This window comes from Camelus dromedarius, chromosome 8 (genome assembly GCF_036321535.1).
Source record: "Camelus dromedarius isolate mCamDro1 chromosome 8, mCamDro1.pat, whole genome shotgun sequence".
Lineage (NCBI taxonomy): Eukaryota > Metazoa > Chordata > Mammalia > Artiodactyla > Camelidae > Camelus > Camelus dromedarius.
The window spans coordinates 42,848,086-42,920,174 of record NC_087443.1 but is presented as its reverse complement, the minus strand read 5'-3'; the positions used below and the strand labels follow the sequence as shown (position 1 = coordinate 42,920,174).

General features: G+C 40.8%; 2 pseudogenes; both read right to left on the bottom strand.

Moving 5' to 3' along the window:
* Window positions 1-31,436: 31,436 nt before the first annotated feature.
* On the bottom strand, window positions 31,437-44,254 carry LOC105093893 (large ribosomal subunit protein mL45-like; annotated as a pseudogene).
* A 207-nt stretch (window positions 44,255-44,461) lies between these two features.
* LOC116155638 (dual specificity protein phosphatase 18-like) lies at window positions 44,462-69,177 on the bottom strand (annotated as a pseudogene).
* Window positions 69,178-72,089: the final 2,912 nt, after the last annotated feature.

The window sequence follows — 72,089 nt, the reverse complement described above, 5'->3', positions numbered from 1 at the left end:
TTGTCCCTTTTACATTGTACCTCAACCATTAAGTTCTCCTACTTTGAATTGAACATGTGAAATTGCAACTATCAAATAATTGCCTCCAAGATCAAGGTAAGAAAAAAAATAGGAAATTCAACAAGACATATTAAACAAAAAATTTAAAACTCCAAGATCTATTGATCTTGGATCTAGAGAATCTTATATCTAATCCATTTACTTTATTCATAGAAAGAATGAAAGGCAGAGATATTAAGTGGCTTGTCGAATACCAAACAGGTAGCTATTAGCAGAGCCATCAGGGGCCTTCTATCTGCAAACAACTGTGAGAGATGAAGAGGTCGGCTCATCTGATAATTGAAGACTGAGTGTTGAAGTCACAGGTCACTTGCCCATCTCCACCCCAACCCTAACATAGCAAACTTACATTGAACTGAGTTTTCAATAAAAAATGTCTTTTTAATTTAAAAAGAAGAAGAAGAAGAAAGGAAGAAGAAGAAAGAAGAAGAAAGAAAGAAGAAGAAGAAAGAAGGAGAAGGAGAAGAAAGAAGGAGAAGAAGGAGAGGAGGAGGAGAAGAAAGAAGGAGAAGAAGAAGGAGAAGGAGAAGAAGGAGAAGAAGAAGAAGGAGGAGGAGGAGGAGGTTTCAAGGCTACTTGTGAAATCCCTTGGATCATAAAGGTTTCAGGACCCCTCAAATAACATTCAAAGCCAACCTTGAACAACCAAAAGGACCCTGAAAAATAAATCGAACAGAGCTACACCAGATGATTAAAAAAGAGCTTTCAGAAATAAAAGACACTAATAGCCCTGAAGTTTGAAGTCTCCAGGATGTTTGTTGTACTTTGTGACCTGTATGTGCCTACAAACTCACAAAATTTCTTTAGGCTTTCTAAATGCAGTTACTGCATACAGCTACCTCAAGAAATCTGAAATTGGCTTCACTTTCATGGTAATGTTTGATTCTCTTGTCACCATTCCCACCGTGACACAATTCTAACAGCAGAGAAACTGTGAGCACATAAAATATGTTAAAATTACAGGAAGCAAATGTATGTTATGCTACAGCTGCAAGATACTTAATGCTATCTCTTGTCCACATGAGCAAACTGGCAGAAAGGAAAGAAGGAAGGAAGGAAGAAGGAAAAGGGAAAAAATATTCCTTTGGCATAGCTTTTTCAAGTGGTAAGAGATTCCACACGCTAATTAAGGCTCTGTAAGGGGCCTGACCTTCAGTGATGAGGTGTTTATTAAACTGCTTTGGTCTCAGCCTCTTACTGTGATAGAACTAGATAAAAATCTTACTTAAATGCTAATAAGAACCCATTTTAGTTGAGAACTTTGATGTTACATGTGCACTGTGGATTGGAGACTCTCACTTGATACATAATTAACAGGCTGAGTTTGTTTTTCACATGCCCCATTCTCCCGACCAACTACATTGACACATTTTTGTTTTCTTTGACATCACTTCTTATCTAACTTTAAAACAGACATGACTCATTCTACTATATCTAGCAAGTTTGTTTTGTTTTGCTGTTTCTTTTTTTAATTACTCAGAGGCAAGAGAATTGTAGGGTCCAAGTGATCAAAAAATACTGATTTTTAAAAAAAATATTGTGACTGAAAAAAGATCAGGATCAGATGGCCAGATTTAATAAACAATATTAAAATTTGTCAAAGGCAACAAATTAAAAATTTTGCATGTCGACAAAGATCCACCATGAAGTCAGAAAGCAGTAGACATGGTGTGCCTTTTACTAAGTTCTGGGGACCATCTACAATCAGAATCACCACAGATTCTTCCTATTTTTTTCAAATACAGATTTTGGGGCTCCACCCTAGATTTATTGAATCTCTTTCCTAGAATCCATATTTTAATAAGTTCTACATAACTGACTTACTAGAACATTTTTGAAAATCACCTTTGTAGAGGGACGTAGAACACTACTTTCCTACTTTCTCAAGTAAATTTAATCTAACTTTGTGGTGAGAATTTGTCCTTGGGATAGAAATTTTATTTTACTGTAATAATAGGAACTGGTATATCAGATTACCATGCACAAAATAATTCAATAAGTATAATTAATAACTGCAGTTCTACTAAGATCTTCAGCCATCTAATGCACTGACTCATCCATTTCTTTCTTCAGCTAAGGTGGAAATAGAATATTTATTCATATATTATCAAAACCAAACTTACAGAATTCTACAAGAGTTTCCAGAGACAACCGTGGAAGAATTAGGCTCTACAACACAGATGTTAATTAAGTGGGTTTGGGTTAATTGTGCAAATGACTTGTCCTGAATGACTATGGAAGATAAAGGCTTATTAGTAGAGAACAAGGACTTTGAGGGTAGAATGGAGTGGAGAAACGTAGTGGTTTGGCTAGCTACCTCCCTTCTGGAATGCTGCAGGACTCAATTAAAATTCTACTGCAGTTGTGAATGACATGCTTTATTAATGCGCTTCCAGTAAATGTTTGCTCTTGACGATCCTAATACAATTTACTGAAAGCAAAGCCCTTATGTGAAAAAAAATGCTATGTTTCACAGAGAGCTGATTTTGATTCTCTGCAAATTATTGTTGCTACCTCCCCTGTCCTGGAGAAACATATTTGCTATTACCTGCAAAATGGGCAAGTGTTTCAAAGGAAATATCTATAAAATAATTACAGTAAGTGAATCAGGAAATTTTACATGTATTAGCATAGTATTTTTTTAGAAGATAGTTAACAAAATTAACTGTACATTTATGTCAAGAAGACATGAAATAAACAAGTTACATTAATGTTATAATGTGATTTTAATAGTCAGTAAGAACTTAGAAAATATCTGCCTCATCAAATTCAGCCCCCAAATAACAAGTCATTGCTTATGGTCCTTAAAAGCATCATGCAAAATTAGATTAACTTATTAATCTTTATGATTGGATTACTGCATTCTGTCGTTTCTTATTTTGTAGTTGGCTTTACTCCTTTGATAACTATGTAAGTTTAAAAAGCTAAAGATCTTATCTGTTCTTAGGAACAATTAGTACATATATGTAAAATAAAAAAAGTGCAGTAAAATGTATATTTGTATTTACATGCCATATAATGTGTATATGAAATCAGAAAAATAGATTAATTTACTAACTTAAATTATGACCATTTGTTTTGTTGATTTTGAGCAATAAATCAAGTACTGGAAGCCTTAGCTCTACTCAGGATACTGTTTTCATTGGAGAGGGACACACAGTTAAGGAGTAGCTGATCTAAATTGGTAATTCTTGATTTAACAGAACTGGGGACTATTGTGATTTGTCATCCTCAGAATGCTTTTAATAATAGGAAAGCCCTTATGAAGGAAAATTTACCTTTAACATTGACTCATTTTTTTTCCTGGAGTGAGTTGAGAGTCGGAAAAGAAAAAAGAAAAAAAAAAAGCAGATTTTTTTCTATCGTTATCTCATCACCTGCCAACTTCTTCCATTACTGAGAAAATTAGTCCTGTGAGTGTTCCAAAAGTCAGGTCAAATAACAAGAGCTGTGGACTCAAAATCAGCCAGCTCATTCTGTGCCTCTGCGTTGACTGGGCTGCCAGTCAGACTGCTCTTCCCCTGTGACAAAGCACAGTCACGCTGCCCACTGGTGTCCCAGCACGGCTCTACCACAACGGCAAGGCCTCATCTTCTACTTTAAAACCTCACACATGGCGTGGTCCAGTGGGAGTCGGAGGCCTGGCAGCCTTGTTAATAATTCCAGAGTCAATCTCTCTCAGTCATGGAGGAATCGGACATTAACATGACGAGGATAACACGGAACAGGTAGAGCACTCATGCATCTTGACAATTCTTCTTGTTTCCGTGGGACTTTGATTACCTCACCAGAAACAAATTCTTACCATCAGGAGGAAAAAGAGAATCAAGAATTCTTAGGACTTACTCTCAACAACTTTCAGTATCAACTGATCCACTCTTAAGGAGCTAGGGTTTTGGTTCCCAATTAAGGATGGTTTTTCAAACTACTGGCCCATTCTTGGTGGAGAGATGAAACTGCTTTCTGAATAAACCACAGGGCCAAAAAGGAGTTGGCCCTCCCCCGATCAGTAACTAAAACAATCTGCCCCCTGGCTCAAGGTCTTGACTTGGAAGTGGAGCTTCCTGAGCTTTGGCTAAAAAATCAATCTTGAGAATTCAAAACACCATATTTGCCCTGTGTGTAGGAGTGGAGCCCAAATTCTCACCACCTTTTCACTACCCACAAAGCATGAAAACCCAAGTGGAGAAACTAATGTAAAAAGTATCTCTGTTGTCCAAAGTGCCTACCGGACTTTCGCAAAAGAAAATTCCCACTGAAGATGAGCTCGTAAACAAAATGAAAAAGAGCAAGAGGAAACCCACCAGCACGAAAGACAGGCAACCACAGAGCGAATGGGAGAATTCACACCTCATGTGGTGAATGTAGGATAATCCAAAGCAGCCAAGGGACACATCCAAAAGTTAAAAGCATGTCACTATGAAAATACAAGTTGATGTGGGATGGGGAGGGATAGGAGAGATTCTAGAAATGAGAAAGAGTCATGGAATGTTTTTTTAAATAGAATAGTTCAACAGTGGGCTAGACACCTTTTAGGAAAGAACTGGTGATTCTGGAAGATAGAGCCAAAGTAATTATCCTGAATGCAACACAGAGGAATGGAGCAGAAATACAGGGACAGAGCGGGGATATTTCAAGTCTAACTACTGTTGGTAGAACACAGGGCAATCTAACCTTAATGAATCCTCTGACACCAAGGGACAGGCTAGGTGCTTCATAATAACCTGTTAATCCAAATAGCCTGGGGAGAAAGCATTGCTAAGTGCAGGTTGGTCCCCGAGGGCTTCATTTCTAGAGTTGAACCTCATCCCTAAGGAGACCGGAATGGGGAGCTCTCACACCCTGCAGTGATAGCAGGGCCCAACAGGAAGAAGGCTCCTTTCCCGAAGAGGACTCCACCAATGAAAAGCCACAGACTCTTTCTTTGCTCTCGACCTCCCAACTTCCTTCTCCTCTCTAGAAAAGTGTCCTTTTTCCCATTGCACGTGGGAACTTACCCATGGTTCACCATGGTTGCAGACCCTGCATTGCAATTTTCTGTTGATCCTGAATAAACCCATCTTCGCTGAAGAAATATCTGGCTGCCTATTTATTTCAGGTCAACATCACCAACCTGCCTCATTGTCCAGGTTCCAGAAACCTCTCCCCACTACTTCCCCTTGTCTCTTCGTGGCTGTTAGTTCCTATGTTGCTACTTCTTTTTAATATTTTCAATTTCAAATCCATGGGCTTGAGTCTCAGCTACAGAACCATAACTTAGCCTCCCATTAAATTTGCTTAGAAGGATGGACTTCCCCTACGTGTAACCATGACTGCTGGGTTCTGCGGAATGTGGGTTTGGGTCCACTGTAGCAGTTTTTGTTTGATAGAACATAAAGAGACTTTTAATGTCTTACTTAGAATGGGAAACAGCTGCTACAGTTTCTGTCTCACATATTTACTCTCTTAAGTGGACTCAAAATTTTTTACCTATGCTGATTTCTTTCAGAAAGGAATTCTGTGCCCAAGACATCAATTTAAGAAATCTCTGGTTTTTCAAAGACTGACACAGTATAAGATGTCCCAAAACTTGGAACCACACAGTCACATAAGGAAGGACAGGGCCATATAATTTGAAGAGCAAACTGAAGGAAGCCAAGAAGTATCATCTGGCATCCATAAGTCTCCTTGCCAGGAGGAGGCAGGGAGCCCACAAAGATGCTGTTTTGCAGGATGATCTACATTAGGACCAACAGGACTAAATTTCTTTCTTTTTTTTTTTTTTTTGGAGTGACTCACAAGTGCTTTTGTGATCCTGAAATCTGTTACAAACAAATTCTTGAGCTGAGCAACGCTCCGTACAACAATAAAAAGGTGCTGCAAGGGCTAAATGATATCTTTCCCGTGAAAGCATTTTGAAAACTGAAAAAGATTACTTACACCAATAAAATCTCTGCACTTATTCATCTGGAATCAGAGGAGAGTAAGTACATTGTATCAGTTACTTGGATTTATGATAGAAAGTGGAGTAGATTTAATTCAAGGGAGGGGAAACAATAAATTAGAAGAATTTAGACTTAAACATTTTTCAGTCTGACATCTTTGTCTTCCTTTAAAAAGAGCCAAACCCCATCACGTTGTTATCAAAAAGAAGGTCACTTTCAGGAAGATTCAGAGCCGCTCTCTCCTGACACCTGAGTTCAGCTGTGACCTCGCAGAGTCCTTCCACCCAGGAGTCTCCTACCTCAAAACGCTGTTACAGAACAACCCAGAAAATGTCCATTCTTCCCTTCTGAAACACTCAGCTCCAAGTGAGCCCCCTTAAAAGATATCAAGGCAGATATTAAATTATCATGGTCTCCTTTTAATGGTGGAAAAAAGGCATAGGGGCATGGTTCCTAGACAGTTAGCATCTCTTGTCAGACACTGCTGGGAAAGAACCCCTCTCTTGTGAGGGCAAGATGAAACAATAATAAATGTCCTGTACCTTTTAAGAAAGTAAGGCCTATGTATATACAACCAAGGCTGCAACCTTGGAATCAGTAGCAAGTCAGGCAGAGCAATGAGTCAAGAGACCGACTTCATTTATTTCATGTGCTTTGACCTTCTGGACAGAAGACAAGCTAAAAAAAAACACGTAGGTCATCAGATGTTGCTCTCTGATGTAACAGGTTGTGCATGTCAATGTTGGCCTTCATTGTTTTAGAATTTAAGTGTGGTTTCTTTGGTTTTTTTTTTTTTTGGTTCCAGAATAACCTCTAGCTTTTCTTTAAATAAACATATAGACACATAAAATATATCTTACTTATATATGGTAGCTTTTAGAAAACAAGAATTGTTTTGCACTTTCTTATACAAATTATATATGGAAGAGGTCTCCAGAGTGGAACTTAAATAGGCAATTCTGTCCATCAAAATCCTAGTAGTCATCGGCATAACGGCTGCCGTTTGCCCTCCCAGGCAGGGCCACTGTGCATTGGAAGCCGCATCCCATTAATCCCCACAAAATGCCTGGAGGTTGGTGCTATTATTATACCCACTGTGCTGCCCAAGACGGCCTTAACATCCCCTCAGCTTGAATAAACCTGAGACAAGCTTCTAGCCTCTGACCTCTCTTTTCTTAGCACATTTGTTTTAGAAAATTTGTCATTATAAATTCTTTCTCTACCCTCTGAGATATAAATTGCCTCTCAAGGACCTGGGAGTCGTCCCTTCAAAACGTAATCATCAGGAAAGACAGCACCCTCATCTTTGGTCTCCGTGGTTCAGGAGCTTAAATTCTATAGAGGAAATTAACAAGCACAGAGGCCTAATAACCTTGACCAGCCTCCCCTTAACATCCTCCAGTACTTTTCCATTAGCACATACCACATTTTGTCACAGCAGAGTTGAGTTCTCCCCTATTGCCAGAGCCTTGAAGAAAGTCTTTCTTGCCTGTTTAACTCTGTTCAGTGCATTTTTTTCTTTGACAGTTCAGATTAAGAGAATGAGCTCCTTAACTTGCCCAATATCACCCCTTAGCTGTGAGGCTAGAACTCAATCCTTATTTCAATAAGGGTAGAAGGATGCCCAGAGGGAACTTGCTGAGCCCTTTATCCTCCACCAGAGAAACTGAAAAAAACTGAGGAAATGTTTCCATCCTGATCCCTCTAGAATCTCTTTGATGCCTGGTGAAAAACTGTGATTTCACCTGCCCCTCTAGGCTCCGACTGCCAGCTGTACCTCGTGCAGGCCCAGGGAAAACATGGGGCAGGACACACTCTCACAGCCTCCTTGCCAAGTCTCCCCAGAGCCTCCTCCGACTCTGCTCCCCAGAGCATCAGCCCCAGGAGAGGCCCAGAGACACCCTTCAGAAACCAGCTACCAGCTCAAAGCTAATAACAGGTAAGGGGGCAGCCCTTCCTGCAGAACTGGGCCTGCTCTCACTCTTATTCCTGCTTCCCTGAGAACCACGAGGAAACCTCCCTCCATCCCTCCCTCCCTGCCTCTCTTTCTCTCTCTCTCTCTCTCTCTCACACACACACATACACACACAATTTAATTCCCACAACCTCAAGGGGAAAAGCTGGCTTCTTCCACCCTCAATATTTACCCACACGCCTGCAACCTTCTGACCACCTACCTCCAGTATCTGACTTCTTAGTTAATGAGCGCTTGTCCGCAGCCTCAAAAGAATGAATAAAACATTTTGTAAATATGATGAATTTAGATAAAACTTTCCAGACTCTTTTCCCAAATGTCAAAGCCTCTACCCAGACGCCCCTCAGCTGTTCACACAAGCCCCTGAATGGAGTCTGAGCCTCCAGACGCTTCCCTAGGAAGTTGGGCTGGGAACCCAACCGGACCTCCCCCCTACTCAATTTCCTGGGTGATTCTACATGCTCAAACAGCAGAAATTTTGGAGTCTTTCTTTTAAAGAATCCAGAACATTTCCATTTATTTTTTTCAAGCTGTAGTCTGTCCTATGGAAAAAAAAATTTTAAATTTTACCAAAATTTAGTCTTCTCAGTCTGTTTTAGTCCAGGCTCCATACAGAAAATTTTCAGCCTGAAAGGACTGCAAAATCTGTGCCCTACAGGAGTAACAAGCCAAGCCAAACCTTGCATGGTCCCTGAGTGCCATCTAGTGTCTAAAGGTTGAAATGACAGCCTCCAGATCCTTTCTACAGAACCGCTCCCCTCCCCCCCGCCCCCACCTCCCCGCAAAAAGGCAGGCAGGATGCCAGGGCACACCCGTTCATTCTCTTCCCACAGTGGTCGAATCAGCTGGCCACAACATCCACATACATGGTGAACTAAGGGGGCTGGGAAGCCCTCAGGAGGTTTAGGTTAGAAGAATAAAAGGATTTAACTGCATGTTAAAAGGATCTCTCCAGAGACCGTGGAAAACAACCCTAAAATTACAAAATGAGTAAAACAGATAAATAACCAGTTTCTTCTGTATAGCACGGGGAACTATATTCAATATCTTATAGTAACCTATTATGAAAAGGAATATATGTGCATATATGTATCACTGAAATATGCTGTTTACCAGAAATTGATACAACATTGTAAATTGACTATAATTCAATTTTTAAAAAAAGAAAAAAGAAACTACAAAATGAAAGTTGGAGAACAATTGAGAAAATACTGGAACAATTCCAGTGACAGCCACTTATGGGTTGCAGAAGGGAAGAGGTGGTGAGATTCTGGGTATACTCTGAAGAAGAGCAAACAGGATTTGCCGAAAGGCTTGATGTAAGGTAAGAGAAGAGGAGAGGCAAGGACCACTCCAGAGGTTTTAACTTGATCAATTAATGGAATTGTATTGTCAGTTACTAACTTGGGACAACCCGGGTGAATCTCAGTCTAATGTAATCCTGTAAGTGTATAAATAATATTCTATTCCCATGGGCTTGGACTGTATCATTAACTCAAGGCATCTCCCACTAAAATAAGGGCTGACGGTTGTGAGGAAGACAGGTGAGACTCTGCAGACGAACCCATGACAACCCATCAGTACCATCAAATATGCTCAAGAGCTTAGAAGGTTTTTCTACAGCAACAATAGCACACTGCACAGAAAAATATATACAAGTCCTTTAAAAGTTGGCCTAGATCATAGCCCAGTGGGTTAGCCCCAGGTCTCTAGACTGCAAAGGATTAGAAGAAAACTCAATAAACATGCAAATCCCAGTAATCTAACTTCCCACCGCCTCTGGATGAACTACAGACAGCGTCCCTGAAGGTGGCTAGTGGGCCTTTGGACATGGATCAGTTTTTGTCAGTCTCATCCAGGACACTCTTACCAACACCAGATACTTTCAGGGCAATTCGGAGCCCTCTCCTCGCCATCTGACCTGTGATTATGACCTCCACCCAGCAAAGGTAGCTCTAGTGATGACAGGCCAGATCAAAAGATGCCCTCCTTCTAAGGTTTATCGTTCTGTCTGAAGTTTAACAGCTCCTACCTACACAGGTGCCCCCAGAAGTGGTTTGTCACATTGGGGCTGCTGCCTGAATAACTCACTCACTCACCCCACTGTGTTCCACGGGGACTACAGCACACACTGTATTTGCAGAAGGAATCACTTCGTATGTTCACTGTTGTGATACTTATTAAGGACATATTAGGTGCCTGACACTGTGCTAGAGTCTCAGGTTGGATGGGGAGACAGTCCCTCTTTCAGGGAATCTGATGGAAGAGAAAGCCAAAATGAGAGAAAAACAGATCTTTAACCTGTGTGATAAGGTTTCATTTGTGAGAGTAAATGAAACAATATGTGCTTCATTCTCTGCTCAGCATATAAACACGCATTAAGTATTAGCTTATCCAAAATCTCAATTCAATATATTTTACCAAAATTTAAAAGAGAAGGAAAGGAGGGTGGGTGTCCCTCCTCCTTCCATCTCCACTTCCCTCGGTGTAACTCATTCTCCCAGGGACCCAGGGTTTTGAATCCTCCTTTCCTGTCCCTCCTACATCCCACTAGCCGCCTGGTCCTCTCACCCATCTGTAAAACGTCTCTTGCATCACTTCCCACCTGCCTTTGCTTACTCCCCATCACCCACTAAATCAGGTAAAATCCTCACCCTGACATTCTAGGCCATAGCACAGCTGCAACGTTTTCAGTCTCGCTGCCCACGACTTCTCTGACCATCCTCTGCCTCCTCAGTCAAACTGGGCTCTCACTAGTCCCAGAGCCACCTCCTGCTTTTCTCTCGCTGTGCCATCGCCGGAAATCCTTTTCCTGCCATCATGACCAGTAGAGGTTCTATTTACTTTTAAAGGTCTGCTTCCTCTATGAAATTTTCCTTATTTCCCAAATCGGATATGGTATTTTTCTCCTTAGAATTTGCGTGGACCTTTCTCCATAAGCTATTTTGCTATGTCATGTCCTGCAATTATTTAATCCTTCTTCATCTCCTCCCCACTAGCTTGTGCATTTCCCAAGGGTCTGTTCTAGGCCTCACTTACACAAGGAGGTAGAGCAGTGATTAACAGCATCAGCCTCCGATTCAGACTGTCCGGGTTTAAATTTTGGCTCTGCTACTTGCTAGCTGAGTGAATTGGCAAATTACTTAATTAACTTCCTTGTGCTTCATTTCTTCATCTGTAGGTTTTCCATATTTGAAAGAGTTAATGCATGTACATCTGAGGTCAGCACCTGGCATGTAGAATAAAAGACTATTAAAGTGAGATTTCCCTTTCTCAGTTTTGGTCAATACACAGACAAGAGATGCCATATTCCAAGGTAAAAACACCACACAGGACGTATAAAAAAGAGATGGAAGAAAATCAGTATTGCAACACAGCTGACCATCCACCTCCAGCTCTTGAGACGTTTGGAGAAATTAAAAGGAAGAAAATGAGTACAGAGAGATTTTGGAGTGGATAATTGGTATGTCAAGGGAAAGAAATGGGGGGCCTGCCTTTTTCCCTCAAGGCTACTGTGGAGGCTCCAGGGAGACCACACAGAGAGCCCGTGTCCCCCACAGTTGGAGAACACAGCAGACAGTGTCCGTTGTTCATCTGAGAGCTCTGAGGCCCAGCATTTGGACTTGCCAGGAGCTGATGACAGATGGATCAAAGGAGGGGAGGCTGCATCACCAGTCATGGTCTCAGGGCTTGTGAGGGCATAGGAGAAAGAGTCCCTGCACGAGAAGCAGGTCTGGAGAGAGATCAAGAACAGAGAGCCAACCAGCACTGAATTGTCTTAGATGCCGCCTGAGAGGGCCACCTGGAGCGGTAACCAGACCTCAGCAGAGAGAAGCTGCAAGTGCCACCGAATGGCCAGAGGCTGAGGAAGGATTAGCAACAAGCTGAGAACACCTCACTCACAGCAAGGGAACTGGAGGCATGAGGTCCCAGTTACTGGAGGTGAGACAGGGAGTGAGGGGGTGGTGGGAAATAAGTCTACAAAGAACCTGCAAAAGAGCCAGTTTAAACACCTGCCTTACCCAGAGAGCACAACTCCTGCTATGCTGGTTCTGGCCAGGTAAGACGTTTCTTGTTCCCTTTGTCTTCTGGATATGCCAACACTAGGGGTTCAGAAACCACGATGATCCAGATGGCTGAAAGAGAAACAAGCATTCGGTGAGGAACAGGAGGGAGCCACCTGCATGCCCTTGTCTAACTGCATACTTCCCCTGTCAGGACTGAGCTGGGGGAGAAGGAGAAGCCTCAAGGTTAAATCAAATTCAACATTTTCACTGTAACATAGGAACAAACATTTTAATTACTTGCCTTACCTAAACATAACCAATGACTTAGAGGGACAAAGAGAAGCAGAAGTCAAGGTGTTTTATAAGTGCCTCCCGTGAGTCATGCTTGTTCAAGGTTACAGCTAAAGAAGTGGTCAGGGAGTGTTCGCTATTAGTATCCATTTTGTTCCCCCTTGTTTCAGAGGGTCCTGCACGAGCAGGTGCTCATTTACGTACTCAGCCATTCAGACAGTTACGTCCCTATATGCCGACACTTCATGCCGGGAATCAGAGATGGAGAAGTGATGATGACGCAGCCCCTATCACATAGGTTAATGCCATCACTGATGGATGGCTGTGAAATGGGTAACGATGAAAACAGAGAGCAAGAGGTGCTCTGCAGCAATGTACCTACAGCCCCTGGAAGGGAAAAAGGAGTTGGGGAGACGACACAGTAAAAGACATGGTTGAGCTGCTCAAGATGTATTCCTAACTTTGAACTATGCGCCTTTTCCTACCTTGAAATTTAGAGGAGGCAGGAAATGTGGATGGTCCCCTTCATTTGAACAGTGGTGGCCAAGAAACACTGGTGGAAAAAAGCTGAGTTGCTCTCTTCCAATGTGCCCAGGGTAGGGCTGCTGCTCTGAGATTCAGGGAGCCAGATGCGTGGCCACAGCAAACCCTTGGCCTTTGCGGAGAAAGCAGCCTCACCATCAGGAGACCGCCTGTGAGGCAGGGGGTGTATTTCAGAGGCACCTGGCTGGTCCCTCCTTTCAGGCACCCAGAAATATTCTCCCATTCATTTGCCTGAAATTCCATACAGAGCCATTTATTGCTTTGTGTGGTACCCATGAAAATGAAGAAGTGAATTATTACATTTACATTTATTTTAGCATGAAGGAATTATTGGACTGTTTCCTGAGGACAAGTTTTGATGCAGAAAAGGGATGGAAATGCATCACATCTCAAGGGACTAAAGGGACAGTAAAGAGCACTTGGCCCAAGTTCTCCAGAAGACAGTGTCTTTGCCTTGAGATTTGCATTCAGGAAGTTTGTAAGGGATTGCTCTGGGGAGCAAGAGCTGTGAAGGATGAGAGAGGCAGGACTGAACAGACATAGCGCTGAGCTGCAATGCAGTTGCAAAAGCAGCAGCAGCAGACCCTCCTGGAAGCTCCAGAGCTGGGATGGCCCTGTAGAGCTGTCCCAGTTGAGGCAGGGGGGCCAGATTTTGGTATCCAACACTGACCAGTCACTGGATAAGGCTGCCTCTGTCGGTGGGGTTGTGAGCTTGGCAAGGCAGCTTTCCTCAGCCAAGGGCAACTCCTGGAGAAGGACTCAGCCTTCAGCCATCAGCAAGTGGAGAACGTAAGTGCCTCTGCTGTAAAAGGGATTCCAGGGGTTCCCCACAGACTCCACCACAGCACCACTGAGGCCAGAAACACACACAGGAAACAGCGATCACAGCTACACAGAAATTTCCCTATTCTACCAGGTAGCCCCACTCTAATAATTTACTTCTCTACTCATTTGAAGTCCTTTCAGTATTAACTGCTAGTATTTTCTCCTAGCTCCTGAATATTCCAGCCTCTCCTCAAGAAAACCAGTGAGAAGTGTTATTAACATTCCGTACTGCCTCAGTTTCCCCAACCAAGTCAGGAAAACAAAAAGAAAATAAGTGAGAGATTAAAGTAAGCATGAGGTTTATTAGGCCCTCTGGTTAGAAGTATCCAAGAGGGAGGGGCATACATAGCTCAGTGGTGGAGTGCGTGCCTAGCATGCGTGAGGTCCTGGGATCAATCCCCAGCACCTACATTAAAAAGTAAATAAATTAAAAATAAAAAAGATAAGGCAATCTTTAATCTTCAAAAAAAAAAAAGTTTTACTGCTCTGAGGAGGGACCCCTGACAGGCTAGGGAGTAGCTGGTACCAAACATACCTTCACATACATCACCAGCACGTCCTGAGTTATTATTTCTAATCCTATAGGTCTCCGGATGTCTTTAAGGCACTTCATGGGCCGTAAACCCCCACTGTACATTTTACAGCTCTCTATTGGCAGGAAATCTGCAGCAGCCCATGGGCCCAGTCCATTGGGCTTGGCAGAAGCTGATATCCAAAGCCGCTCTATGAGGAAATAATGCCTGCATCCATTTATTCGCCAAACAAACATTTCCTTAGTGCCTACTCTGTGCCAGGAGAAGTGGATGGCACAGGGGACAGAGAGACAAGCAAGACATACAGCAGCTTTCTAGGGCCTCAAAACACTCTCACAGAAAAGGCGCAGGCGGGACTTAATGCTGTCAAGCAGGACGCTACCAACTTGTTGGACAGGAAGCCGGTCACCAGGCCAAGGCAATCTGTTCTTCCAACAATGCACTGAACTCTGCTAAATTATGCTAACAGCCCTCGTCAAAATCTCACCAGGAAACACTATAGCCAAGCGGTGATGTGATCCCTCTGGAGGAGAGGCGATATTTAAACTCCTCTGTAGTAGCAGAGAGTCCTTTGTGAAGCGTACAATTGGCATGATGATGCTGGGTCTCCACTGTCCAGACTACCAAGTAATTGTACCTTCATGCCAGGCCCTTTCTTCCAAGGCAAGGTCAAGTGGTTGGAGTCTGCTCCCGTTTAAACAAAAGCGCTGAGATTTGGCATCGTCTGCCAGGGAATGCTGCGTCTCAAGCTCTGGCTCCCCAGAAGAAGAAATTGAAATTTATAACTGCCCGTTCACCTTCCCAAATTTTCAGTCAATAATTAACCTGTAGTTCCAGACCACATAATTAACGTAGGTCACAGAAAATGTAATTTTGCACTGTTCAAATCACCAAAATTGGAAATAGAAATTGTTCAAAAAAACCCAAAAATCCCTCATTCTTCTATGAAGGAGAATTTTTTAAGGTTCTTTTTTACTTCCAGATGTGTCATCAAAGAAATTACTAAGTAGCTTGTATAAGTTAGGCATATCTGCTCCTCAATTCTACAAGTGTTTATTGAGGGCAACCCTGTATGATGCCACGTGCGAGGCTCATAAAACCTGTTGGCACAAATGAAACCAGATACGGGAAGGCCTAGGAAGCCAGGGTACATGATTTGTCCTCAATTCCCCAGGAGGTGAAGAGCTAATGAGGCTTTCTGAGCAAGCAAGAGGCTTGATGAAAATGAATTTTGGAAAGAGCAAACCACAGAAGGAGGTGCAGGGTGAACTAATGGAATTGGGACAGAGTCCAGACTTGCCCTGTTTTCAGCAAAGACGGTGACATAAAAAGAGGGACAGAAAGGAAAGGTAAAATAAAAGAAGGAACTCAAAGGAAAAAAATTCAACTTGTTTGGATTCTGATTTTTTTCCTTAAAACTTTCTTACCTGCTCTGTCCCTTAGTAGCTGAGCCTCCTTGAAGAAGCTAATTAGCTTCTCCAGCCCTCAGCTTCCTCATCTATAAAATGGGGATGTTAATAGTACCTTCTGCCTAGGTACTATTTTTACTTTTACGATCTGAAATGAGGTAATATATTGATAGGGAGTGAGGAAACAGCAGAATGCCTGCCAGCTGTCAAGTGCTCAACAAAGGACAGCGAATATAATTTGTAGTCAAAATACAAATGACATAAACCTAATTTTTCCCCTTCGGATAATATGCAGCCTTTAGGATTCACCACATTTTTCAGAATTTCAGATGCATTTGAACAAATACATTTCTACGTACAGAACATCTCTGGAAGGCACAGAGGGAACAGTAACAGTTATTGTCTGGTGGGGTGCAGATGGGGAGCGGGGAGAGGGGATGGAAACAGGGACGGGAGGGAGAGAGAGCTCTTACTCCTAATCTTTAGTACTGGTGGAATATTTTTTACTATGTGCATGTAGTATTCAAGAAAATACATTAAACAAAGTAATCTGTGACCACCCAAGAAAAGAAATAATATATCAATTTTGTTTAGACATTTACATCAGATAAGAATAGTAAAACCATAAAAATAACAATTACTGTGTACCGACCACTTATCATGGGCTTGGCACTGTTTTAAGCTCTTTGCGTGAACTCTCTTGATCAGTCCCCACAATACTACATGAGGTTAATAGGATCAGTGTCCTTAAGCACACATGGTGTATTATTAATATCCCCAAGCTACAGATAGGGCACAACAAGTTTTAATAACTTGCAAAAAGTTACCCAGCTAATTAGTAGCAGAACCCTGACTGGAGCCCAGGCAGTCTGGCTCCGCAGAGGTACAGATGTACATATACATCACTTCAAAAGCCTTTTACTAAGTATCTGTACGGGCTAAGGAGACATGAGGACCAAATGCAATGTGGAATCTTGGATTGGATCTTGGAACAGAAAAGGAACAATCATGGAAAACTGAGGAAATCCAAATAAAGTCTATATTTAGTTGTAAGTATTGTACCTGTGTTAATTTCTTAGCTTGGACAAAGGTAGCATGGGTGAAGGGGAACTGTCAACACCATCTTCACAACTTTGCTCAAAATAAATTATTAAAAAAAACAAAAAACAAAAAAACAGCCTCTGCTTGAGCACAGCTGCCAAGCCTGAGTGCAATTTCAGAAAGATGCTTCTCTGAGGGGAGGCGCTTGCTTGTTTTCAGATTCTGGTCTGTGCCCTGCTTGATCAGCCCAACTCCACGGCCCAGTGGCCAGCCGCGTCGGAACAACTTATTGATAGCTCTGATATTTTAGAGGAAATCTACAGATTGAAACCATTTTTCAGGAGAAAGAATCAAAATCTAATTCACCTTTAAAAAAAATTAAATATTTCTGATGCCAGAACACACTGGAACTATTGATCCCCTTCGTATCCAAATTAAATGTCAGAATCCAAGAGAGAGTAAACGGTACATATTTCCCTCGTTCTTCCAAGATGTTGCAGTTCCTTTTTAGATGTGTCTGCTCTGCACCTGCCAACTGAATTATTGAATATATGAAGGCGAAGCTCAGCCAGAACTACTGATGAGTGAAATTGGGTGCAACTGGCTGGAAGAGCTGCACTGCCGAGAACTCCAGCAAATGGCAACATCACTCAAAGTGTGCAGGATTCTCCACAGTGTGGAAACTGCATCACTTGGATGCCTGGATGCTTAAGGCTCAGGGGAAAGGTTACTTTAGGAGCCTCGTGAAACTTCATTATGCTGGGTCCATTGCTCTTCAAAGAAATATGATGAGAGTTTGGGAGAAGGGTGGCCTAACTGTGGAACTGGACTTCATCTGTCAAGATGCTGTTCTATCAAAACCCACTCTCTAGAAAACAAAACCTGGAAAAATATTTTTTAATTTGCCTTTAAAGAACTACCTAATTTCACAATCTTACATTTAACTACCATCATAGGCAGACATTCAAGGCAAAGCGAATGTCATAAATGTGTGCGCTACCCTAAAGGGGCAAATTACTCTGTAACATTCAGCTGAGGTTCCTGAGGCATTGGATGCCTAGGATTTATTCTCAGCTTCGTGGACCCTGAGGTACACTCTAGAGATCATACACCCCAAGGAAAAACTACTGATCCACTTGCTACTCATTTTGCTTTTTAAAGGCATGTGTTATGGTGAGATATCTGTGAGAACTTCTACAGCAAAGTACAAGTGTTTATTTTTATGGGAAACCACAGGCCACTTGCTTCTAACCTGTTAGGTCAGTTACCTAAAAGTTCTTCAATCAGGTTCCCTCGAAGCAGAACCTTCGCTGAGAAGAACTCATGCGCAAAAAAAATGATTTAGGAAGTGCTTCCAACAGTAACCAGTATGGGAATAGGAGAAGCAGGAAAGGAAAGCAGAGGAAGCCAAGCAAGGAAGGGATTTCAGTAACTTCAGACTAATCCTGTGGGGAACTCAGAAGCTATGCCCCAGAATTTGTCCTGATTTAGGGCAAAGTTGCTGGGCTTTGGTATTCTCTGGGCACCAGTCAGTCGTTGGCAGAAGCTCACTGTGTGTGCAGGTAAATCCCCAGGCATTTCTGCAAACAAAGGCAAAGCAGCTTCAGTACCCAAGGGCAGGCGTCCAGACAGAACCACAGATGTGGGCCACAGAAGCAAAGGCACATAGAAGCCAGGAAAGGGATGCACAAAGGGTGAGAGGATACGAGAGGTTCTGGGCACAGCTGGCAGAGCACACTAGGTCTTTGGCCGTTGCAGTTTGGTATTCCTATGCCTCACGTCACAACAATTGACTGCAAAACCGTAGGTTCACATAGCAAGGCTCTCAACAGGCACCTGAGCGTAGCTTGAACTCCCAAGTTTCTTACCGAAACGTGATGACCATTGTGTTGTGTTTCATTGTTTTCGGTTGTTGCCATTTTCATTTTTAATTCTAACTTACTGCTAACAAGACTGCATTGTATACTTGAAATTTGCTAAGAGAGTAGATCTTAAATGATCTCACCACCAAAAAAAAAAAAAAGATAATGTGAGGTGTTAATTCACCTTATTGCGGTAATCATTTCACAATCTATATGCATATCAAATCACTGTATTGTATACCTTATGTTTATACAATGTTATTTCTCAATTACATTCAATAAAGCTGGAAAAATTTTATTAAATAAATTATAAATTACTATTAGTTTCATTATCATCATTATGAATTTAGTTGTAGTGGGTTGTTTGGTTAACCCTATGGTACACAGTAAAGTGTATTTGCATCAGCAGTACTTTGGACCTATAGTTTTTCAATATTGAAATGTCTATGAATCACGTATGTATCAGAAAGAAGTGTAGGAATCATCATATGCCTGTTGCTGAAGCACATGTATGTATAACCTCCCAAAATATATTTGTTCAGTGGCATATCATATCATCTTCTTCAAAAAGTGGGGCTGAGTCGGGCAGGAGTGAGGAGAAGGGAGCCCAGGGTCTGTTGCTCCTTAAACATTTGACATCCTTTCCCGAAAAAGATGATCTTGAATCCCTGAGCATAAAGCTACCAATTATACCATCACTCTCTGCATGAGGGGAAAGACCATCCATTCTGTAAAGAAGTCCATGCTTTTGAAAGGAAAGGACAGAATTTGGACAGAATGCCACAGGACTCCCATTCTCTGAAGAAGAATCATAGATATTTCTGGTTTCCTCTATGAACTTTTGCCTGCTCAAACTAAAGAAGAATATACTTCTGAAGAATTCCTAAACTAACAGAAAACATGACCCCTGATCGACTGAAAACATTTGAAACTACCATTTCCCATACCAACAATTTATAAAATATTTAAATGGAAGGAATTTTAGGCATTATCTCTTATGACATCTCCTCATTTAGCAATAGGAAAACTGAGGCTCTGGACAGTTGTGACTTGTCCTGAATGTGGTTCTATGTATTTCCAAGTCAGTGATTCCTACATAACTACAACCCAAATTCAGTAAGTAATTGTACCTTGCCAGAGTCACAATTAATAACCAAAAAGAAACATATAACATTTAGCAAGTCAACTCAAATATCTTTGTTGTACCACCACAAAGTAAGTTTATTACATGAGAATTAGGGTTAAAGAACCCTATTGACAAGCCCTTAGCATTGTAATTCAACTAAATGCTTACCAAATAGGAAGTTTCCAGCATAATTTTCCACTTGCATTCCCTCCATTAGGCTAAATTTACCAACTGCACCTGCTGTCCCATTCACTGCTGGCACTTCTTTCAAATTGGAATTGCTCTCCATCACTTAGTACTCAGGAGTTTTTTAATGGACCAGGAAATGAAAAGTACAACACGGTAAGTTCAGAAATTCAATTTTTTAAAGCAAATGTTTTGGGGTTTTTTTTTTTCAATATCTCTCCCTAAGGAAATGCACCTTAAGATTTATAAATTTCTGGTATGTTCCAGGTCATGGCAATTTATTCAAACAACTTTTGTCCATTTGCTACCTACATAGGGTCTCTGGACCACCAAGTCAACTCTGGAGCCCCACCTTGACTAATCACAGTCTCGAAGTTCATCCCATTCTGGCCCGCGTGTCTTTAAGGAGTTGGTTTACAATTTCAAGCCTTTACTCCTGAAGAGCCTAGGTATACCCACCTCCTTGAGTTATGGAGTCTTGGAAATGCCCAATTAAATGATCAAAACCAACATGAGATGCTGATGTCTTGTGATCAGGCATTTCTTTGTTCAAATCCCAAGCCTGCCAGTGAATTCCCATGTAACTCCTCTCATCATCAGTTTCTTCATCTATAAAATGGGAGTAAAATTACCTACTTCACAAGACTATGGTGAAGATTAGAAATAATGATTGTAAGTTGCCATATAAATGTCCAGTATGTAGTAGACACTCAATAGGTGGAGGTTAATAGCAATGATTTAAATATTGTTGAGCTAGAAAAAGGGAGAGTGGTCAAGGGCTATCTATTGGGAAGTATTTTGGGTACCTCTGACTGGGTGGAGATGTTGGTAGTTCCAAGCACACCCATCCACTACTTTGCTTCAACTTATTTGTTGTATCTTGCTAGGCATTAAATGCCCACCAGTGACTCTGCTCTGTGCTCAGGAATATCACCCACTTCAATCCCACAGATGGGTTCTGTTCAGCCCAAGTGAAACAAAGCCAGACTGTGGATCCTGCTATAAATAAATCGATGACCACAACTTGGACCGTGTCAGTACCCACATTTCTATCTTCAGCACTTAGCAAATTCCCCCTGTAATACGTGCTCTGAAATCTTCCTTGGTGAATGAGAGAAGAGCTCCATACCACACTGAAAGCGAAGTGGAGAGCTACAGAAGGATGCTGGGCTTTGGAATCCAACCCTGACTCTACAGCTTAGTAACTCTCAGCTTGGTGCAGCCTTGCTGGCATGTTTCATGTCAGTGCACCACACTGGCCTGTTACTTTACCGAGGCATTTAGAGAGCCGCTCTTCTTTAGTACCTAGTTACTTATCCTCTCTTACCCAATGTCCTCATCTATAAAATGGAGATATTTGCCTCCCGCCAGACTTAAACAAGGGTTAGATGAGATTATGTATGTAGACCATCAATATGGTACTGCCCTTGTGTTGATAAATGACTAGTATTTTGTTGCCTTTATTCACTGTTACAACTCTATCTTCGCTCATATTTTGGACTCTCATTTTCCTCTTGTTTCTAAGTTATTTTCATTAAAGCGTGAGTACACCACCTCTCCAACCTCTGAGGCAGAACCTCTGCTATTGCTGCTCTTCTGGGCAGAGTCTTGGCATCACAGACTCCCCACAGGGCTAGAAATCGGGGACCCTGACATTCCAAGCATTCACATATGATATGCCACAGCCCCCCCCCCAAAAAAAAGCCAACCCATTTCCTGGATCACTTACAGGTTAGTATTCCACTAGTTCCATCCAACAGTCAACAACTAAGTCCATTTAACTGACAGCTTCAGCACAGAATTAAATGTAATTTGTACTGATATACCTCAATGATTTACCAAAGCTGTCCATTTTCCTTGACACATATATATATATATAACTAGAAAAGGTCACACACCTGGGATTTGAAACTTGTCCTCTGCTAGATCATTCTGCCTCTGACAGATCACAGGGAAAAAAAATATGAAAATGATTCATCTGAGCTGTGCCTACATAATACTGAAAAATCAGTTAAAGGGTATTATGATGCCAATGACTCCTCCTGGTAATAGTCACGGACTATTTACTGAGCACATCCACTCTGCCAGGTGCTGGTTGTTTACCATTATCTCTGGTTAATTTTGCATTAAAGCCTTGCCCTGAATATTGGGTGGACTGAGTGCTGTGCAGAACTACACAGTGGAACACCTGTGCCAGTGCATTCTTCCATGAGTTCCCTCTGCAGTTAGTTTCATGGAGTTTTGCTTTTGCTAAAATACACTGACACCATCACATCCCCACCCCTGGCCCCTACCAACCTGCCTGGAATTCCTGAGAGTGTATAAGCTTGGAGTCTGACGTGCCTGTCCAAACTTCTGATTTGTTACGAGATTATTGGAACGGTGAGACAAAATTTAATTAACAGAAAATTATAATACAAAGTAATTTATAATAGCCAGTCTATAATGGGAACATTACAATGAGGCCTGGAGAATCATTCCTTCCCAACTAAAGATCACTCCTTTCCTAGGAATAGAAAATTAGATCCACACAATTCATTCCCTCTCTCTCTCCTAAACAATGAATTAAACACAACCACCTTCTGTATCTTTGGAAAAAAGTCTCCATTCTTTGAAGTCCTTGACTGGGCTTACAATGACTTAAGGTGGGGGAGTCTTCTCAGTTGTGCTGCATCCTCTCTGAAGTAGCCATATGGAAATTTCCATTCATTCAGTCAGTCAGTAAATACTGGAAACCTGCCAGGACCTGTGCAGGTGCTGGTGGTGGTCTCTGTCCTTGAGGAACTTATAATCTGTAGGATGGTAAAGACTTTAAACAATATGAAGAAGTATAAAATGTGGTCACTGCTTTCAGTAATTCCAGGAGCCACAGAAAATCCTATCATCATTGTTACTGTCACATTCCTTAACTTTCAAGATTATTTTAATCTCTTCTATCCTCCCCCCATGGATTATATTTTCTTTTCCTAGAACTGCTGCAAATCTTCCATTTGCTCTCAGACCTACTCTCCACCCCTCTCTACAATGCTATGTGTCTTAGGAAGTATAGAATATGCCAGAAGGCTCCCATGCCCTTGACTTCCTATTGGTTTCAGCCAAAGGGGAGTACTAACCAGATATTTTTTTAAAAAGACAGAAAGTGAGATTTGCATATTTTTCACCAAGTCTCTCCCTCAGCATCCTTGTGGGGTAGCCAAAACCCTCAACTGAAGCCCACAACCCTCTCCACACAGGTCTCTGCCCCTAACTGTCCCCATCTTTGCTCCCCCTTCACCCCACTCAGGTTCTGGTAACAATACAGGACTCCAGGTTCTGTACTGTCTTTTGGATTTTTAGTAAAATCTCTCCATACCTTTGTAACTAGTCCTTCTTTAAACTCTCCTCAAATTACCCCCTTTGAATGTACCATCTGTTTTCTGGAAGGACTCTGACTATTACGGCTACTTTGAATTTCTCCTTCATTATGGCTTTTTCCTGTGCAGAGAATTATTTTTGACATTTCCCAAAGTATTTTGGCCGAACCAGTTCAATAGACCTTTACTGAATGCCCACAATATTCTTCACCCTTCAAAATACTGAAGATAAAAAGATAACAGAGAACCTAAGTTTTGCCCTGAAGGAACCTGGTCTAATGATACAAATTGATGCATAAATAAGGTGTGCCAAACTTTATTCTCTAAACTATAACAATTTTAACAATAAAGGAATTGCTATTAATAATTACACAAGGACAGTAGGTGTAAACCGTATCAGTCCCAAGTTCAGTCTAAGCATAAAGACATCGTTGCATGTTACTACAATGTGCATGCAGAAGGAGTGTGCCCAGGCCCCCACAGGTGAACAAAGCTGAGCCACCTAACTCAGCCATGAAGAGGGATCAAGAGGAGGCTTCCTGAAGGAGTCTCAGCTCTGATCTGCCTCCTGAATACCCCACCTCTCGGGAGCACCCTTGTGTCACACCTCCTTGGCTAAAGACTCACTATGGCCACAGCTGACACATTGTAAACCCGGGGCTAAGTACAGCCTTATTTCAACAAGAAGTGAAAGATTCACTCTCTGACTTCAGAAATAAAACCTTTTCTTAAAGTATATGTGTAAATAGTCACACCATGACAGACACTTGTAGCTTGTAAATACACCTTAGTCCACAAATTATAGAGTGAAAGCATTATTACATTTTAAAATTTCTTAATTCCACTGGATGGTTGGGTGCACTGTAATAGAGTCAATCCAGGTACCCCCCCCGACCCCTTTCTCAGGATTTTGGGGTATGTGTCTGCGTGTACTGGGGTGAGGCTCCATAGTACGGAGGGTGTATTGACATTGGGCCTTGATGCTGTCACCCATCCACCAGTGAGTTGTGTTGGGCCCCAAAAGTCACCCCTAATTTCTTCTCCTGCCTCCCCACAAAACATCTTCATGTCCTCTCTCTCAGTCTGTGAACTATGTTTCTTCCCCGCTCTGGTGCATGAAGACTATCTGGGGCTGGACCAAGGAGGACAGGCCTCCTTCTCTGGGTCTCAATGGCTTTGATGTCCTGGCAGCTCACAACCAGGAGAATCTTCTTCACACCTAGGGTGCTCTTACTTCCTTTGTATGCTTCCAAATCTGTGTCTTCTGTATCTGGGCCTATGATACTGAATCTTAAGGCTCAAGGTTTTTTCCTTTGTTTTCATGACCTGCTTCATCATTTCTTCAATGAGCAAATCAAGACAGACTGCTCAGCTGTCCAAAGGAAGGAGGGCAGCAGCCACAGGCAATGACCGGTGGGGGAGAGCGGCAAGGCACCGATTCATATTTATAACACTTTTGCACCCCAGATTCATCAAGTATGATTCGTATGTCCGAGAACTAGAGATACAGAGATGAACATGAGAAAGTGCCTGCCCTTTGGAAGGTCACAGCCTATTAGGAATTGTAGAATCAAATTGCCAATGTAATACATACTTTTGAAGAAATAGACTTTCCAGAAGGCTGAAAAGCTGGGTGAAAAGAAATATTATGGATACCTGGACATTAACTCTACTGTTCTTTTCAGGGATCAGAAACGTTATAGGCATTCTTTGAAACTGAAGCATATGATCGCCAGAGTAAGTTTTGTCCTAAACAGTTCAAAATTACTGAGTGCCCACCACATGCTTGGTCAATTATTGGTGCAGCAAAAATTGAGGTCTCCAGACTTGACAAGACTCCATCATGAATGGTGTCACCAGCAGTTCTCAAACTTGGTGATTTACAGTCTTGCTGGCCTGAAATAAGTATGTTCTCGATGAGATGCAGTGTCCTGGCTTCTCTGTTGAGGAGCGAGGATTCTGCTTCAACAATCACTTCAGGTCATAACTCACCTCCCCCCAATCTTCAAATAATAATTCATTCGCAGAAGAACAGAGCTGGGAAGGCACCCTGAAGATCTCTGCTGAGTTTATTAATACTGAAACTACTGCCAATACATACAGGCCATGTTCCTCGGGCCACTGGTAGGGAGATAACTTAACTCTTACCCAGTTCCATGCCAGGTCCACCTCTCTTAGGAGTTCATTTCTAAACTTGCCACAAAAGGAAAAGTGTTTACTATATGATCATTTCCCCTTTCTCACAGGAAAATTATTGACTAATATTTTTATGACGTGTTTGGAAGCTTTCGACACATTCTGGGCTGTAGCAATTTTACACAAAACCTCAGAAGTGCACAAGTGGAGATCTGGCTACATTTTCAGACAGAAAACTTCTATTACCCAGACAATCTTTAGGATTAAATGCCGTATAGTCACCGATTTATATACAGAGATAGAGTCTGCTCTCAGTCATAAAATGAAAGCAGCTGCTTGTCACCCACATAATCCCTCCAGATCAGTGAACTGGAAATCTGAGAAACTTCTGCCCTTCAGACCAAAATATCTGGACATAAACTTTGAGGGGACAGTGCCTTAGATTTAGAGCTCTGCTTTGATTTAACCTTAATTCTTTTTATAAAAGAAAATCTATCTTTTTTTCCCCTCAAAAGAACTTCAGTAGCTATCCTGCTAACTAAGAAGTCTTACTGACAGTTATAGAACAGCCAATGTGAGAGTAGCTGTGAAGGAACTGACACAATTGAATTGCTATAATCTTTCCTGACAAACAGAATTCTAGAAAGGGTGCCCTTGCCTCTGAGTAGTTACAATTATTCTGCAAGCCTCAGGGGTGGACGAGCTGAGAGGTATTTGCAACTATTGCAAAAGAAACAGACAATAATTGGCTGTCCCCTTATCCTCCCTCTGGCTCACTCTGTAAATTGTTACCACTGGAGCAGAAATGGTATTCTGAAGGCTGAGAGGCTTTATCTCATGGGAATGAGTAAAAATTTTGATAATGTTATGAAAATATCAATCACTGAATTGTCATAAATTCAGTTGAAATAAATAGGATCAGCCTCAACTTACTGTTCTGTTTTCCGAATTGGTGCCTAGCATTTTCATCAGCCAAAAACTCAACAGAGGAGGGGTACTTGGATTTCATCCACACATATAAATAGATTTTAAAATACAGAACACAGAAAGAATCAGAGTCCTAAAGAAAAAGTCATCAAACCACTGAGGCGTCTGTTTATTAACTAAAAGTGCCACACGCAGCTGGAAACATTATCTGGAAGTCAACACCAGGCTAACAAAAAGATCAGGTTAAAAAGCAAATGATAGGGAGCTAAAGCTTTGGAAGAAAAGTAAAAGTAAGAGTTTTTTTTTTTCCCAAAATGAAATCTGTGTGGAATATATTCAGCACTGATTGCTGATACTAAAAACCCTTGTGAAGACAAGGAGAACGCCTTTACGTGGCAAAGGTACTGCTAAACACCGACAGGAAGCTGAGTAGTGATACAGTAGAGGACTCCTGTCTGAGTCAGTGAGCAGTTACGAGGCCTGCTATCATGCTTGAACAAATTCGAATGGAAAGCCCTAGGCAGTGCAGAAAGGGGGAAAGGAAGGGAAGGAGGGAGAGAAGAGTGGGAGACAGGAGACACGAAGAAAGCAAAGGGGAGGAAGAGAGGTCGAGTGAAGGAGGACGGAAAGAAGGAGAAACAGTATAAGGATGGGAGGAAAAGAACAGCATTATTTCTTTTGGCAAATAGTGTGTAATTTTCTACACAGAAAATTCAGGAGAGTCTTCAGACCAAAAATTCAAGACAAAGAGCAAGTTCAGAATGTTGGCTGAACATAACATCACTAAAAAAAAAAAAAAAAGTCAATCACATTCCTGTACACAAATCACAATCCATTAGAAAATGTAATTTTTTAAAGATACTATTAAAAGGACTTTTAAAATAATTTATAAGATACTTGGAAATAAATCTAGCAAAAGATATGCCAGAGTTTTATTGAGAAAAGTACAAAACTCTATGGAAGGACTTAAAATGTAACTATTCATGATGGCAAGACTCAACATCTTAAGGATGTCACGTATTACCAAATTAATCTATAAATTAACTGTAATTCCAGGCAAAGTCTAACAGGCTTTTTAATGCAACTGACAAGGTGCTTCTAAAATTTATATGGAGAAAAGCAGATAATTGTAAGCAAAAAGACAATTTTGACAGAAAAGGACAACGTAGGTGATTCACTGTATCTTATATAAAGACGTTATGCAGGGATAGTAATTAAGAAATTATAGTATTTGCCAAAAATAGACAGTTAGAGCAATGGAACAAAATAGAGAGCCCAGAAACAAATTTTTGCTTAAATGGACCTAAGATTACATAATATAACAGAGACAAAGTCACACATCAAGGCAGGGTGATGGACTATTCAATAAACAATGCTAGAAGAGTTAGTTAATCTGGTAGACACTAACACTGCTCAACAATGTCTGATTTTCCTCTCCTACTAGACAGACTGAGGTCAACACTGCCACACCACCTTGCAACAGGTCAGGCCATGCGATAAGGCTATGGCGACAACCTGTGGCAGAAAGATTATGAACAGGAGTGAGGGCTCCCCACATCCCCCTCCTACAGCACTGACAGGGGACGCTCTGTATTCTGGAAGAAAATGGCACAGCTACCTCTGCTTGGGTCCCTGAGAGACTCAAGGAGCAGAAAACCAACTGGGCTCACCCCACCCTAGAATGGCCACCAGTGTCGGGTACTCATAAGAAAGAAACAATGGCTTTGTTGTGTCAAGCCATTAAGATTTAGAGCTTAGTTTGTTACTACGGCATAACTAGCTTATCCTGAGAATACAATTATCCTGTGTGCCAACTAAAGAATGTGGCTCCCATCTGACTCTGCAAGGATTAGGTCATGAGCCACTGAAGGCGCTGAACTTCAACACACCCTGAAAGGAGTTGAGGTGGAGATGAGGAGCAAGGCATTCTGTGCTCTGTTGAAAACTGGCAGAACAAGCCTTCAGATAGTTAGATATTTTCAGGAGAAAATTTTATAAACCCAATTTCTTGCATCTTCTCATACCAAGAAAAGCACAAAATCATTAACAGAGACATCTGCTCTTCGTGACTAGCAGCAACCTTCTACCAAGATGTGTGCTTGATTCCATGTACCCCATTCACCAAAATCATGTATACGCTGACCTCACCACTGCCTCTCCAGCGCAGTTCCTCAGAGCTATCTGAGAGGCTGTTTCCAGCCTAAAGTCCTCGGTTAAGTCCCCAAATAAAACTGAACTCACAGCTCTCACATCGTATGTTTTTTTTCAGTCAACATGTGGAAAAAAGTCAATAAAGCTAGATCCTTACCTCAGGCCACAAGTGGATTTTAATTTAATTTAGACCTAAATATGAAAAGGAAAAACTTGAAAAAATTATAGAAGAAAATATAGAAGGATACCCTCATGACCTTAGGACATAAAGGATTTCTTAAATAAAATAAAACAAAACTCAAACCATAAAAAAAAGAGATAAATTTGAGTATTTAAAAATTTTTTAAACTTCTCTACAACAAAAGACACTATAAACAGAGCAAAAAATCAAACAATTTGGAGAAGATATTTGTAACCATATAACTGAAAACAATTAGTATCTAGGATAAATAGAAATCCATAAAATGATACTATATTACACCCTGAATAAAGAATATAAATAAATATTCATATTCTAGCAAATATAATTTAAAAGTACATGCATTATATATAAATTATATAGTATATATTATAATAAAAATTAATGTAATACAATAATATTTAACAAAATAAAGTAGATGCAAATGCTGGTGATCAGGAAAACCACCTAAAAGGTCTGACCTGTGGCCTGATAATCTGCTCTGCTCCTTAGCGCTTCTCTGTGCTAGAGATCCACGGACCAACCTTTTTTTTTTTTTTTTAAGTCTAGTCCTTTTATGTTTCCCTTAGGAATGTTTTCCCCTAATGAGATTATAAACTGTCAAGGATGGGACTGAATCTGCAGCCCCCATGCCTATTCTACCTGCAGGTGTTTTTGGCTTACCTGACATGATGCTTTTTCAAAGATTTAATTTGACTACCTCTGAGTAAAGCTGCGAAGCTCCTCCATTCATAACAAACCCCACTATTCTCCACAGTCTTATTTTCAACCCATGTCACATATTTCTTACCTTCCTGATCTCTGTATGCATTAGAATTATGACTTCTGCCCATGGGCAGTGATTAGCCTTCATTCTTTTAACTGATAAATCTATAAAGTCACTAATGTGACTATTCGCTGAAGCAATGCAAATAAAACACAGTCTCTGCCTTTGTTGGAGCTCAGAGTCTATTAGAGTGAGACACAAGTAAATAAATTATAACACCAGTGAGTGCAGTTACAGCTCTACACAAGGTAGCTGCCATAGCTAGGAGAGACTGAATAGAGCAAAGGGAGGGCGGGTGGAGGGGTGGGTAGAGGCTGCTTATAAAGGAGCCTTAGAGGGGATGGTATCTGAATTACATTTTGAAAAATAAATACCCAGGCAGTCAAAAGAGAAGTGAGCATTCCTGGCTGAGGGAACCTCATATCTAAAATCACAGGTGACTCAGGATGGGGAGCAGATCAAGTGTGGGGGGTGATGGGACATGGGATAGCAGCTCAATTATATAAGCACCTCGTACAACTTCAGTTAAAACTGTGGCTCTAATGCTTGTTAAATAGGTAACTTTAGACAATTTACTTAACCTTTATGAGTCTCAGTTTCCTCAAGAGTCAAGCAGAGATAACATTTTCTTCCCGTGTTCTAATGAGGATTTAATGTGATAATGTTTGGTTAAATTCTTAGTGTAGCACCTAGTACAATGAGATGCTATCAGGAAATGTTAGCTTAATGGAACACTTAGGGCAGTTTTCCAGGCCTTTTGGTCACTTTGATGGCCTTTCTATGGAGGTCCACTACAGCATTTCTCCTTAATGTTTACCTGTATTTTCTAATTTTTCAATGATAAACATATATGTCTTTCATAATAGAATTAAATAAGACTTCTTTTTTTTATAATGCATGACTCTTTTGGCAGGCATGGACAAGACTATTTTAAATTTATATAGAAAGGCAAAGAACTTAAGGTTGGTAAAACAATTTTGGAAAATAAGAATAAAGTTGGAAGAATCAGTCTATTTAGACCAGGATGTCAAGACTTCCTCTACAGCTACAGCTATCAAGAGAGTGTGGCGCTGGCAGAGGGCTAGACACACAGAGCAACGGAACAGAACAGAAAAGCCAGAAGAGACCTACAGAAAGAGGGGGAGAGAGAGATTGACTGATTAATTTTTTAAACTGGCTCACTTAGTTGTGAGGGGCTAGAAAATTCAAAATCTTGCAGGGCAGGCCAAGCCAGGCTGAAGAACCAGGGAAGAGCTGATTTTGCGATCTTGACTCTGAAGGCAGTCAGTCTAGAGGCAGAATTCCTTCCTCCCTTCGGAATCTCAGTCCTTTCTCTTAAGACTTTCAACTGATTGAATGAAGCCCATTCACATTATGATGGTAATCTGCTTTACTCAAAGTCTGGTGTTTAAATGTTAATCACATCTGAAAAACATACCTTCACAGGAACATCAGACTGGTATTTGGTGGGGGAGTGGAGTTCAGTTTTTTTTTGTTTTGTTTCGTTTTGTTTTTGAGAGATAAATGATTTCTTTGGGTTTATATTCTCCTATGAAATACAAATGCTGATTCAGTCTGTCAATGTATGAGAGAAGACCCTTTCAATGATACCATCTTTATAAACACTAATTATCTTCCCCAAGTCTGGATTTCCTGGAAGTCACATCACTCACAATGAAGCTTGTCTTTCATTTCTGTCATTTAAAGGCTGGTCTACTTCTAGCCTAAATCAGGAAAAATGTACAGAACCCACCACAATTTGTCCAGCAGGCTGACAGTGTTTTATGTCAAACTCTGATCCCCCCCCCTGCAATTAGTAAGAAAATTTTGCTGCTTCACTCCTGACAGTCCCTGCTGCGGGCAGAACTGGTATCAGATGTTCTCTGAAACATACTGTCTTTCATCTAGAGTCAGAAGTTAGATATACGAGAAGGAGGAGGAGGAGGAGGAGGAGGACAGCCATCAGCCATGGTTGTGGAGGGTGAGACTGACAGACCTAAGCCGAACAGGAGAGAACAGAGGTAGTTCTTGCTACAGCACAGTGGAGATGGATAACCTCACAGCTCCCAGACTCACAGACTTCTCAGCTTCCAGCCACCTCACCCGTGCTCCACTCCAGGAGTCATTTTTGGCACCAGGCTAGCTGAGGCTTATGGGCTTCTCCTTGTGCTTCTTCCCATGGTTTCAGCTGGGGGCCAGGGATCTTTACTATTTTAAGGATGGGGTGCTTAGGGAGCTGCCATGGGAGGACTGTTGCATAATTCAGCTCCCAAGGGGTTTATTCAGGTGCTTTTCAAACATAACATACTTCAGGACATCAATGGCCACACCTTCCTGTCCATATATTAACCGTCCAAATTGATCATAGATGGTCAGAGTCTGCTAAGTGCGCATGAGGACAATGATGTGGCCATTCATGATGTCCTGGTTCCGCATGTCTGAGAAGCAAATCTGAACCACTAGGGTGGCTCTGAAGAGTCTACAAAGCTCCAGCAAACGGTCTTATGTTTGATGTCCCAGACCACATCCAGGAAACAGTTATCAATTACCAAGCTATGAAGCTGATCATGATCTAAATTGTTTAGAAAAAGGTGAGCATCAATAAAGATAGCCTCAGCTTTCTCAGGGAAGTCCTTTGTTTTCAAATTAGCATCATATTCTTTTACCTTCTGAATGGACAATTGTGAAGCTACATTCTTCTTTAACTGCTCAGTTCTCTGTGTCAGTCCTTTCTTTGAAAGAGATGACATGAGAGCATTACCCTCAGGAGGAACACAGGTGTCAAAGATCCAGCTCTACAGGCCAGATGCACGGGATGCGCCAAATGTTCCAGAGGCATGGCCAGTCCTGCTTTCCCAGCACATTCTATAAACGCCTTTTTCTGATTTGTATTTGGGTTCAAAAATAGGGGGTGTGAAATGTTTTTTAGTTCTCACAGCTGTGTACTGAGTCACCAGGACTGACTGCAGAGACCACTATTCAGAAGCTCTGGATAAGTAAGACAACCTCCCCCGGCATGGGGGCTGCCGGTTCTTTCACACAAAGGCCTCTTGAATGAGGACTAGGAGTGAAGAGCCAGGGGCAGGAGAGAAGGCACATAGAATGGGGCTAGCTGCGTATGGAATCCAACTGAGTACCATGACCTAGCCAAAATGACACACAAAATCAAACATAGCAGCAACTTTTTTCCTAGAAAAAAAATGGAAACAACTTAAATGTCCTTTACCAAATCAGTGACTAAGCAAACTTGTACATCTATACCACGGAATACTACTCAGCAATAAAAAAGAGCAAACAACCACTGATGCAGGTAACAACTTAGAGAGAACTCAAAGGCATGCTGAGTGAAATAAGCCAATCTCAAAAGGTGCCGTATGATTCCATTTATAAAACATTATTAAAATTACAAAATTATGCAGATGGAGAATAGATTGGTGGTTACCCGGAGTTAGGAATGAGGACAGGGGATTGGTATGGCTATAAAGGGATTGTAGGAAGGACTGATGGAATAGTTCTATATAGTGACTGTGGTGGTAACTACACAGATCTACAAATGTGATGAAATTGCATAAAACTACACACACACACATGCACATGCACGTGCAAAATTGGTAAAATCCAAAATAACCTCTGTAGATGGTATCAATGCCATTTGCCTGTTCTAATATTGTGCTATGGTTGCTACTGAGGGACTGAGTGAAGGATACATGAGACCTTTTATATTGTTTTTGCAAATTCCTGTGAATCTAAACTCATTTCGAATTTAAAAGTTTTTAAAAGTACATGGGTTTAAAATTGCTTTGTCTTCCAATTTTTAATTTGCACCTAACCAAATTAATTATTCACCAGTATCTATGACTCACTCATTGTACATCAGCTATATTACACAGACTTTCTATTGGCAATTTTGTGCTCCATTAAAAAAAATCCAAGGGCCTCTGAATGCTTCTCCAAAACCTTTAAAAGATTATGCATGGTCAGCCCTATATGCAGACACCAAAAGAAGCTACTAACCATCAACCTCTATGCCATTGCCTAAGCTCACCTAATGTTAATCCTCTAGTAACTGTTAAAATACAGAAGGACCTTGTCAAAATGGAAAGATGTCGCCCTTGCTGGACTAAGAATGGCCTTTATCAGGGTCATTTGGGAGTCACCAGGTGTTACTGAGTCCCTCTCTCAGTATACAAGTATGTCTACAAAATCCTCGTGTTGCCTCTGGAGGGCGCTGATCCCGTTTTTCGTGCCTCCAAAGTGAAATTCTTTCAGAGCCAGACAGAGCCTAGAAAATCACAAGGGTCCCTCATTACCACCACAGGGCGACCTTTGCCAAGTGCAAAACAAAATCATCTGCAGAGTCTCGGCTGCTGTGTTAGTGCCTCATTCAGCACCACAGACTTCGGTGCACGGTGGAGCAGGGCCACATTCACAGCCTAGCTGTCCCTGCAGCCCGGTGTTCCCAGGCCCTGATGCCACCTGTGCCTGCTCATCTGCAGTGACCTCGCTTAGGTGGCTCCCCTTCGGGTTTCTGAGGCCCTCGTGGGGGTGAACTGACCCAGGGTTCCCTGGATGCTTCTCTTCTTTCACCCCTGATTTCCTATGCACGCAGGGAGCAGGGCAGGGAGTTTTCTTTGGCTGACTCGGTGTTTGGCAGCCACTTAGGAGTGAAATTGCTCTGTGCTGGGCAACTGAGATGAAAACCAGAAGGTGCAGCCAGAGAACAGGCCTGGAAGACATAGATTCCAGATCTATTCCTTGCACACAATGCAACTGCAGTAATGACTACTAATATGGTGGGAGGTGGGGAGGGGCATAGTTTTTCCATTAGTAAAATTTTGATGACAAGGGGGCCGGGTGCCCGATGCAGAAAGCAGAGGGATGGTGATAAAAGGAACCACCTAAAATTAAACTGTGAGTAAGCACTAGGATCAAATTACGAGATAAGTTTCAAACAGTGATCAAAGTTTGCAAAAGTCCTAGGTGCATTTTCTGAAAATGTAAATTGATATGTATTTACGTATCTTATATGTGTCTATATGATTCCCCAATTAGATCATAAGTTCCTCAAAAGTCAGACCCCGAGAATGGCTGGTCTCTTTTGCTGCATGTACTAGAATTCAATAAATTACAGAAGGCTACTCACATTTGCCCAGTACCTAGTCTGTGTTCTTTTAAAGATGCAAATTCATTCCATTTAATCCTCACAGCAATGCCATTAGCACATATTATTGCCTGCATTTTGCAGATGTGGAAAAGCACTCAAAGTTTTAGTCACACGCTCAACGATTTATAGGTAGTTAAGTGGGAGGACTGACATTCAAATACAGGTCTGTGTGTCTAACCCTAAGACCATGTTCTCTCAACAGCACCAGTCTCCCAAATATTTATTCATTTACTTCAGCTCAAATGTATGCAAAATATGTATGTGTATATGTACATTTTAAATGCTTAAGGTAACCCAAAATAAATCTTTACTAACTAGCTCACATTGAAAGAAGGCTAGGTTCGTGATTATAGTTCTAATGACACAAAAACTTCCTTAAGTGCTTCCTGAATCGAGCAATAATAAGTCATGCTCTATATCATTTGTGTTAATTGAAAATGGGAAGTATGGGTACAGTAGCTCTTTATGAAGAAGGTAACTTGTCTAAAATGCTTCCCAATATTAAAAAAAAAAAAAATGATATTAGCTGGAGGGAGAGAAGGGAGATGGAGAAACCAAAAGGAGGAAAAAAAAGGTTGCTTTTGTGCTGGCTTCAGAAAGGAACTCCAGTGAAATTTCAGAGCACTGTGGGGTTATTTCAAATTCTGAATTACAGCAGCTTGCTAGGCAGTTAGATAGAGATGAGCACTGGGCAGGGAGAGAGGAAGGGGAAAGGAGCAACCCAGAAAATAATGGTATGCCTGCACTCAGGACAAGGGGCTCCAAAAACTTTCTCTAAATGAGGGCCAACAAAGAAGACAGCTAGGATCCAATGCTGCATCCATGCAATAGAAAGAAGGAGCCGGCTTAACCTGGTCCAATGCTCATTATAATGTAATTAATATTACATTTTGAGCCCCCTCCCGTGGGTTTCTCTGTGTGCTTCATGGGTAAGAACCGCCCAAAAGGGGATGGGCGCACCTGAGCACAAGGGACCTGAGCTGTCAGTCAGCCTGAGCACTCAACCTGAGCCGTGAATCAATCAATCAATCACGAAAAACACCCCTAAGCCAGGATATAGAAACAGGAGAAATAAAGGAATGGCGCCATTTTTCCTCTCTTGGACTGGCCCGCTCCCAACAATTGGGAGCGTACTCTATTTTACTACCTTTTTGCTTTACTAATAAAATCTTCTTTATATCACACTTTCTGTCCCTCATTAAAAATTATTTTTTTTTTTCTAGTGACTAAGAACCGAGGTAATTCTTATTTCCCTCCTCCTGGTAACACTTTCAGTTACAAAAATTTTTGGTGACGTCTTCACTAGTGCAGGTAGTATTGTTGCCGATAGATGGAACCGGTGTTCCAGGTTCTTGTCCTGTCCCAGAAAGAATTCAGAGACAAGACATAGTGGTTAAAAAAGGTAAAATGAGGATTTATTAAAGGATAGACAGTACACTCTCAGGGGAGAGCGGGCGGGCTGAGGTGAGCGGCTGCCCTGAGTTTCTTTGGCAAGTTAGCCACATAGGGTGTAAAAATGAATGGGCAGAATATTCATTGGCGAGGGAAGCGTTTGGGGTTGTATTCCCTGATTATCATCCCAACTCCACCTTCCCAAAGTGAGGAGGGATTTTTGTCCTTATTTAGTCTGGATCGGAAGTGTCATGGCATCGGTGCATGATGGGTACTTCTGATCAGCAAGGCTAATTTTATTGAAATGAGGGCATAATGAGCAAAAGGTTACATTCGGACACTAGAAATTCCTGCCTTTTCTCACCTTTCTTTGTTCTTCTCAAGGCCACTTGTCACCCCAAAAGGCATGATCTCTTATCAGCCCAAAGGTTCCTGCTTTTCCTTCTCTGCCCAGGGACCCCTGGTGCTTACATGATGTGTGGTTTCCTGCATTTGGCCTGTGCCCCTCCTTTCTGCCCAATTCCTGCCATTTGGTCGGTGTCCCCCTTTCTCTGCTCATATCTAGCTACCTGTCTGCTCTACCAGTATTAGGAACTTGTGTGTTGGAGGACAACACAAATTGCTTGACAGAAGTGACAAGCTCTGCCTCATGCAAAATCTTACTTCCACCTGCCAAGTAATTCCAGAGGCTTTTTTTTTAATAAAGGGTATTATAAAACAAAAAAAAATATCTGATACAGTCTCTCAAATACAGCACAGGATTAGAGCTGAAGTCTGATGTAAAATATAGCGTGAACTGCATTCGCTGCTGAAAACGTAGAACTTTACCTGAGCCTCACATTCCCGGAAAACAGGGATAGTCAATACATCCTTTCGTATTTCAGAAAACAGTTTATTGCAAAGAAGCATCCTTTCACATATGACTTGTATAAAACCCATGGATGACTCCACTGTGTGTCTCTGCCAAGGCCAGGCACAGGCTCTCGAAATTCCCTTTCTTTACCTAATAAATGATTGCTTGAACTGTTTATCCCCACTGAACAGTCCGGACAAAATGCTCACTAACTTGACCTGACCAACTTTCATCCGGCTTCTCTCTTTCCCCCAGAATCCTGAACTTTGGCCCACAGTTGCACGTAAGCAAGCATTAGGAGCTTAAGGAAGCACTGGAATACAGAACAAAACCCCTTAACAGCCTTTCCTGAGAATCAGCTGACCACAAAAACAGACATTTTCTGCTCAACTGACCAACCAATCCCCGGCTCACCCCACTCTCCACACCCAGACCTTCCTAGCTTTGTTTATTTCTCCCTTTAAAATGAAATCCCTTTCTGCCTGGCCTTTGAGACCCTTATAGATATAATGGTCAGAGCCTTCTGTTGCAATAGTTCCTTCCCTCCTACTGTAATAGCCCCCCTCTCCCAACTCCCATAGTCTTTTCAACTAAAGTCCCTCCTTACTTGAGTCTGGGTTTGTTTTTTTATTTGACACTGCCTGAAGATATAGTTTCTAATATTTTTGGAATTATCTTCTCCTCTGTCATGTTTGCTTTTATTTATGATTTCACTTTTATGGATTTTAAGTATTCACAGCTGATACAGAAGCCCCACAGGCAGAGGGATCAAACTCTCCAAGGGTATTAACAAGCTCCCCACATACCTCTTAGGTTAAAATGGAAATGAATAGATAGGTAGGAGGGCTGCTTCCATATGCAAACTCCTCCAGATAATCAATTCTATTCTAATATCTTGCTGGCTGCAGAATTACAGCTTCTGGGGCCATTTAATTCACTTCCAGCTAATGCCTAAGGTGCCAATGGATAACAAAGGAAAAACAAAAAGTAGAGATCAAACTAAAATATTTCATTAGATCACAGCAAGTTAAAAGCCTGGCCAACTCTAAGTTTCACAGAGCATCTCTGTCATCTCATCCCTGAACTGGCCCAAATAAAAGGTTTGCTAGTGTTTACAAACTATCAACTTTGCACCTTGAAAATACTTATGTTATCATAGGAAGTTCAATGATATTATTTTAAACAAAAGTTAGGTTATACAGACTGGTAAAGGATGTTTTTGACTAGTGTATTTAGTAATAGATAAAACCATAAGTTAAAAATTATAAATCACATTTAATTATACATATTTAATGAATTTTTCACTGAAATCATAGCTAAATTTAAATAATCGGATTACGTAGTATCCGTAGTCATAGGGTGCTTTTGCTGGTTTTGAGACAGGAAGAAAGGGGACAGGGCACGGCCATTCAAGGAATGACACAGCAATTAACACCAAGATTGAGGAAGATTCAACCTCCAGTGGGCCTTGAGGCTCAAGATGGTGGGAGATTTCACTTCTGGTAGACTTTGAGCTTCATTATACGCTCATTGTAATATATTAGCGTGGTAAATGGCACTCCCATAGGCACAATGACAGTTTGGAGGCTGACCATAAAAGGTCAAAAAGTGGATGGTGGTACAGTTCCTGGGAAACCCAGCCCCTTCCTCAAAGTAGCTGGAATAATCCTCCCGCTTGTTAGCATATAAAGTTACCCAGCCTATAAAAACTAACACCCACCACACCTCATGGCTGCTCTCCCTTCTGAGTGAGACAGACTGCACTCTGTCTGCAGAGTGTGTAACTACTCTGAGCACCCAACCCCCACACCTAGTGGCCTTTCTCCTGCCTTCTGAAACAGCCTGCACTCTGTCTATGGAATAAGTATCTCTTTGAATAAATCTACTTTTACTCAACTGTGGCTCACTCTTAAACTCCTTCCTGTGAGAAGCCAAGGACCCACACTTGGCGGAGTACATCCCAGGGACTCAACAGAAGTTGCCTTGAAGTCTCTGTTCTTTGTTGGAGATTTGCAGATTCGTGGGGGTTTTGGGGGGGGGGGTTGGTTTGTTTTTGTTTTCTCGTCATTCTATTGTGATATCAAGAAACTAAGAAGCCTAATGAAAAAGTAAAATGCTTATGTTGGGACACAGACATCCTCTCGCCCCACATTCTTTTTCCTGTATCAGTTTCCTGCTCAGAAGTTTCTGGTACACATTGTCATGGTTACAAGGATCAGCAGTATAATGAGAAATGTTTAAAAACTGGCTCTGGAAGAGAGGGGATGTGTAGCACCTGACGATTTCCATGGTGTAAATACTCCCACCATGGTCAATTTCAAGCTTGCAATGTGACTGCACTTGGAGTTGAGAAAGAGATGCTCAGCAATCAACCACACTGATACAATAGATGTAGATAACCTCAAGAGCACAGAATAATAAAATGAGGTAAAATAATTAGGAAGTGATGAGTTTTGAGTACATATAATTTTTGGTTTTAATATAACTTAATTGTCAGTTTACATAATTTACATTTTATTAATGGCTGTGTGAAACAACAGGCTTGCAAAATTCCTGGAAATTTAACAGTCAGCTTCCGTATGCTGGCACAAGCTGATACCAGTGCCTGCAACCCCTAGAGGCCTAGGTAACATTATTTAAGACAGGAATGATTCAGCTCACAGAAGCTTAAGCTTTTACTGACCAAAAGGCATATATCACCTGTGGTAGTTTGAATGGTGGCTCCCAAAAGATATGTCCAACTGGAACCTGTGAACATGGGCTTATTTGGAAAAAGAGTCTTTGCTGATGGAATTAAGAACCTCAAGATCAGATCATCCTGGATTATCTGGGTGGGCCCTAAATCCAACAGCCCTATGTCCTGATGAAAAAAGACGCAGACAGAAGAGAACACATTGACACAGGGAGAAAGGCCACATAAAGAAGGAAGCAGGGTGGGTAGGGTATAGCTCAAGTGGCAGAGCACATGCTTAGCATGCACAAGGTCCTGGTTCAACACCCAGTACCTCCTCTAAAAATAAATAAATGAATGAACCTCCCCCTTCAAAACAAAACAAAACAAAAAATTTAAAAGAAAGAAAAGAAGGAAGCAGAATTTATGGTCAGTTAATACACAACAAAGGAGGCAAGAATATACAATGGAGAAAAGACAGTCTCTTCAACTAGTGGTGCTAGGAAAACTGGACAGCTACCTGTAAAAGACTGAAATTAAAACATTCTCTAATACCATATACAAAAATAAACTCCAAATGGATTAAAGACCTGAATGTAAGACCAGATACTATAAAACTCCTAGAGGAAAACATAGGCAGAACACTCTTGGACATAACACAGCAATATTTTTTTTTGTAACCAGCTCCTAGAGTAATGGAAATAAAAGCAAAAAAAAAAAAAAAAAAAAAAAAAAAAAAAGGGATGTAATTAAATTTAAAAGCTTTTGCACAGCTAAGGATACCATCAACAAAACAAAAAGACAACCTACAAAATGGGAAAAAATATTCGCAAATGATGTGACCAATAAAGGACTAATTTCCAAAATATACAAACAACTTATACAGCTTAATATCAAAAAAAAAAAAAGCAACTCAATCAAAAAACGGGCAGAAGAACTAAATAGACATTTCTCCAAAGAAGACATACAGATGGTCAATAAGCACATGAAAAGATGCTCAACATTTCTCATTGTCAGAGAAATGCAAATGAAAACTACAATGAGATATCACCTCACACCAAACAGAATGGACATTATTAAAAAGTCCACAAACAATAAATGGTGGAGAGGCTGTGGAGAAAAGGGAACCCTCCTACACTGTCGGTGGGAATGTAGGTTGGTGCAGCCACTATGGAAAAACAGTATGGAGATTCCTCAAAAGACTAAAATAGACTTATCATATGATTCAGCAATCCCACTCCTGGGCATATATCCAGAGGAAAATATAATTCAAAAAATTACATGCACCCCAATGTTCACAGCAGCACTATTTAAAATAGCCAAGATACGGAAACAACACAAATGTCCATCGACAGATGATTGGATAAAGAAAATGTGGTATAGGTATACAATGGAATACTACTCAAGCATTAAAAAGAATAAAATAATCCATTTGCAGCAACATGGATGGATCTGGAGACCATCATTCTAAGTGAAGTAAGCCAGAAATAGAAAGAAAAATACCATATGATACCACTTATATGTGGAATCGTAAAAAAAAAAAAAAGGAGGGCAGACACAAATGAACTTATCTGCAACACAGAAACAGACTCACAGACAGAGAAAACAAACTTATGGTTACCGGTGGGTAAAGAGAGTGGGAAGGGGTAAATTGGGAATTCAAAATTTGTACCTCTTGGGGAGTGATGGAAATGTTAGCTATCTTGATTGTGGTGGTGGTTTCACTGGTATATACATTTATCAAAACTCATCAAATTGTTCATCTCAAATATGTGTAGTTTACTGTACAGGAATCATACCATAATAAAAGTGTTTAAAAAAAAAAAAAAAGAAGAAGGAAGCAGAGACTCAGGCAACCCATCTACAAGCCAAGGAAAGTCAAGCATTGCCAGCAGCCACCAGAAGCTAGGAAAGCACCCTGGAACAATTCTCTCTCTGATCCTCCAGAAGGAACCAACCCTGCCGACATCTTGATTCTGGACGGCTGGCCTCCAGAACTGTGAGAAAATTAACTTCTGTTGCTTTAAGCCACCAAGTTTGTGGTAATTTATTATGACAGCCTCAGGAAATGAATATGCTACTCCATGACAGTTAGCCCTGGTCAAACTAAACTCAAAGAAAGAGGCTTTCCAGATTTTAAAAGCTTTAAACTAATACCTTGGAAAAATTTGCAGCCCTGTAATCACGTAGGATCACAGTGGAGAAAACAGGTAAAATTTAAAGAGAAAGACAGCTTACTGCTGGTATTCCTTTTTGTTGTAAAAAGTCATCTCATATCTTAGTACTCCTTATAGGTCAGGCATGACTAGACTTCCTGGTGACCTAGACCCAATCTCAAAACTACTGATAGCCAGAGCTTATTTACCAGGTGGGGAAAACAGATGTTCTTAAATTTCTCAGCCGTAGCCTTCTTTTTATGTCCAGAGGATCAGCTCCTGTTTTAATTGTATTTAATTCCTGTTTCCTAACTCTATTAATTGGGAAAGAAACGAGTAAAGAAAGAATCTGTGATAGGTGAACATCCAAGAGACCTTGTAAAGGATAGCAGGCTTGAAATTTTCCCATTGATTGTCATTATTAATCTGACTACATAATTGGTAGGGCCCAGTGCAAAATCTCAAGACAGTTACAGCAGAGCATTAAACCAAGCAGGAGCCCTTCTAAGCACGGGTCTTGTGCAAATGCATGAGTCACGTGCCCATGAGTCCAGCCCTATCAATGGGATATCAAGCCGAGCTACTACAGACTAGAAATTTTGATTCTTGAATCTAATATACTACTCTCAACTTTTTTACTAGTTCTTATTTCCATTTAGAAATGACTTGCCATGTTATTTGTTGCAAATAAATATTGATATGCATTGAATTTTTTTTTAGAAGCTTTATTCACAACCACCAAAAAATGGAAACAACCCCAAGCTTTCATCTGGTGAATGTAAAACAAACTGGTATATCCATACAATGGAACACCGCCAAAAAGCAACAACATGGATGAATCTCCACGATGTTATGCCCGGTGCAAGAACTCAGCCTCCAAAGGTCACATCATGCATGATGACGTGACACCCTGGAAAAGGCAAATCCACAGGGATGGAGAACAGATCACTGTTTGCCAGAGGCTGGGGTGGGGCGAGGGCTTGACTCCAAAGCAGAAGCACTGGGGAATATTTAGGAGGAAGGGCCCTGCTTTGTGTTCCTATTGCGGGGATGGTTACATAACACCATACACGTGTCAAACCCTTAGGACTGTACAACCAAAAAAAAAGTTAATTTTATGGTATGCTAACTTAGGAATTTTTTTGAATGAGAAAAAAATTGGCCATATATATCCAAATACATTTTTCTTATAAAGTACTTTAAAAGAAATTTTCCATCTGAGTTTCTGCCAGAAAAGCTGCTTTGAGGGGCTCTGCCACATCAGCCCTGGTATTCTGTGGGACTGTTTTTCCATCTGTGAAACAAGATCTGTCCAGAGCAGTGATTTGGCATTCATTTTCCTCCCCAGTTTCATCCCTGGGCACTCCTTTTGTGAAAGTGAGGCAAGGGCACATTTGGAGACGAAGAATGTTCAGCATCCACCAGGCTCCAGACCCACAGCTCTACGTCAACTGGAGCAGTCGTGCTTTTGTTTATTTCGTGTATCGGTTGTCTGCAGAACTTTCATTTAGAATAGCTGTTCCCAAGCCACATCCTTAGGTATCTGGGGAGTTTGAACAATCCCAGATTCCAGGCCCTAGTGGTGGAGTCAACTCGACTGTCCGTTGGGCAAGTGCCCCCGTGGATCTCAGTGGTTAGCCAGAATGAGGCACTGGTTCTAATGGTCAGTGATGCCAAACTAGATGTTTCAGGGGGAGCATGAAGTGTGGGTTCTTGCTTCAGAACCTTTGGATACATAATTGGATTCTGAAAAGGCTGCTAAGTCTAGGCCTCCCCTGACACAGGGTCTGAAAGGACCTTAAACTTCTCCCTCCCCCCACAGGACAATTTTAGAGAAGAGCACTTTGTAACAATAAAGAGCTGTGCAAAGATGGGGGAAATGCTGTTATGAGGTTGAAAGTGGTGACCAAAGACAGCAGGACTGGGGAGTATCATTAATAACAAGAGCTGCCCTTTACTCCAAGCAGGTGCCCTGTGCCAGTCCCACTGTTAGCGATCCTTTTACCCTCACAACAACCCTGGGAGAGAAGAGCTGTCATTGCAGAGAGGGGTAAGGAAACTGAACCCCCAAGAAGCCCCAGGTCACAGGATGACAGAGCTGGGTCCCAGCCCACACCCCCAACCGTCCGGGCCAAGAGGAAACCATGAGGTCTGACATCAGGCCTGCTCTCTCAGCACAGGCCCCAGAGAAAGGGACTGATGCTACCTTCCATCTAAAGGCTGGTGGGAAGTCACTAAAGGCACCTTGAGACCTTGCCATCTGAAATAGCTCTCAAAAATTACTTTCAAGTTTTATATAATGAAATGCTTTCCTCAAAACCTATCTTATGCTTAAGTCTAACCTATAAACCCAGAGTTGGGCTGCCGTGGTTGAAGGTGGGGGGCAAGGGTGGCCAAAGGTTCCCAAGGCTCCTAGAGCAACACTTGATGGCCACTTACCTAGTAAATTGGCACTTCCTGTGAGAGGTACAAGAGCCATGATGCCTAAGGCCCTGGTTTTGGGTTCCAAAGAATGAAGTGGGACACAGGCTGCCTTGCTCCTGTGAAGTCCATCCCGGGAAGGGCTGCAGGATTCCAGGCCTGCCACATGCAACGAGCATGGGGGCAGGTGCATCTGAATGGGTAGCCCCTGCTTCCCCCACTCTGGCCTGGCCCCAGCGGTCGTGCCCTGGCACTCACAAGATAGGAAACTTATTTTCACCATCTTACTTTTAGTAAGAGTTTTACTCCTCAGAGATACGGATTATAAGGTTAAAAACTGCAGTCGCCTTCCCTTTTTTCTTGGCTTTCTAAGAGCCATCATCTGATTTTCTCTATCAACTAAAGTAGAATGTTCAAGCTCAGATCTTGGTGTGGAATCAACGGCAGATCCGCACCTCTGACCCCTGGGGCAGGGGCTGGCCAGGACGGCTCACTGTTTGGCTGCCATCAAACGGACTTCCTTTTCATAGACGTCGGTGATCACCCCCATGGGGAGTGGACTGTGTGCTCAGTGTTATTGCCAAACAGCTGGAACTCGTAGTGGACAAGCCGTTCCCAAAAACCGATGTTGGGCGGGATGACGACGGCCGGCGCGGCTTGGTCCAGGCGTGGTCCAAGCAGCGCGGTGGCCGGTGCTTCCGGGGGCAGCAGAGCCGAGGGCGGCAGAGCGTTGGAGCAGAGACACGACTCAGCGCAGCAGGGGACGGCCCTGCTTCGTCTCCCTACCGTGGGGGCGTTCAGCGGCGGGGCCCAGGAAGTTGCAGGGCACGAGATGGGCGCATCTGCCCCAAGCACCTGCACCTACTGCATGTCCTCCTATGAAGTGTTCTCTGTCTCCACCGAGACGTTGATGTCACGGTGATCTGGAAGCGGGACAGCATGAGCTTGTTGCTGGCGGCCACACCGTGGCTGATGTACAGGCTGCTGGTGATCTGTGAGAGGGCGTTGGCCGAGGGCTGCCGGAACCGAACCAGCAGGGCACACGGGAGTGCGATAACCAAGGCCGCGGAGGGGCAGTGGCCAGCAAAGAGGGAGCACTGCACATTTCTCCTAGGCTGAATCCACCGAAAACTCTCAACCGTCGGCGGGTGGGCTCGTTCAGGAAGCAGCCGCACCAAGAAATGTTGGGAAAGGGTTTAGAGCAGAGGAAACCAGTCACTTCTTCGGAGCCACAATTCCCGCAGGGGCTCTGGTTTCCGGGCAGGCATGAATGGGCCCTGGCGGGTCCTCAGAGAGATCCAGGCCCCGGCTCCCAGGTTACCCGCCTGCAATCGCGAAGGGCCCCCTGGCGACCCTACTGGAGAAGTGCGAATTAAATCTTGCAGAGCCTTATAAATAAAAATCAGGTAATTCCTCCCAATTTCTTAAGGAGTTTCGAATGCAGCTCACTATCTCTTCTTAAGCACAAACGGAAGAAAACCCATGTAGTCTACCATATTGGATATTAAATTCAGAACAAAAGCTATTGAGAATTGGAGCACTTAGCACTGGAATGGAGCTTAAAGACAAGGCCCTCCCTGCAAAACTTCAGGATGGCATAGATACCAGTTACCTGGGACCTTTTCAGTGAGGCCATCTAAACAGCTCTATGAGAGTTGGGCCCAAAAGCCAAATGAAGGACTCCCAAAAAACAACCCAGAAGTCAGAGAAAATGATGTCCTCAGCCACCTAGAATGTTTTACTGATTTTCCAAGAGATACCTGTGTCTTCGTAAAAGCAAATACTTAACACTGGCTAAATTTTCTCAAGTGCTGGGAGGGCTTCCCACTGGCTATGGCTGTTACTGATGTTGTTTAGGATTCGTGACTCACCAGGCAGCAGCTTACAGGCTTTTGAGGGACCATGACCCTGCCAACACCGTGATTTTGGACTTCTGGCCCCCAGAACTGTGAGAGAATAAATTTCTGTAGTTTTAAGCCACCCAATTTGTGACATTTTGTTGCAGCAGCCCTAGGAAGCCCATACACTTCTCTAGTCTTTTACTCACGAAAGCAGACCTTAATGCAAGCAAGTGAGAGGGACAATCTTATAGGAACAGCCTTGAATTCACACTTTTAATATACATCTCAAATCTCACTATTTTAAATGTCATCTGTAACAAGCAACCCATGACACACTTTATAACCAATCACAATACACCCAAGCAACCAACTCACTGCCTGAACTAGGAACTGCCAATCTCACCCAACACTTTCATTACACTGAGCAAATGGCGCTCCCAAGAGGCCAAATGGCTCACCAACTTAACTACGTGTTCCTCCTCATATCTAGCCCACCATGTTCTAGCAAGTTCTTTGAACACAGGTAGAAAAAGACAGCCTGAGGAATGTAGAGGACACCTCATCACTGCTCATGTCAGTCCCCAAATTTTGCCCTCTGACTCCAGCTTAAATCACTTTGTGCAGGGTGGCTGAATGCTGAAACTTCCATAAGCAATTCTGCTCATAACTCTAACTTTGAAGGTAGATAAAGCGGTGCATTCAGGCTGCTGTACAAACTGAGAAACTGCTCGGTGTTCTGGGATTAGGATGTGACACAATACCAGTGTCGGGGCACATAGATCTTGGGCAAGAGAAAAAGAGCATCAGTGCTTTGCTATTGCTGTTAAGAGACTCAGATTTATTATTAAACCCTCCTTGGGTAGAAAGAGCAATGGTGAATTTATCAAGAAGGCTGCAGCATAATTTTAAAGAGAGTGATTTCTCTGCACCTCAAGTAAAAGTCTAATGCAGGCCTTAAGTGTAGTCAAGATAAAATGTCAGAAGTCTGTACATAAGGAATTTATGTCTGCAATTAACTAATATCTTTAGCCTGAAAAGGCTGTCCTCTCAGTTAGGATGCCCTTCCAACAAGATGAATTTTGCTGACCCAGATTTCTCACTGTTATAGTCCTATTTGCTTCCTGCCTAAGTGCTAATTAAGTTTTCATCCATGTTTCAGAAAATAATATATCTCCTATTTTTTTTAAATTGAAGTATAGTTGAATTACAATGTTGTGTTAGTTTCTGGTGGACAACACAGTGTTTCATTATACATGTATATATATAATGTGTATATATATATATATATATATTCTTTTTCATTATAGGTTATTATAAGCTATTGAATATAGTTCCCTGTGCTACATATGTCACTCCTATTTTTGAGACATAACCAACAAAGTTATAAGAAACTAATTGCTATGCCAGTAAACGTACTCTTCTTAGAAAGAAACTGGAGAATCACATAAGTCATCTAAACCTTCCAAGGAGGCCCAAATACACACCAAATACAAGCCCAAATTGTGCTGGAGTTTGGGTTTAAAAGCCTGAGTTAAAGCAGGATAACCTCCCTAAGGCACTAGAAGAAGGAAGAGCCATGGGCTGGGAAATGCCAAGGGTCCAGGAAAACCAACCCATGTGCTTTCTAGCCAAAGAGAAAGCCAAGGATAAAACTGGGAGAAAGCAACTGGGATCCTCAACAATGGCTTTTAATGAAACTGGAAGGGCCTACAATGTCAGTGAGTCAAAGTAGATTAAAGACATGATGAGGTATTTTTCTAAATCTAGAACAGCTGACTTTATTTATAAATTAAACAAGAAGGGTGACTTGTTCTGTAAAAAAAAAAAAAAAGAAAAAAGTTATTCTCAATACCACTTACCTCCTTAGCCAGTCACAGTTCCTGTTACCTTTTATAGTCTGTAAACATTCCTGTCCTAATCTCAACCCTGAAGCAGTCCAAAGTACACGTTAGCCATTGTAGGATTACTATGATTGATTGCTTGGATCAATAGTAGACACTGGATCCAAGACTGGGCAATTCACTCTCTAGCCAGCACCCGATCAAAATACTTCAAGAATTTAAACTAAGTGGAGAGGGTGTATCTCAATGGTAGATGCGTGTTTACCATGCATGAGATCCTGGGTTCAGTCCCCAGTACCTCCTTTAAAATAAATAAGTAAATTAAATAAACCTAATTACATGCTCCCCCACTCCAAAGAATTTAAACTAACAAGCATCCCAGCTGTACTCAGTGGGTAGAATGCAGCTGAACTAAAGGGACGTTTGACTCTGACCTAGATCACCATTTTGGTGAAGACAGATGTGCAAATAGATGACACTAGTCTGAAGGGAAAAAGATTAGGTCAACATAAAGAAAGAGGCAGACACTTGAAAGCCTGTGGTCCAACAAAGAGTGAGAGGGAGAGACAGGAAGAGAAGCTGACTTGGTAACTGATGGCACAGAAGTCCTAAATCACAGTTTGTATCAAATATCTATAGGTACCTTGTCTCAGTGAGCTTTCTGTATCCTTTTGTTAAGTGTCTCTTGAGTTTTGTCAAATTCCCAAAGTCAAAGGATTTTGGATACAGCGACACAATTAGTTAATCCCTAACTATATTCCTACTGTTATTAGATGGCCCTTGGGTGGGCAGAACAGTCTTCTACAGAAAAAGACAATTCTGGAAAATGAGAGGATGCTAAGAACAAATTATCCAAATGGTACTCTAAAAATAAAACACATTTATATGTACATGTCTGCATGTAAAACAGTATAAAATAGATTCGTTGGTGTTAAATGGGACAAACTTAACTCTTACTTTTAGGAAAGCTACAATTAGCTTCACCCACAGGTAACGACTGTTCATAATGATCTCAGGTTCCACTGATATACATATCCCTTTTTATTTCTCTTCCTTCTCCCTCAGAATAATGAAGAGTATTCTCAGTGTTACCTGAGGGAAAAGCAGTGATACCTATCTGTTTCTACAAGATGAATTCTAGATGAGAAAAGCTGAACAAAGTTTTTTTAAAAAGGCAATTTCATCACTTTTACAAACTGCAAAGGGAGGAAAGTGGATCATTTTGTCCCAGAACCTTCAGTGGAAGGCAAAATTCAAAAGGGAAATATGCTGTGAAAAGAACTTTTTTTTTATGCTCTTGGCCACAACATGCAGGATTACCAAAAAAAAAAAAAAAAGAAAAAGAAAAAAAGAAAGGGCGGGGAATAACCAGGAGACCTAGATTATCAGACACACATCACTAGTTCCTACATGAAGACCCAAAGATAATCACTTTAACAGAATCATATTTAAATGATGTACTCAAAACCATACTCAAAATATAATCAGGCCAACAAAACAAATAGAAATAATTCACTTTTTTTTTATTCAGAGGAGGAAAAAAAATCTCTATAAGAAAATGATGATTTTAAAAAAGCTAGCAACAGCATTCTAGACAGAACAGCACAGTATAGCAGGCTGTCACTGCTAAAGAACCTTGCTCTCAAGATGGTTTATACAAGGCAGTTCTTTCCAGAGAACGTGGAACACGAACCAGGTGAAAAAGAAACAGTGAAGAGAAAATGTTGAAGGTGTCCAGTGTATTCTCATCTTAAAAGACATTTCTACTGCTTCAACAGAAGAGATGCCTTTGTGGTTGATTTTACATGCTTGCCTTAATAGTTTCTTTTGTGAATGGAAAAGATCTTCAATTATAATAAAGACTATAATAGCAGCACGTCCAGAATTTATTAAGTCTTATAAACAGATCATTCTATAAAAGAAGCTGTTTGTATCAACTCTAGTTACCAGACTTTTGAGGGCAATAGGTAGAAAGTGTCCATTCATTATGGGTATCTACACATAAATATACCTGGATGGCATATTTAACACTGAAACAGAAGATGTCAAATAGATTTTGGGGGATGGATGAGCCCAAATGGTGAAATGGAGATGGTGTACATAGTATTTCATGGATAATCCACACACTGTGATGATTAACTCTTAAGGCGTTCCAAGCTGTGTATTCATGCAGAGCAGTTAACCTCTCCCCTTTCCTCAACTATAAAAGCAGCATAAGAGGACCTAGCTCATAGAGTTCTTTGGAAAATTAGGTAAACAAACACATAAATCACTTAACACAGAGCCTGAGTCACTTTAAGTACTGAATAAGTCAATGTGATGATGATGATGATGACAATGACAATGATGATATTAATTTCAACTGCCTCCTCATTGTGGGTCCAGTAATGATCTCTGTGACCTGTGCCTCTGCTCAAGTCCAGGCTAAGCATTTTTTGTCCCCACCTTCTCATTATGCTACTTATCACCCTCTGTGTTCCCTGAGTCTTTTCCAATATTTGATGGGGGGAGGGGCATTTTCTTGTTTCACGTTCCCAGCAGTTCTTTGCATATAGTTCTTAGTCTTTGAGCCTAGAAATACATAAAGTTCTCTTCAGAATCCCTATGAAGAGTTTTTCTTTCCTTATTATTACCGGTAAACGTGGCCTGCTTACTTTCCTTGCTAGTACGGGAACAATGGCGTGTGTTAGCCTCTCTGCAGCTGCAGCGCTTTCAACTCAGCGCCAGTCCCTCTGTCCCTCTGTGCTCCCTGGCGTGTCAGTACTTTAGTAAGCCGTAACATTCCAATCAAATTCCAGCTGAAAGCCAACTGCCTAACTGTGCAAGGAAAAAAAAAAAAACCACCACCCAAACATGACAGTTTCTACAGAACACCGCTAAACATTACTCTTGATGATTACATTATGCCATGGCTTTTGCAGCGACATGGATAGACATAGAGATTATCATACTAAGTGAAGTAAGTCAGACAGAGAAAGACAAATACCATAGGAGGTCACTTATCTGTGGAATCTAAAAAAATGTTACAAGTGGACTTATTTACAAAACAGAAACAGACCCACAGACATAGAAAACAAACTTACCGTTACCAGAGGGGAAAGGTTGGGGGAGGGATAAATTAGGAGTTCGGAATTAGCTGATACAAACTACTATACATAAAATATACAACAAGGTCCTACTGTATAGCACAGGGAACTATATTCACTCTCTTGTAATAGAATATAATAGAAAAGCACCTGAAAAAGAATATATGTGTACCTGAATCACTTTGCTATGTACCAGAAACTAACACAACATTGTAAATCAACTATACTTCAATTTAAAAATTAATAAATTATGTCATGGCTACTATTGTTCATCCTACACTAGCCAAGTATTGGACTTGAAAGAGTGGACAAGAAATGCTTGTTAATCCAAATTAAACTAAATTATAAAGATAGCATGGAACAGTGAGGTTTCAGGGAGCCTTTGGACAATCTGTTTCAGCCTCCTGAGACCATGGCCATTGCTGTATGATGAGGTGTCCTTCATCTGGGAATATCTAGACATGAAAAACATTCAGTAGGATGATGCCACTGGATTAGGATAGGAAATTCCCACAAGCCATGGGAGATGGAGGAGACAAAAGCGTGAGCAAAGTTCTTCAGTCTTACATCTTATCCTATCTAATACCACAAGAATTTTTGCATCTTCGATATCCTGTAATTATTCTACTCATGAGAAAAAGTAAGCCTATCTCTCTGCCCAAATGAGAAAATAAATGTTTTCATGTAGTGTCATCATTTCACATCATCTTGTCTTAAAGAGGAGGTAGGGGGCAGGCCAATTGGCCACCGAGGTATCAATCTTGAGGTCATGCCCATGGAGCTTAAACAATGAGTGAACCATTAATGTGGTCCCCACTTCTCTGATGTATAAATTGTTCAAGGAAAGAGACTTCACCAGCTGATGGCTGAAAAACCAGTGTGGGTAAGGAGTCAATTATTCCTTAATATTATTCTAGGCAGAAAATAAAACAGAATTTGTAGGGGGATAAAAACTACCTATTTTGTCCAATATTCATTATTCTTCTCTCAAACACAGCTCCATCATTTCCCTCTGCTCAGAGAGGTTGAAAGACACCCTTACAAAGGACCTGGAAAACTACAATGGACACCCTTAACGTGATCTTTGACAAAGATGGCAGGAGGAGTCCAGGACAGTGGAGCCATGCCAGAAGGACAGCAGTTCTCATGACCTCTTATTTGACTGATCACATAAGGCAGGCCCAATCAGAGCACCCCACAGCCCATACCATGAGCAAACTGAGTATAACATCATTTCTGATATGAGTTAGTAAGGAAACAACACCCCAGATAATAGGTTGTTGAACAGAAAGAAAACATTATCCAGTGCCCATGAAAATAACAAGAGAGTAAAATTCAGTAAGCAGAGGAGTGACTACTACTGCGAATCTCTGTTGCAGCCCTATTGTGGAGGACTAGAGGGAAGGTTGCTGTATTCAAACCCAAACTGTTGCCTAAATATTCTTCCAAGTGCTTCAGTAGATCAGTTGTCCCTTATCAGTATTTACAAGTCACTGGACTCAGTATATCATATTCAATCCATGGAAGATGAAAGACAAGGCAAAAATCTTGAGAGAAGCCAAAGGAAAAGCGCCACCTTACCTATAGAGCATCCAGAATAAGAATTACATCAGACTTCTCTCCGGAAACCATCCAAGCAAGAAGAGAACAGAGTGAAATATTTACAATGGTGAAAGGAAAAAATCCACAGACTTCTGTATCTGGTAAAATTATCCTTCCAAAGTGAAAGAGAAATTAAGACTTTCTCAAACAAACAAAACCCAAGGGAAGTTGTTGCCAATAGAACCACCTTGCAAGAGATGTTAAAAGAAATGTTATTTGAAAGTGGCCTTGGATTACTTGGAAATGTATACTGCACACTCTAGGGCAACCACTAACAGAAAATTGCTGGTGGGAATGTAAAACGCTGTGGCTAATAAAAAACAGTTTGCCGTTTCCTCAAAAATTTAAACATACAGTTACTAGATAACCCAATAACTCTATACCTAGGTATATAAAAAGAAATAAAGAAATGAAAACCTATATTCACACTAAAACTCATACATGAGTATTCATAGAATCATTTATAATAGCCAAAATGTGGGAACAACTCAAATGTCCGTCAACTGTGAATGGATAAACAGAATGTGGTATGTGCAATGGAATGTTATTTGGCCCTGAAAATGAGTTAACTACTGATACATGCTACAACATGAATGTACCTTTAAAATATGCTAATTGAAAGACACCAGACACAAAAGATCACATATGATTCCATTTATAGTAACTGTCCAGAATAGGCAATCCATAGAGGCAGAAAGTAGATTAGTGGTTGCCAGGGGCTGGAGAGAAGGAGAACTGAGGAATGACTGCCTAACGGAATCATTGCCTAACGGAATCATTCCCCAGTTCCTACTTGGGATGATGGAAATGTTCCAGAGTTAGACAGTGGTGATGTTTGCACAACATTGTGAATATACTAAAACCACTGAAGTGTACATTGACTTGTGCAGTATACATTTCCAACTGCTTTTAAAAACCAATGTAATATACATTTATAAAATAAAGAAGAAAAGCTATGTGATCAAACTAGATACAGAAAAAGCACTTGATAAATTCAACACTCATTCATAATAAAAATTCTGAGAAAACTAGGAATAAAAGGACCTACCACAACTTCATAAAGAGATCTATGACAAACCTGCAGTTAACATAATATTTGATAGTGAAAGAGGGAAAGCTTCTCTCCTAAAACTAGGAACAAGCAAAGATGTTTTCTCTCACTTCTACTCAGTATTACGCTGGAGGCCCTAATCAGTGTAATAAGGCAGAAAGAAGGAAGGAAGGAAGACAGCAAGGATAAGAAACAAATCATAGAATATCATTGTAACTTGGAGATAAGCCAGTATTTCTTAGACAGGACACATGAAGAAATAAGCACAAGAGAAAAATAATTAAAAAATGGAATTTATCAAAATTTAGAAGTTTTACTCATCTAAAGATACTATTAAAGAAAATGAATAGGCAAAGCACAGAGTGGGGGAGAAGGTTCAGAAGCATACATCAGACAACTGTTATCTTGAGTATATAAAAATTTCTTACAAATAAAAGTAAAAGACAAACAACCCAAAGAAAAAATGTTCACCATCATTACTCACCAGATAAATCAAACTGAAACCATAATGAGCTCACACCACCCATTCATCAGAAAGGGTAAAATAAGTATGACTGGCAATACCAAATGCTGGCAAGAGCATCAAGTAATGAGAACTCTCATACTTTGTTGGGAGGAATGTAAAACATTACAACTTTGAAAACTGGTCTGGCAGCTTCCTATAGAACTAAATATACCTCTTCTTCATGAACCAACAATTCCAGTGTCTGGGACATATCCAGAGAAGCAACATTGTTATTCAAACTTTATTCACAGAAACTTTATTCAAATAAGAAAAATAAATAAATAAATAAATGTCCATCAACAGAAGAATGGATGAACAAGTTATGGTGTCATCATACAATGGAATATTATAATACACAATGGGATAAAAAGGAACAAAATAGTGATACAGGCAATAAACAAAAGGAGAAATATCTGAAGTATTATGCTAGGGGGAGGGTATAACTCAGTGGTAGAGTGTGTGCCTAAGCATGCACGAGGTCCTGGGTTCAATCCCCAGTAACTCCATAAAAACAAACAAACAAACAAACAAACAAACCTACCTCCCCCCCAAAAAAATAAATTAAAAAGTACATTAAATAATGAGAAAATTTTTTAATTTTTTAAAAAGTATTATGCCAAATGAAAGAAGACTAAAAGAGTTTATAATTCACATTTTATAAATTTGAATGAAAATTTTAATAAAATTCTAATATGGGCAAAACTCATTTATGGTGGAAAACATCAGAACCCTGGTTGTCTCTGGCAGATGGAGATGGGAAGTGACTAGGAAGGAGTAGGAGGAAATTTTCTGGGATAGTAAAAATATTTGTACCTTAATAGAGATTTAAGTTACATTAACTTTTACAGGTCAATTCCCTTAACTGTAACTAATCTCTCAGTATCATTTTCACCACTTCTACACCAGTGCAGACCCACTCCTCCAACCACTCAGGGTCAAGCATCCCATACTGAGCCACCACCACCACCACCCAGCCACATGGACAACCTTCTAGGCCCTCTTTGTCTCCAACACCCTGCTCTGGGCCACAACGATTCTTCAACACATGCCTACCTTATTCAGCACCATCTAATGCCTTTAAGGGGAAGGGCTTTTCTTTTACATTTGAAAAGACCCTTCCATTTCATTTGATCCTTCAAAGACACGATGATGTAGGCAAGGTAAGTCATTTTTAAGCCATTTGACAGGTTGCAAAAGGTTAAAAATCTTCTCCAAATGCTTATTGGTAGGTGGGCACTGGCCAGAAGACCAGATGCCTACTCTAATGTTGCTACTACCATCCTACAATGAAGTCCTCATCTGTACCTCCAATTCATGAATCCTATCTTCAGAACCATAGGATTTAGAGAACAGAGAACCAGGAAGAAGACAAAATGCAGCCTCTGTGGTCAAGGTGGGAACCACCATAACACACCTCTCATTTGGTTGTACAATCTGTTCCTGCAAATAATCAACCAAACCATGATACTTACTTTCATGTGCTTCTGATACACACCCCAGGGGCCAGGCCCTCCAGTTCACTAACCCAACCTTTCTCATAAGAGGAAGAGTTAGGGTAATGTATTAGAATCCTATGGCTGCCCTAAAAAATTACCACAAAGTGCCACAAATTTGATGGCTTAAAAGAACACAATGTATTCTCTTACAGCTCTGGAGGCCAGAAGTCCAAAATCAGTTTCAATGTATTGGCAGGGCCTCACTCTCTCCAGAATCTCTACAGAAGAACCTGTTTTCTTTCCGTTTCCAGTTTCTAGAGCTGCATTTCTTGATTCATGACCCCTTTCTCCGTCTTCAAAGGCAGCAGAGTAGTATCTCCAAATCTCTCCCTGCTTCCATCATCACATCACCTTCTGCTTCAAGTGTCAAGTCTCTGCTGCATTTTCACATCACTTTCTCTTCTACCATAAAATCTCCCTCTGCTTTCCTCTTATAAAAACATTTGTGGAAAACACACACACACACACACACTCTTGCGGACTTCTAGGGTCTACCTGGATATCCCAGGATAATCTTCCACCTCAAAATCCTTAAACACATCTACAAAATCCCTTTTGCTATATAAGGTAGCATTCTCATGGTACAGGGATTAGAACTTGGGTATCTTTTAGGGCCGTTACCAGACTCCCACAGGGACCAGTGGAAACTTACCTCCTACAGAGGCAAGCCCTAAGCACGTGTTTACTTAGGGTTGGTCTGGGAAAAGTTAGAATAAAGTAGATTTATTTTTCCATTCATGGTTAAGATTATGCCACCAGCTAAGGCATTTCAAACATTTTAGATAGTCAAGAGTACTGTCCTGCTCATTTTGTTTTACACAAAAGAATTGTTTGTTGAAATTTACCAACTAATTTCAACAGCCTCTTTCACTCAAGTAGCTTTTCCATCTCCAATTGATGCACAGAGCCAGGGAATTAGCATAGAAATGGAAATGTTTGGTGAAAACTAAATATATTTTCCCTTAATATGCACTTTGAAAGCTTTGCCCAAGGAGTTTCACCCAAAGAAACAATTATTTTAAGCATGAAATTGAATGTTAACATTCTGAATATGAATGAACGCTGTCTCCTTTGGTCTTTGTTGTCGGGGAGGTGGGGGAAGGTACCCCAAAAGCACAGAAATACACAATTATTTTACTTGTTCCTAATTTTTTATTATTTTGTTTTGTTTTGTTTATGTTTCATTTTAGAAAGTTTCAAGTTAATTCAAAAGCAGAAGGAATAATATAACTCCATGTATCCATCACCAGCTTCCAGTTACCAACACTGTGACACTATCATTCCATATACTTCCCACCACTTTTTTTTCCCGAATTATTTTTAAGCATATCCTAGATATCACAAAAATTTCTCCTTAAATGTTAGCTATTATCACTAAAAGTGAGGACTCTTTAAAAAATATATAACCAGTATATCAGTAACACATTCAGCACAATTCACAATAATTCATTAATAGTTTCATTACTAGTCAGTCTCCACTTTTTTCAAAAACATCTTTTAATAGGTGGCTTATTCAAACCAGAATCCAAACAAGATTATTATTGTTTTTAAAACCTATGTTGTATCTACAGTTATTTTCTCTTTTTAAATTCTGGTTTTGTTTTGTTTTGTTTGTATCTTTTCTCTTTTTCCTTGATCTATCAGTTTGGGTTTTGTTAATCTTCTCTATTATTTTTTGTGGCTGCTGACCTTTTTTTATTGTGGTAAAATCTGCCATCTTAACCATTTTTAAGATTACAATTCCGTGGCATCAAGTACATTCACAATGTTGCACAACTATGATCGCTATCCATTCCCAGAACTTAGAAATGAGCAATTTCATAGGGAGACCCAAGACAGTGGCTTTAGCTTTTCAAGAACTTCTATCCTGAAAAATAGGTTGAATGCAGGTTTCAGAAGAGATTTACAAATTCATTAGTAGTTTCCAATTTCATGCCAATTTTTAAAGCTCTGACCTAGATCACAGTTAGGTAGCTTTAGCTGGGATTTAATAAGTGTGATTTACAAGAAAGATATACAACTGCATTAAATCCTCCTTCAGATAAACTGTCAAGGCATTGCCTATTAGGTATTGATCTTTTGTATTCACACCCCATCAAACAGCATCACATGGTAAATGAAGCTGCTGATTTCCTCCCAAGGGTCATAGAATTATAAACCTGTTTTTAAAGACTGACTCACTGATGAATGGCATCTCAATTTATAAGCACTGGTCTATTCCTTGAAATGTTTGGACCCCGTCAACAGTCACAACCTCATCGAGCCACTTTCCCTACTACTAGTATTAATTAGAAATGACAAACATTTCTTAGGAGAATAACTAGCAAGCCGTCGGCACTCTTCTTCAAAAATGCATTGGGACGAAAGCAATTAGCAAAAGTGTAACTTGATTAAAACAACTGGTAAATTGAAGAGAACCTGAATGATACCGTTTGCTCCTCTAGTTTTACTGGCAAGACACTGAAATAAAATGTGGTACATGTACCTTTTAACTAAGCATTCATTCAAGGAAATCAAAAGGATAAGAAAGCAGACATCCTGAACATTGCATGGAATATTCCACATGAGATTTAGTCTGTGGCATCACAGCTCACCGTCTTAGAAAATGTGAGAGATCCCATCAGTGATGGACAGGCCATTAAGTACTCTGATGCATGGGTCTCCATTAAAATGAGATTCATTTTTGATTGAAAAAATTCATAGACTTGAAGAGGAGAGGAAAGGGGAAGAAGTAATCCTATTTTTACGTCTCATCCAAATATGTAGATAACATTGGAAAACCTGCATGGGGAATAAGGTATGAAATTACTTTCATGGTGTATGAACATCGTGGTCACTGCCAGTCTGTCATAATATTCTTTAAGGGATGTTTTATTCCAGTACTTTAGATTTCAGCTCTTGGCTGATAGCAGCCTACAAAACATCAGCATGAATTAAACATGGAAGGATCACAAAACTCGGAATGAAACAAGTAGAGGCTGATAAAGTTTGGCTTCTTAGAGGTACAATTAAAATAAGACATGATAGAAAATCCTCAGAGACAAAGGAAGCAGTTTTATAGAGGCGTGAACAAAAACGCCTCAAATGTAATTAGCTTAAATAGGAATAAGAGAAAATGAATGTTGAGCAATTTTACTTCTGCAACCGATTTTTTTGATTCACAGAAGGAGCAAGAAAACCCGCTGTAGAGCCAATGCTTTCATCATTCATTCGTGGAAAACGCGGGTGCCTCCCATGTGATGGCACTAGGCTAGTTGCTGGGCTACAATGGGGAACAAAACATTTTCCCATCTTTATGAAGTTTGCGTCCTGCTAGAAGAGATAATAAATAAGTAGATTTTTTTTAAAAAAGTAAGTCTCACAACCTACCCTTGGCAGAAGCATATAAAACAAGTAATGACAGCAACGTTGGCAGAAACAAGGATACCCCAGAGGAGATGTGAGTGGGACTCTCTGGTCACTAATTATTATGTCTGTGTCTTCACTTGCTGGGTGTTGGTTTTTCACAGTAGTCAGCCAGACCCCCACAGAGACACATCTCACTGATGATGCTGGTTATGGATGCAAATTAAAATGAGGGAAGAATCATGTGTATCAAGCACTTAGGAAACTGAGCTTCTCTGGAAGTCACCCTAGCTATGGCAAAGGGTCAGAACCATGCTACTTTTACAAGAACACACGTAGACATACTCAGAGAAGATAATGTATGCAATATAACCCTGCACTGTGCTACAAGACAGAAACGGCTCTAGAAAATGTGTCCCTATCAGAGCAATCTCTACTCATTTAGCCAGTCGAGCCCCTGTGCTCTTCTTCATCTCATTACAGGAAAAAGAGGAGCCAGTATCAAGCTCCAACTTCCACACCACAGTCTGTCCTGATCAAGCCCTGATGGGTGTGAGGCAAAGAGGCCTCCATTCTCCACCCCCACCCATTCCTTCACCTATAAATGCTTATCCTGAAGACTGAATGTTCCACCTAACGTTCTCCTTTGGACTTAAGACGTTGAGAGCATCAGTTCATATTCAAATGTGTTGTTGTGCAGGTCCACCTGGCCCACTACCTGACTGCACATGAGAATCACCCGAAAAGGCTTCTAGAATTTTTTTGGTGTCACAAATTTTGATTTAATTGGTTGGGATGGAGCTCAGCACGGATATATTCGAAAAGCTCCCTGGGTGTTTCTAATGTTGCAGCTAAGGCTGGGAACCACTGCATTAATGCTTTTGTAAGAATTAATTTGTCCCTTTTAATGACAGGGGCCAAAGAGAAGAGGACCCATCTCACTAGAAAGGGACAGACAGACAGGGAAGAACCTCTGGGGTAGGCGCAAGATTGGAGAGCCTTGAGGAGCCAGGGGTCATGAAAAGACACGGGGAACACTGGAGGAGGCACAACATCTGTGAGCCTCTGAACAGGAAGGCCCTGATGAGTTACGTGATCTTCATCTCTGGAGCATGGGTTGTAGGAATAAAGAACGGGGGAGACGGGGACGGGGAGAGAGCAGGGTAATGAAAAATCTCAGTTCTCCTCTCTCTCCTCTTCTCTTCACGTTACTCGCACACTCACAACACTTCTGACGTCAGCTGCGTTGGTGGGAGGGGGATTCCCACACCAAGCAATTCTCTGTGACACTAGCTGAACGTCCTACAATTTAATTCAATTCTGACGCTATCTACCTGGGGATAATGTAGGATCCCACAGCTACGTGCTCAGTCGAGACTGCCACCCACTTCAGATGCCACTCACAAGTAGCAGGGCCCCAGGTTCCCCACAATGTCTATCTGACTTGGCCACAGATCCGAACTTCCCATGACTTTCCCCTTGGATTCACTGATTTGCCAGAACAGCTTACAGAACTCAAGGAAACACCTACTTACATGCTCACCAGTGTACTGTATAATAAAACACATAATCAAGAATACAGGTGAACAGTCAGATGAAGAAATAGGGTGAGGTCTGAAAGGCCCCTTTTGCCACCCCAGAGCTGGGGTGTATCACACTCCCGGTACATGGATATGTTCAACCTGGAAGCTTTCTGAACACTGTTACACAAACATTTGATACTTTCGACACATTATTCTTAAAATGAAATTTTAAAGCAGAGAAAGGCATTAATCGTCCTATCCAATAGCCTTGATCTTTATTTTGTGACAGATATTACAAAGAAAACTTGTCATTCATTTTGCACTGATATTGTTTAAGAGCGCATCCGAAAACCTCTTCATGTCGGGTGTCAGCATACATACTGCTTTTGATAAGCTCATTTTCATTCATGCTTTGATTTGGGGTTTGACATTGAAATTGATATTGCTTTTGCTAGAATAGCTCTTAGGTCATTTGTGATTTCATGTCAGAGTATTCCACATAAATATACACATCTTTTCTGTGTTTCTCTGTTAAGGTATTTACAGAGGTTCTGGAAAACACCAGCAAACATTTTTGGGTATATTCTAATAGCCTAAAATTCAGATCTTCTAGAAAAGTTTACAGCACTAGTAGAAATCATGTGTCAAAATTGCCAATTTAAGAACACTTTTGCCTACAAAATGTATTTCTTGGAACACCACTCATTTAACTTGCATATAGTATACAATGCATGTAAATGTATTACTAGTAATATCTCTTTATTTATAAAAATGACTCACTGTGTGTGAGAAGCAGACAAGGCCACAAACAGCCACTTACAACAAAAGCTGTAAGACTCAGTGATTCTATCATGACCAGTTCTCTCCTAGGTGCTCCTGTCCCAGTTTCCAGAAATGTCGAACTTAAACTTTGACTTCACATGTCAGCTTTCCTGTTCTTGCTTTTAACTAGACTTCAGTGGATTCCTTCAAACCAATAAGATCTCTCTGTTGATTGCTGAACTTTAATTCTTTCATGATCTGGAATTTTTAAAAAAACATGCAAGTCCCAAGAGCTGCAAGGAAGAATTCCTGCGTGGAAATACTAAACTTATTAATAAATAAAGGCAATAAATAAAATGTAAACGTTCAAAATTCCCCAACCATGGGCACCATGTTCCAGTAAAGCACTTCCTTTGCGTCCACTGTACGAGCTAAAGGAGAGCGGTACCATCCCAGCTTCTGTGATTTCTCTAAGGGCGGGAGCTCCCCACCATGCTAAGAGAACCCTCAAGAATCTAAGGAGGTAACTCAGAGGGATACAAAGAAAAGGTCAGGGAAACTTCCATCCTGAGCATCTCCACTTACTTCTGTTGTCTTGAATGTAAGATTTCCTGCTTTGGGGTGGGGGGGATGTCTTGAAAATGTGAGACAGTTGATACCGGAAACACTCAGCACAGGACTGGGAACATAGTAGACTCTTCTGGTTTGTTTGAATAAAATCCTTTGAAAGTTATACCCTGGCAGTGTCCTTTCACCCTGAAAATCCATTCAGGGGGTCATTAATTTTCACTATATGTTAAGCTTCTTGGGTTAACCAGCATCCCCTCACCTTGTCCCCTGTGCTACACACCTGCATTGAATTTCTTTCTTCTGCAATCCCATTCCACTGTTGATACAAGCTTGGGAGGGGTCAGCTTGATTCCATTATTACACTTCTAACCATTTTGCAGGGTCCAACTAGGCAGCCACAGAGTCCACAGGACAAGGAAGAGGAAGGAACAATGGTGCTGGTTTAGTTCTAGCATTTCCAAGGCCTAACTGTGGCCTTAAAATTTGGCAAATGACCCAGAATACACTGACCAGGAATTCACAGCCAAGAAACATGAAAAACTGAGGAAACCCTGCAAATAAGCCTTCTTTCTACCAGCCCACTTCTACCCATTTTCTTGTGATCCTCTCATTTTACTTGCTCGTTTCCTTTTTATCTTTCTTCCCTCCTCTTGTGTCTTTTCTTTTTTTTCTCCTCTCCACTTGCTCCTCTGCCTACTTCCTCCTCACCCCCCGCCAAAAATTGGTATAGACAAATAAAAAGAACATAAACATTGAAGTCAGGTGAAAGAAAATAAATGTGGAAAAGTGGAAAGCACGTACACATTCAATCATTTCTTGCTGTGTGCCCTTGCATAATGTGTTTAACGTCTCTGAGCTTTATTCTACCATGAAGAAATAATACGTATTACGCAAATCAATCAATGTAATACATCACATCAACAAGAGAAAGGACAAAAACCACATGATCATCTCAATCGATGCAGAAAAAGCACTTGATAAAATTCAATACCCATTTATGATAAAAAAAACTCTCGCCAAAGCGGGTATAGAGGGAACATATCTCAACATAATAAAAGCTATATATGACAAACCTACAGCCAGCATAGTACTCAACGGTGAAAAACTCAAAAGCTTCCCACTAAAATCTGGGACAAGACAAGGATGCCCACTATCACCACTCCTATTCAACATAGTCCTGGAAGTCCTAGCCACAGCAGTCAGGCAAGAGAAACAAATAAAAGGGATCCAAATTGGAAAAGAAGAGGTAAAAGTGTCATTATATGCTGATGACATGTTACTATATATAGAAAACCCTAAAAGGTCCACACAAAAGCTACTAGAGCTGATTGAAGAATTCAGCAAGGTAGCAGATTACAAAATTAACGTTCAAAAATCAGTTGCATTTCTTTACACTAACGATAAATCAACAGAAGAAGAAAGTAAAGAAACAATCCCCTTTAAAATAGCACCCAAAGTAATAAAATATCTGGGAATAAATCTAACCAAGGAGGTGAAAGAATTATACACAGAAAACTATAAACCACTGATGAAGGAAATTAAAGAAGACTTTAAAAAATGGAAAGATATTCCATGCTCTTGGATTAGAAGAATCAATATTGTTAAAATGGTCACACTGCCCAAGGCAATCCACAGATTCAATGCAATCCCTATCCAATTACCCAGGACATATTTCACAGAACTAGAACAAATCATAATAAAATTTATATGGAACCATCAAAGACCTAGAATTGCCAAAGCATTACTGAAGAGAAAGAAAGAGGCTGGAGGAATAACTCTCCCAGACTTCAGACAATACTATAGAGCTACAGTCATCAAGACAGCATGGTATTGGTACCAAAACAGACATATAGACCAATGGAACAGAATAGAGAGCCCAGAAATGAACCCACAAACTTTTGGTCAACTCATCTTCGACAAAGGAGGCAAGAATATACAATGGAATAAAGACAGTCTCTTCAGCAAATGGTGTTGGGAAAACTGGACAGCAGCATGTAAAACAATGAAGCTAGAACACTCCCTTACACCATATACAAAAATCAACTCAAAATGGATTAAAGACTTAAACATAAGACAAGATACAATAAACCTCCTAGAGGAAAACATAGGCAAAACATTATCTGACATACATTTCAAAAATTTTCTCCTAGAAGAAATAAAAGCAAGAATAAACAACTGGGACTTAATGAAACTTACAAGCTTCTGCACAGCAAAGGAAACCAGAAATAAAACAAGAAGAAAACCTACGGAATGGGAGAAAATTTTCGCAAGTGAAACTGACAAAGGCTTGATCTCCAGAATATATAAGCAGCTCATATGACTCAATAAGAAAAAAATAAACAACCCAATCCAAAAATGGGCAGAAGACCTAAACAAGCAATTCTCCAAGGAAGACATACAAATGATCAAAAAGCACATGAAAAAATGCTCAATATCACTAATTATCAGAGAAATGCAAATCAAAACTACAATGAGGTATCACCTCACACCAGTTAGAATGGCCGTCATTCAAAAATCCACAAATGACAAATGCTGGAGAGGCTGTGGGGAAAGGGGAACCCTCCTACACTGCTGGTGGGAATGCAGTTTGGTGCAGCCACTATGGAAAACAGTGTGGAGATTCCTCAAAAGACTAGGAATAGACTTACCATATGACCCAGGAATCCCACTCCTGGGCTTGTATCCAGAAGGAAATCTACTTCAGGATGACACCTGCACCCCAATGTTCATAGCAGCACTATTTACAATAGCCAAAACATGGAAACAGCCTAAATGTCCATCAACAGGTGATTGGATAAAGAAGAAGTGGTATATTTATACAATGGAATACTACTCAGCCATAAAAACCGACAACATAATGCCATTTGCAGCAACATGGATGCTCCTGGAGAATGTCATTCTAAGTGAAGTAAGCCAGAAAGAGAAAGAAAAATACCATATGAGATCTCTCATACGTGGAATCTAAAAAACAAAAACAAAAACAAACAAACAAAAACAAAGTGTAAATACAGGACAGAAATAGACTCACAGACAGAGAATACAGACTTGTGGTTACCAGGGGGGTGGAGGGTGGGAAGGGATAGACTGGGATTTCAAAATTGTAGAACAGATAAACAAGATTACACTGTATAGCACAGGGAAATATACACAAAATGTTATGATAACTCACAGAGGAAAAAATGTGACAATGAGTGTGTACATGTCCATGAATGACTGAAAAATTGTGCTGAACACTGGAATTTGACACAACATTGTAAAATGATTATAAATCAATAAAAAATGTTAAAAAAAATAAAAAAATATAGAGTGTATGACTTCTCAGGTACTGTACAGAGCGGTGTTGGGACTAATCTCAAAAAGGCTTCTAGGGGAATGTCAGAGGCATCATAAAAGCCTTGAAAGACTGAACGGTCCATCTCACGGTCACAGGTACACAGGCAGAGCCTGAGCCAATGATCTCATGAAAGTGGGATCAGGACTGTAATAATTTCCTGACCTTCACATCTCATTCTACTTTTAAGGATGAAAAGCTTGTCTCCAGATTGACCTCTGTCCTTGAATGTGCGTTTTCAGAGGAGTTAACGATCATGTGCATACATGTATGCTCTTTTCCTTGTATTCCCCTGATTCCTTGAAGCTGAAGAAGGAAGACAGGAGCAGGGCCTGCTCTGTCCTAGGAGAAAATCCGTCCCTCTCTGTTATTTTGGCCCCTTTCTCCTTTTTTAGACCTACATCATCCCAACTGGTGAGGAAAGATGAGTCTGCAGTGACTCCTTCCTGAGGGCTTCAGAGCTCCTTGTTCTCTTTCTCATCACTGGGTGCTCTGGCCCTGCCACTGAAGCAGAAAGACCTGAGACTCAGGGGTGTACTTAATGGGAAGGAAGCAGAAGAGAGTCGTGGTTATTATCCTTGACTATACACTGGAAACCACCTTGTTAGGTTTTCAAAATTTTCACATATTATACCAAATTAGCCAGTATCTCTGCTGGCAGGAGAGAGGAGAATCCAGACAACAGTGTTTTTTAAAGTCCTAGATCAAAAAATATATGCATATAAAATAAACCTCAGATCATTCCACTGGGCAACTAGCGAGCTAGACCACAAGACCTGTTTTGATTCTAGACCTCAGAACTGTCCTTAGGATGGAAAAAAATATGTTTTCTGTATGACTTGGTATAGACTTAAATTGTACAACAGGTTTCGGGGCCAGAGTCAGAGCATAATAAAGAATGGTCCTTGGTTCCACCAATTTATCCTGTTAATATATACTCTCTTTAAGTAATTAAACTAGAATAATATTTATTCCAAGGTTGTGGGTCATATACAAGTCTCACGCTCTTACCGCATGATATTTCTCACAAATTACATAAGCCACATTTCTCTCTAATTACAATTGTGCTCTTTCCCCTTCCTATTTCCCTCAAGACTTCAACAATGCTTGAGCTGGAAATTAGGTTCTCTGTAATTATGACATGGCTCCATGAAATACCAGAAATAATTTTTTTAAGTATCATAAAAACAATTCCAAGAGAAGGAAATGCTTGTATCTACAGAAATACAATAGGTCAGTCAAAACTTCTACTGATGTGTCATAAAACAAAAACAAAGTTCTGTTTGTCCTAGAACCATGAAAAAAAAATCACAAATTATCTTCACCAAGGAAGAAACTTTTTAACTAATAATATCAAATTATGCACTGAGGGAGAAGTTAAACAGCAGTATCAGAATGAAACAACATAGCCATTAGCAGTAGCTCTCACCTTAATATATTACAACTCCTAGTGAGCTTTTTAAAGATGGATTAAGTCAGAATCTGCATAGATGAGACCTATGCATGACGTTGGTGGGTTTTTTTTTGTTTTTTGTTTTTGTTTTTGTTTTTGTTTTTTTATTCCTTCAAGCTCCCCAGAGGACTCTAACATTCATCCAAAATTGAGAACCAATTCTCAAGCAGTATTTCAGGACCTTGGACAACTATATACAGCATTAGGCAGTAGGAAGACAAAACAATAATAAATTGAAACATTGCTTTTGAATGATCATTTTTCACCAGAGACAAACAAGTAGAAGAAAATAGGAAGGGGTGGGGAGCACAAAACATAAGGAGAAAACCTCATCTTTGTTTAAAATACTGTTCTCAAACCAAAATGACTTACAGGGTCCAGGTAGAAAATGTTAAGAAACAGACAGGGTTTGTCATATAATGATGGTTTGTTTATTCTTTTGACAAAGACCTCCTTTGCATATAGACTATTCATCAGTAACATGCACACACACATATACACAAACACAATGTTCTTTGATTTTTCTAGAAAAGGCTTGACCTTCTAGGTCTGGATTTTACTTTTCTACTTTTAATGGAAAAATATTCATAAGATATCATTGCATTTTCCTTTTCATTCTACTATAAGAAAAACAAGATGATAATAAAAGGAAACTTTAGGGGACCAAAACATGAAGGCTAACCAGAACATATCTGTACGATGATTCTGGCATATATAACATCAACTTGCAACTAGATGACATTAATAAAATAATGCAAATCATATGAATCTTTCTTTCTGACTCACTTCAAAACTAAGCTTAAATTAACTCTCAGGCTTAAATGTGCTTTATGATTTATGGGGTATTTAAGGGAGAGAGATCTTTTCAATATTTATCATCAGCTTTCCAACTTCCCAGTCAAATTACATTAGCAAATTTCTGTTTTGCAAAGCACCTGTTGGCCTGATAGCTACAGCTCACACAATGCAAAAAAAAACCTGCAGCAATTACCTGGATAATTCATGATGAACAGGGCATTTGCATACCATTCAGGACACTCCATTATCATTTTCATTACAATGTAGGCAAATTATTTATTGGAAAGGCAGATAAAGCAGTTCATATTTATCAGGCAAAGCCGCAGAGGTGCTATGCAAATACTTCAGCCTTTTCTGTCATTTGCGGTATTTCAGTCCGTTCATCATCAAAAGCATCTTTCATTAAGCAAAGGAGTCTGGCTGTGAAGGCCTAAAGCCAAGCAAAGCTGTTTTTATCCAACCCAGCATGAGGACATAGATAGTGCCCACATTATCTAATTTATTCATAACTGATTAGTCACTGAAAGTCAAAAACAGGAGAGAAATTTATCTTCTCCATGAATAAAATAAGTCATTTTCATGTTATTTTTTTAAGGAAGGATCCTTTAGGCATCTGGTCCATCTTATCTATGACTACTGACCTCCTGATTTTAAATAGAGTTCAGCCAGGTAAGGTAAGAAGCCAGTTTTTCAAACCATCCCATTGCACTCCTGTGAGCTCTGCGTACTACTGTTTCCGAAGAGAATGGTGAGCCCTGGACCATGCTTCCTGTAACTCCCATGAGGAGAAGCATTAAGGCACAGTGTCAGAAATATTTAGTTGCCAACAATTCCATCTCTGAGCTAAAGTCATAAATACTTGACTAAATTCCAAAGGAATATTTATGAGCTCTTTTTTCCCCTGAGAAAGAATTGCAATCTCCAAAAATGAAAAAAAAAAAAATTAAGTTTGGGAAGTGTATGTCTCTTTCTGGTTTCACAGAACTTTGGAATCTGTGGTACAAGAGGCGCTAGGGCTCATCTCTCCAACCCTGAGTGCTCCCCAGGTACCATGTGCCAAACTTAGAGGCTGAGGCTGCTCTGAGTGCTTGTTGAGGCTACCAGCGCTGAAGGCCTCCCTGGTAGATCCTGATTCTTTTCATTGTGGCTCCAACCTGCCCATTAATTAGGAACTGGAACAAGATCACTGTAAATGTTGGCAGGCTAAGCAGATCGGTTTCCAAAGCATATTATCTCCAAGACTGATTAACCACATAGGCAACCAGAGACTACCAAATACCACTAGTGCACAGTCCAGTCTATATCCTGAATTCTGTGTTTGCTTTCCCTGAGTATAATTAAAGGCCAATAAAGAGAAAGACTAGTGATTTGTAATAAAAGCTAAGGCAGTAGATGGCTAATTTATGATTGATAGAAAGTTCTTCCCCAAGTGAGAAATGTTGCTCTTTCTAGTTATTGTGTGTGTGAGAGTATGTGTGTTTTACTGAGGTGAAATTCATACGACATAAAATCAACTATTTTAAAGTGAATAATACATAATCATCTTTCTAGGTATTTTAAAGCCTCACCTGGCTACCATGCCTTTCCGATGCTAAATGTGAAAGCTACAATCAGTCAGAATTCTTTTGTACTTTAGGTTTATGCTATGTTTATGCCAAACGAAACGTTCAACTGATTTTTTTTCACTGAACTGACTAATTTAAGACAAAACTAACTCAAATTGACTAGTTACTCAGGGTGTGCTTATATAACAGTAAAGAAACAGTTCAGACCAGAGGAAAAATAATAATTAGGTAGATTGTGTTCTTGGCTGACTAACAACATTTTTACTTTCTAATCTACCATTGTGGTGTGTTACAGACTGAACCTGAACAGTAACTCTATTGAACTCTGAGACCTCCACAAAGAGAACCCTGTGCTCATGACCAGCAGACCTGACCTCCTCTCCACCACAGCTCAGATTAGAACACATCTTTGACACCACAGGATTTAGCTTCTTCATTCCCGCCCAAGGAAGACTTATACCACACGCTTGACTTCTCCATACTTAGCAGTGTGCAGTATACTGCAAAATTAGAATACATACAAAGTCGGCTTTGGGGAACCTCCAAATCCACTTATCAGAATTCTCCTGCCTTGTTATGCTCTGGTAAACAGTGAATTTCTATGCCTCCACATAGTCAGACCTGCCTGTTCCAAGAAGACACCAAAAATGCTAAACCTTTCTCAGCTATGATCATCACCCTAGTGCTTAGTGCCCAGTGCTTTCTTGACTGTTTTTGATAATATAATAAACAATTCAGAACTATAAAGCTAAAGACTGATGATGAATGACACCCCATGTTACTGCTGCACTTCAGCCTAAGAGATACAGAGGAGGAACCAGTGAGAAGACTCAAACCTTCTACTAGATTGAAGGGGAGAATGGATTTGGGACCCCTGGGTCTTTTCTGTGCTCCTGAAACCACCGTTGTGGGCTGTTACCCTGGTAAGTTGATCTTGAGAATGAGTTTACTTAATGCTTAAGAAATTACAAATGTTACTCCATGGGTAGAATTTTCACTCCAGAATTATCTGTGCAGATTCTCAAATGGAAGATGCCCATGCCTATATGTCCCACCTCCAGGGATGCTGTCTCCAGCATCCAGGCACCTGCACATTTTGAAAGCACCCGGGTGAGTTCAGCCACAGTCAGGGTTGACTCCCTCTCAAAGAGATTCTGTTCATCATATGATCACCAAAGGCCAACCTGCCTCTGAAGTTCTATGATATGCAATGAAACTTTTCTCTCTCCACATTCACAAGAGAAAATTACATCCCACCATCGGTTCGGTTAGCCTCTTCTAGGACCCGGAGATTTTTAGTAACAGACATGACATCCAGGTTTTAAATCAGATTTCATTTCTCTCCTAATACTCACCATTGATGAATGAGAGGTTGAGGTCCGCATGACTCCATTCCATTACCGGAATGAATTGAAAGACCTCAAAAAAGCATCCCCAGCCAAGTCATCAATAATGTAAAAATACGGTCCCCGTGGATTGCAAAAACGATGTCTATTTCGATGGAAACATCCTGTGTGGCCTTTGTGTGTGAGGAGGTGACTATTTAATTAAGAAAGAGCATCGTCCCTGTCAGGACAAAGTCGCTCTCCAAACGCGATCAAGTCTTAACAAGAGCACGTCTGCCACCCAGTGTTCAAAGCCAGCATAACACCCCGTCAGCCTTCAGCTACGGACAACTTTCATCTCAGGCCCACTTCAGTTTCCCTTTCTTTAGGAAAGGTCAGTTCTGGCGTGCTTGGGGGTAACAGTGAGAGGTATTATTTCTGGGTAAAACCTATAAAAACACTTGAACTCATTACTCACTCACTGGAGACTGAAATTCAATCCAAAAAGTCATGGTCCATCCGCCTGACCCTCAATTCTTGTTAGACTGGCTCCACAAAGCTGGAAACCAGAACAACACACGTTTGCAAATGCCAGACCTGCTATAGTCATGTATGTGGTTTCTACATGTATATCTCTAACTCTGAGAAGTTTTGCTCCGCCTTGACTGTATGTAGTCTGTACAATTACAGTCATTTAAATTTCAACAAGAGTACAACAATGAGTTAACAAGGGAGGATTTAGTATTTCTGTGCTGAAATTCACATTTCACAAAAGACAATTCACATCAAGATGTCTGTAGGAAATGCCTGGGACTCATAGCTCGGTGAACTAAACAGTCCTATCTCCCCAGGTGATCGTGATAAAGACATTTAACAAAATAAACCTGAACTTACAAGGACATATTGCAGGGTATCTGTGATGTGCAAGGGTAAAAGGTCTTGTAGCAGCAAAGATGCAGGTGCACTTATGTGGTATAGTGCCCTTTCGGCAGCCAGAGTAAGAACTGTCCTACAGCCAATGTGAACAGGGATGGATCACCAGGTGATGGATTCACAGAGAGGACCTGTGGGGATAACCAGCCCTTTATTCCTCATGGTTCCACGTCTGCAATGCAGTGTACCCTCTTTGCACTCTTCCAGGTTAAAGATAAAATATCTGTGACCCTCTGGGAACTAATAAAAGACCAATGGCTATCAGGAGAATTTATCCAGGTGCCACTGTGAAATTAACTGGCATCAATCAAGCACTTATCATGTACCAGGCACGGTGCTTTACATAAGTATTCCAGTGAGACAGAATCAACTTTCTGACATCAAAGCCCATTCGCTTCCTGATACCCTGTGCCAATCAGATAAAGAATCTTGGGGTCCTCCCTACATCCAGGGAATCCCCTCATTCCATTTGTCCTTGGTACCATAAGCTGGTTGGCTCTGGGAACTAAGAGGGAAAAGCCTTTAAGAACTCAGAATAAATATTACTTACTCAACCATGTTTGTATAGTCCGATACCAATACGTTCATGATCTAAACTTATATCGACATGAAGTCACCCAAGATCCTTTCCCCTCATGTCAGGATTTTAACAACAGTCTCCTCACTGATCCTTCAGTCCATTCATTCTTCCCAACCCACTAGGCTCTAAATTCATTTTTCTACATACCTAGTTCATCAAAACACATTTAAGCATTCATATGTTTCCTGTGTTCCAGGACAAAATCCAAACTGCTCCATGTGGCATTTAAGGTTTCCCTCAGTCTAACCGTCGTCTGGAAATTCAGCTTTTTCTGCTGCTCCATTTCACAGATCTTCCTTCTAATCAGGAACGTGTATCTACTTGTGAGAAAAATGACTCTGCTCCTTCAGTAAGCAGGTAGGCTAAGGGGTTTCCGGAGAAAGAGAACCAGGCATGGCTTTCTTGACATAAGAGAAGCTGTTCTTGGCCTAAGCCACTTTGTAATCCAAGCCTGGCCACAATGCTTGCTCTTAAACAGGTCTCAGTAATTAATGACCGTAAGGGAAGTGAG